This window comes from Sylvia atricapilla, chromosome Z (genome assembly GCF_009819655.1).
Source record: "Sylvia atricapilla isolate bSylAtr1 chromosome Z, bSylAtr1.pri, whole genome shotgun sequence".
Taxonomy (NCBI): Eukaryota; Metazoa; Chordata; class Aves; order Passeriformes; family Sylviidae; genus Sylvia; species Sylvia atricapilla.
In genome coordinates this window covers 83,680,968-83,741,915 of record NC_089174.1, presented here as the reverse complement: position 1 = coordinate 83,741,915, position 60,948 = coordinate 83,680,968, and the positions used below count along the sequence as shown (strand labels likewise).

At 40.2% G+C, this 60,948-nt stretch overlaps 1 protein-coding gene and 1 long non-coding RNA gene across 2 annotated transcripts in view; both read left to right on the top strand.

The window, feature by feature from the left end:
- Positions 1-3,282: 3,282 nt before the first annotated feature.
- LOC136374036 (uncharacterized) lies at positions 3,283-32,738 on the top strand. Its single transcript, XR_010745798.1, has 3 exons — positions 3,283-3,485; positions 4,585-4,628; positions 32,658-32,738. It is a non-coding gene; the product is annotated as an uncharacterized lncRNA (long non-coding RNA).
- Positions 32,739-54,811: 22,073 nt separating this feature from the next.
- Positions 54,812-60,948, top strand: part of ARHGEF28 (Rho guanine nucleotide exchange factor 28) — a 62,429-nt gene continuing 56,292 nt past the window's right edge. Inside the window, exon 1 of the mRNA XM_066339167.1 lies at positions 54,812-54,953. Within this exon, the coding sequence (XP_066195264.1) occupies positions 54,869-54,953 (85 nt within the window). The 5' untranslated portion in view covers positions 54,812-54,868. The remainder of the gene's footprint in view (positions 54,954-60,948) is intronic.

Below are 60,948 nucleotides of genomic sequence, written 5' to 3'. Positions count from 1 at the left end.
ATGTGTTTTCAGCTTGCTAGTTTCTTCTCTTTCATTTATTTTGTCTGAGGCATTTTATTCAGGGTCAGAAAAAAAGATCTGTACTTAAAAGAATGTCCTGTACCACATTTCACGTGAAGTCTGTGCAGTGTAGCTCCTGGTGCTGGGGAAGCTGTGAGCGAGCTTTTGATGCACTAACATACCATCGCTCAGATGAAGTCTATAAATTCAGGAATACTTTAGTTCCATTGCTGTGCTTTTATAGTGGGAGATGGGGGATGAGGGTTTCTAATGGACACTGGCTTGTCTGTGAGCACCATACTGATATCTCACAGGTTTTGAAAAGTATTAAGATCTCATTTGCATGGTCACAAATAATGAAATGGTGGTAATGGTTAGTTACACAGTCGACAAGCAGAAGAGAGTTCAATAGAAGACCTCTTGATCTCCATGTGCTGCTAGACTTCTACAAGACATTCTGCTAAGACAAATATATTGGATTTTAAGGCATTACAAATGATTCTCTGGGGATTCCTTCCTGCCTGCCTTCCACTGGCTTCTGGGTGAGATGCATCCTTGCTTTATTGTTGTTTTAGTTGACTAGAAATAGAGGCTTAATATGCCTGTTTCGATATAGTGGTAATATTAATTCTCAGTGTTTTATAGGTACGAGTTTCAGTGTGACCATCAACAAAAAGAAGTGTAATTAAAAAGGAGGAACTGAATTCCAAGGCACCTATGCAGCATCACTGGGGTTTATTTACATAGTATGTTATTTTTGACATGCAGTCAGTTGCTTTACTGTTACAGAGCAGCAGGTCTGTGGCACAGAGGTGTGGGATTGTGATATGAAGGGAGAATGTAGCAAACAGAGCACTAAAAAGACCTTATTTTTGTTACCTTTGAATTGATGTATGGGAGTATGAAATTCATGTTTTTTACCACTGCTCACCCTTCTCTGTTTGCAAGGCCCAGTTTTTTTTCACAAACTGTGAGCTGGTACAGCTCAATGAGCTGTGGAGGCTCGCTGGAGCAGCCACAGAGCACAAACTTCAGTGAAGTTTGTACAAGTGACTGCTGGATTGCAGAGCAGCATCAAAGCCAGAGTCCTGTCTTCACCTTCTCTGTCTCTTTCTTCCACAGTGATATGCTTTATTTACAGGGAAGAGGAGAGAGTCAAGTTGCTGGTTGTGAGCTGGGTTGCTGTAGGATCAGGAAGTGCCCTTCCGTGTTTAGGAAAGTGCTGATGATAGACAGTAAGTGCTGGGACAGACAGGAGTAGTCACAGTGTTGTCTGGAGGGTCACCTTGTCAACTTTTAGAAATGCCGTTCTGCTGATATTTAGATAATGCTTCTCCTTATCTAATTTCTTGGTGTGAACAGAGTAAAAATGTTTGATGATTGACATCTTACAATGCAGTGAAGTCAATAATGGATTTTTTATTTTCCATTGGTTTGTTATTGTGGTCATTCTAACATATCATGGTAATTGGAGAATCCATGCTCTAATATCCTAAAATTTGTAAAGCTGAAAAATTTGAATATGTGATGGCCCCATAATTGACAGCCAGTAAATAAAATATTGAGTGAAGAATATCGGAATTATGTATTCCAACTATGCTTTGGAATGTCTTGCAATTGTGATAAAACCTAAATTGCATGTTGCTATTCTTCTTACTAGCTTGAGCTGTTTAGGAACTGGCAATAGCATTTTTGACTAGGTTTAAGGGGATATAGTAGACTAAAACCACATTTGCTTAACTAAATGATGGTCAAGATTTTTTGCTCGTTTTTTTATATTTACCTCTGCCTGACTGAAACCCCCCCTGCAAGTCTATCCAGTCTGCATCACATCACAAAATATGATTCCATTAAATTAACTGCTAAACTAGATGCTGAAAAGGGTTTTTGTTTGGGTTTTTTTTGTATGTATTGATGAATTATACTACTGCTGTCATTGGCAGTGTGGGCAGTGTCTGAAACCAGACCCGTTTGTCTGTTAGATGCCCGTCGTGCTGGTTTCTGTGTCAGAGGCACAGATGTCAGAGGAAGGGATCAGGTGTTGCTCTGTGAAATTCTGTGCATTCGTGATGTCAGGAGCTCGACCCTCCCCTTGCTGTGTGGGGTAGGACTCTGCCTTAACCCTGGAGAGGATTTGTCTGCCTGGCACCTTGTCCCCACCTTGTCCCCTCCTGCTTTTTGTGGACGTGGGCAGTTCTTTGCTGTACAGAGGAGGTGAGTGGTAAGGTGCATGTGATGGTGTCTCAGTCCCCTCGCTCTGAAATGGAGGTTGCAGGAGTGCTGTGCTGTAGCCAGAGCTGAGTATTTCCTCCCTACGTGCATCCTCTTCTTCCTGCCTCTCCCAGCCACTTCCAGCAGCCAGGCTGAGTTACTGTAAGCCCCAAACAGAGGAAAGACGTGAGCATTGATGTGAAATACTTTTCTAAACAACCGGCGCTCTTCAGAGTGTGAGGAAAGCAAAAGAAGCCTCTTAGTTCTGTGTGTTAACATTAATTGATTTTTCTGTAGAAAGCAACAAGTACCATTAGGTACTCCTTTGTATCCAGGAAACACCATTATAGGCTGGTTTGTCAGGCAAGTACAAAGGGAAAGTAATGATAATCTTTCAGCATGGTCCTAGTCAGGGCTGTATGAAAAACCTTGGTTTGATGGTTCTGATGAGCTTATTCATCCACTAGGATTCATGTTGAGTTAGGTACTTGATGTTTCCAATGGTTCAGGCTGCCAGAGGATCCACAGTATGATGCAAGCAAAGAGTGAAGGGAAGCCAGGACAGCACAATCTCTCCAGTGAGTTGTGTTTGTTTTTGCCAATACTAAAGAAATTTGTTGTGCTGGTGATGCAATTTTTATCCTCCAGAGGGGGAGCTGTGTTTTCTTTTTCACACTTTCTGTAGTTTAGGTAACTAGACTGGATACCTGTCTATCTCATCCTTGCAGAGGAGGAAGATGTTGAGATACATCTCTTGAGGCTTTGGAGGTCCGGATAATCATCAGACAAAAGCATCCAAGAGTGGTTCTTACTCTCTTGGCATGGCATAATGATTTGAATGTGCTTGTATTTTCTTGCAGTGCAGATGATGGATTTCAGTTTGGATGTGTTCCTTTAAAGGCTGAGAACCACTGTAGGTGGAGGGGTTTTATGCCCTGGGATAGAGCAATGGTGTCAGGTGGCTGACTGATGTATCTCTTGTTTCAGACAACTAGTGGAACTAATGTTACTGTTTCTCAACTTCTCTCCTAACCTTGTTTTCTTCTGTACCAACAGAGCTGTGCTTCCAGCTCTGCTTCTCGTGAGGTTGGGTTCATGATGCTGCTTCTGGAAACGGCAGAGCTTTGTCTGTTGAAGTGAGATGAACTTTGAATCAGCTGGAGGATACCTCCTTTCTGCACAGAAAATAAGAAACCACTCTGGCTGACTATTGCTGCTGAATAGCCTGGCTGGATTAGTGTTTGCCTTGATATCTTTTTCTTACAGTATAAAAGGTTTGGATTTTTTTTTTTTTTGGCTGAACGTTTGTGACTGGTGATTTTGTGAAAGATTTTGTCTTATTTTAGAACTGCAGGAATGTGTGGCCTTGAATCAATGGGATTCAGGAGATGAAAATTACTAAATATCTGATTAAAAAGGAGTATATGCATGGATGGTGAGTGGGTCATTTTTGGTTTCAATTGAAGCCGTGTATTTAATTTCTGCATTTGTAGGCAAGGAACTTCTCAAATCCTATCTGACTCATACCAGGCTGTACGTATGCATTAACATGCAATGAGCTGCACAACTGTGTTGTTCTTGGAAATTGTTTGGCTGTAAAAACAAGGCCACATCTGAGCTGACACAGCCCTCTCTTAAGATAGAGTCTTTTTCTGTAGCCTGTTTCAGCAAGTTGAAGAAGACTTGTGCATAGTTGTTGTGCCCACCTTGCTGCTGTAAAGTTGTTACTCCTGGTATGTTTTTCTCATTTGAAAAGGGTACTACTTTTAGACTATGATTTTTTTTGAATTTTTGAGGCTGTAGTGAATCTGAAATATAGTTATGGAAATTAGAAGTTGCTATGATGACTGTCATATTAGTTCTGGTAATGACTTGTCTCAGTAGTTTGCTGTCTTATGGTAGTTAAGGCAACCTGCCTTGGGGATGACTTCTATGAAGCTGCTGAAAAAAATCAACACTGGACACGTAGGATATTGGTGGGGAGTAAAAGTTGCTACACTGCAGTTCAAGTTCAATTTTTTACTTTTAGAGATAAATGCTGAAATCCCCAGTATTTAACTGGCAGCAGCTAGGAGCATCTCAGTGGCTGGGCTCAGTCTGACCTGTTTATGTTCACTGTTTCTGTTACCTGAAATGTATGCAACACATTAGCTAATACCAGCCACCCCTCCTCCAGCCTTACACAGGCATCACTAGGCCAGTGTTTTCTCATTCTGGGGAGATTTGGGGCAATTGAGCAGCTGATAAGCTTAATATCCTTCCTTTCACCCCAGTTCTGGAAGATGTTGACCTAGTTTGCAGACATGAATTGCACATTATATCAGTGCCTCATTATGGGTGTGTAATAATGCCAGTGGTTTATTCTGTTTGTAGATGCTGTGACGATGGAGTTGAGCTGCTCTGAAGTACCTCTTTATGTAAGTCCCACAACACTCAGCTTCTGCCTGGAGAGTTGCTTTCTTTTGGGTAACAGCTCATTCAAAAGCAGGGTGAAGGAAACTAAAAACCATTCTCTGGTTTTCTGAGACTAGAGAGTGTTGAATGTTGCTGTCTGATGAGGCATTGTGGAGGTGATTATTTTCAGTAATGCAACTCAGCTCTCTGAAGGAAGTTTTAAATTATTCCCCCTTTGTGATCATTGTTTTGTTCTCCTTCAGTATTCTCAATTGCAGTTTTCAAAAGCAGTTTTACTGCCTCTGAAGAGACAACTCTCACTTGCTTTCACACAATTTTTGGTAGTTTTTTACTTAAATAATTTTTAACTACGATTCTCTCAGTTTCTACAAAGCAGGAAATTTTGTATCATGTAAAAAAAAAAGTTGAAATTTATAACCAAATCGATCTTTTCTTCTGAAATAATTGCTTAAAATAGATGAAATTCAAGTTATAAAACAAGTAGTAACAGGACTAAGGATGTTTATTAGATAAACTTAATTTATTTTGTGCCTCAAGGGGATGTGCTTGTGAGTATTAAAACTTGGGAACTCTTGTAGTTATTATTAGAACACCATAATTGTGTTTCTTATACCTGTGCTGCTTTGCAATGAGGGTAGCAGGGCCACATGGAAGATGCCTAGGGGGAAAATGGGAGAACACCGAATGGTTTTCAAAGGGGTGGTAGAACATGGAACAAAGACAGAAACAAAACAATTATCTGCTTATTGTCATGAGATGGGGATGAAAATGGAGGAATACAAATAATCTGTATTGAAGATACAGAGTATTTGGAGTATTGGTTGGTAATGCACCAGCATGATTTTTCATTGTATTTATCAGCTTCAGAGTTGGAGCCTCTGGCTTGCAAAAAAATAGATGCAGCTATCTTTAAAGGCATCAGAAGAAAAGTATTTTTGAGGCCTGCTCATGTGATGTTTATTGTTTATTGCAAAAACGAACTTTTACAGGAAAAGTAATCAGGGGCATGGTGATATCTGTTCTGATCATGACTGATCTGGTAGCTTCCCATAATAAGGTAACTGACCACTTTGCAAAGGGCAGTGCAGTGGTTTTAACCCAGGTTGTTGAAAGTGAAACATTTGATACTGTGTCTCACAGGAACTTCTTATGGATGATAAAGAACGGGGAAATGAATATAAACATATAAAGATATACAGGTACTGAAAGAACTGATAGAGTAGAGAGAAAGATATTGCAAATGATAGTCCTTAAGTCTCATACTCAAGGCTACCATAGTACTTTGATTATAACCCTAAGAATCCGATGTAGGCTTGCAAAATATATGCAAATTTGTTGGCATCATAGTTTTGGGAGTTTTGGTCAGTACCGAGAAGAATTCAGTACTATGTGAGAAGATTGAATTTTCCCATCCATTATTTATGCCAGTAAAAAGTGGAAAGAATGGTACAAAACCGTGCGTTTGGAGACTAATCATGGTACATCTCTTATGAACAAGGGACTCACCGGGGGAGGCTTGGAGTGTATTAGTCACTTGTAGTGTGGTGGATGAGAGAATGGGATTTTAGTTGAGAACATTCACCCCAAGCTTTACACAAATGAGTCTGTACTAGATCTAAGCTTTGCTGCTTGTATCCTGTGCTTTGGTGATTTTCCAGTTGTAGTCTTCAGCCTCTCACCAACCGAGGTGGATAAATCCTAGAGGGGGCTCCTAATTTGCTAGGATCCCCATGAGAGTAGTTTGGATTGTCACCAACTCGTTTTCTTGTGGGGGCAGCAGATGGAGATGGTTTCTTTCTGCTGGGTCCGCAGTGTCCTAACATATCTGAGGTTAGTGGAGAAATATGGACTACCACGGACTTGCAGTGGGGTCCTATAACATAGGATTGTAGTAATTTTTTAACAGCCTCCTATATTTATTTCTGTGTGTATGCATGAGAAAGATGGAAAGTTTTCTTTCAACTCCCATCTGAAACTTGGAGAAATCTTAGCAGATCTTACACTGATCATTTGCAGTTGATGTAGTTAATCTAATGAGTTGATGCCTGAAAGTGTTGCAGCTTCAGGATCTTGCCCATCACAGTATTGTTCATAATCTGAGTGCCTTTGCAACGTGTTTGGGAAGATGAAAGAGTTCTGTCCTTCCTGGAAAAGTTCTTGAGTCAGAGCATTTATCTCCTGTTAGTTAGATCAAATTATTTCATCAGTTCTGGAAAGTCCTTCCAACTGCTTCTGCTTTATTTGCACGACTTTGTTGGAAAACACAATCAAATCAGCATTTAAATTAAACATGAAAGCCCTTTCTGATTATTCAGTTCCTTACTCAGTTTTCATTAAGCAGTTCTCTGACAAGCTGAGCTTGTCTCAATGCTGTTCCATCTCCATCACCTAAATGGTGTTTTCATGCCCCATAGCCAGGGACCAAGAAAACATCTCTGGAAAATGGAGGGAACAAATATTTGCACTGCCATGAATTTAGGTGTTTCTCTGATGTATTCCAGTCCTTTCTAAAGGGCCACAGTGGAACTGCAGAGTACCATGTCATGGCAATTGCACACTGTTCACATGCAACTTCAAAGATGTCAGCATATGGTTCCATCACATTATTTTCCACAGGAAAAGTGGAAGAAGTCGAAAGGTAGGAAGTAATCTCTTCTTTCCAGCCTCTGTGAAAGCACAGGATTTGTTCACTGAGAGAGGGAGAAATTTGCTGTGTGCTGGGTCCAAGATTAGGATGCTTTTCACACTGTATGTAAACATGCTTAGGATCTGTATCCACTGGATTTTACCCTTGTCTTCGTTTTAAGAATGCTTGTTTTGAGAGGCTTGTATTTCACATCAGATTATCTGAGAATAACTGCAGTTTTCTGTTTATAATACACATTTTTAAAGATTGTATGCAGGGTACTCTGTTGACTCACTGTATGTACTCACATGTGTTACCACAGCTGGAGGATGTGTCTGTACAGTGTGGCTATTCAAACTGTCACAATTTAACACTGAATTTCTTAGCAAATTTAAAATAGTATATGTAATCTTTTTGGCCTAGTGATGGCTGTTCTATTTTGTTACATTATAGGGAATGCTTCTGAAAGCTCAAGGATCTTGCTGATTTAATATAATTTTTGTGAAATATAATTTAAGAATACTCCATGCAATTAGTCAATTTTGAAAAATGAATTATTTAATACTCTTCTTCTGTATTTAATTTTGGAGGCAGCAGTTGTAATTAAAATCTAATTACAACACACATCAACGCTGTGATATAAAAAGTGAATGGTAATGAAACAGAAAATCAAATATTTGAAGTACATTTCCTCAGTTAATTTGGGGAGCCTGTTCCTGGCTTCTAGACAGCAAATTACTGCTAACCACTCTATAAAATTATTCTTTATAAGCCAGTCTAGTTTTCAGGATTGACTAGCCAAGAATACACCAACAGTTCATTGACATCTCTTCTTTCAGTGCTAATAATGCATCATTTAAGTATTTGGAACTTGAATATAAGTAGCTTTTCCCCTCCTAAATTATGTTTTTTTTAAAACCAATACAAATAAAATTATATTTAGCCAGTTTTTTCTGTAAGAAGAGCAGCTGAGTTTTTCATTTCATTGTGTACTAAAGACAGTATGTGGAATAAGACCTCACTATCTTCAGGCAGACACTGGTCTCATTGTAGATGGAAAAAAGACTGTTCATGAAAGATGGAAGATAAAAAGCAAAATATTTAATGAAGCACTCTTCAGATATTAAAGATCTTATGTATGGCAGTTGTTCCTCCCATTGTAAACAGTTTTTGGTGTAGAGAAACAAATCTCCCTCATAGAAAGTTCCTTCTTATTTAATGGTAGGTAACTGGTTTTTGTTTGTTTTAAAGAAATGTTATTCATTACCAGCTTTGATCTTTGACACTGGCAAATACCTTGCTGCCATGGGGCAAACATACTGTGGAAGTAGTGAGCTCTCAAGAGCAGTAAATAAGTCTTCTCAGAAGTTTGTAAATTATTCTCTGCTGGGAGCTTTTTGAATGTTTCCCATGGGAGCAGGAGAGAAATGCTGAGCCACAGAGTTTCATGGAGACACCAAAGGGACCTCATCTCCCCAGGAGAAGGTGCTGAAGGTTTTGTGTCTGCCTTTCCAAAGAAACTTTTGGGTATTAATTCTCTGGGAGGAGGCAGAAACACAGGCTCCTGGCTTTGAAACTCAAGATCCCCTGGAAATTAAAACTTCCACTTGCTCTTGTGGAAGGTGCTGCAAGGTGCTTACTATTTTCAAAATGTACATTCCTAAGGTGTTGCCTGTTCCTATGTACAACCTTTGGAACTGGCTAGAAGTCCTCAAGATCTAAGCTTAATTGACTTCTCTTGTGTTTTGTTATACAAGGCCTCCCTCTTAAGGTGTCTCTGCTCTAATGTTTTTACTTGGAGACAGTTTTGTTTCTGACTCTTACAGCTTCCTGGGTGAAGCCAGGGAGAGAGAGGTGCTTAATACTGATGCATGGAACTATTCCTACTGGGAGGTTTTGGAGGGTTTCTCTGGCTGGGTTGGGAAGGGCAGAGTATAAAATGTGGCAACAGTCTCTGAGGGCTTGGAGACTCTCAGACTTTAGATAAGCTCAGTCTTTGCCTGGGTTGGGTCTGCAAAATGGCAAACACTGTTCCAGCATGCTTGTGTGATTTGAATGGGAAGTGGCAGTAGGACTCAGGTATTGATTGTGAGCAGTTGGTTGTCTCCCTTGCCAAACTGCTTGCCCCCCCAGTTCCTCTATGCTGTAGTTGATGTTTGAAGAGAAGTGAAAAGGAATAATTTCCCATGGTTGGATGCAACTTCTGTATTTTCTGCTCTTGCCAGGTATTTGTTATCTTCTAGCCAGCCCTTTGTGGAAAGAAGATGGTTTCTAGCCTGCCTTGTCCATTCTGTGCCTTCATGTTCCTTGCTCTTGCAGTGGGTCTGGCCATAATTCTGGGCCTATCTGTGTATTCAGTGAAATGATTGCCTTAGGCTTCAAAACACAACAAAGAAGTGTGGTTTAAAATGTGAATGTATGTTGGCCTTTCAGCACGCCTTTGCTACTGCACAGGGCTATACTGACCTGATCCAGCTCTGGCTGTAGTCAGGAGTAATTTGTTGTTGTCTGCTCTGGGAGCCTGGTCAGGTCCATCATGGGAAAGCCTGCATGGGGATGCACAGGAGAATATGCACAGGCTGGCCTCTGGATGCAGGCTTGCTGCCAGAACGAGACTGAGAAAATGTATCTGAAAAAATGGGACCTATTTCAGAAGTTATGGAAGAAAAGAATGGATGCTTCAAAGGGTGTCTATCAGCAGGCAGATAATTTTTGTTCCACTGGTATATATATTTTTTTCCCTCAGTCCTTAAATTGAGATTTTTCTGGGCAGGGGCTTTGTGCTTACATGTTTTTGTGTAGTGTCAGCAGCAGTAGAGCCCTGATATTACATAGGACATGAGAATAATAACTAGTCTGATTTGTATATTTTAAATCAAGTCAACTGAAAGAGATTACTCCTTTTCTTTTAGTCAGCAGTTGCATGTCAGAAGGGATGTTAATTTTCTTATTGTAGAAATTTTCTGACCTATGTTCACAGCTCATTCTTAAGCTTTTTAATTCCTCTGTATTTCTTTATGCATGAGCATAAGTTCTTGTGTCCCTGACAACAAAATACTGAATTATATTTTCAATGATAAACAAGCAAGAATGTTAATGTATGTTTTGGCACTGGACTTAATTTTTTTTCTATTTTTTCTGCCTTCCCCTCTCTCCTTTCTGATAAAAGCATTCCAGATATTTTTATTTCTATCCAGTCATTCCAGAAGTAAAAGATAGCCCATTTCTTTATTTATTAATTACTCTTATATTACTTTACCATATGGGACTCTGGAGATTTTTCTTCATCTTAACTGTTTGTCATGGTTTGATAATAAACTAAACACAGCTTTAAGACTGGTGGTGGCAAGGTAAGGAAAATAAAGTCAGTCTGATGTAAAGTGCTGATTTGTTGTAGACTTGCTCTGTGGCTCAGATTGTTTAAAAACACTGGTAGATTAATTCTGCATGAACTATCAGTTCCATGACTGTCTCTCACATTGCTGCTGACATAGAGCAGGCATAAAAAGCACAAAGCCAGCATAAACTCTGTATCATGTGCTCTCACTGATGTCTCATGATATTTTTTTCATGCATTTGTAATCCTGCAATTCTTTAGTGTGTAACTCTAAAGCCCATGTATAGTGTTAGCTGATGCTTTCCCATTTTGGTCAGACAAAACAATTCCTCTCTAGGACACCTCACAGTCTCAGGCCCTGAGAAACGTACACAAAAATGAGTGGTGGGGAGGAGCAGACTTGGGGTAAATTCCTTCATTACCTGAAGCTGTAATTGGAAGATTAACTCTCTGTCCAGTTTCAGGCAAATTTGGGAGAAAACCTCCGAATGGGGTCCCTCCAGGATTGCAAACTCAAGCTGCCCCTCTCCCAGCTGTTTCGGGAAAAGCTTTCCTTGGAGAAAAGTGGAAAAACCTGTTAATTTAACAATCAAAGTATCCAGAAAAAAAAAAAAAAAAAAAAAAAAAAAAAAAAAGGTAATATTAAAGACGGAAAGCTCTGGCTGTCTGAAGAGAAGTCAAATTCAGGAAGTCCCTGTTGTGGGGTGTGACTCAGTCCCTCCCGGAGAGTGCCGAGGCCTGGTGTGAGCTCCCAGTGCTCCTCTGGGCCTTCAGTCCACAGCAGGCCCAAACAGTTCCAAGAGAAGTGAAAGAAAACAAAAAGCAGTCCAGAGAACCCCTCTGCCTCAGCTGGTTAAACCAGCTAAAAGCAAAGGAGATCTCTGTCCCACTGTCTGTCCGTGCTGCAGACAGCAAACTCCAGGAGCACAATGTGGAGGAGTGAGTGCAGCTTCTGGAAACAAACTCTGCCCTTCTCTTTCTCCCCCTTCACCCTTAGAACCAGTCTTAAATGTACAGAACATAACATCCAGCATAAACCGTACAGTAAACAATTGTTCAAATTCATAATGGTGGCCTGCATCTGTAAGTCCTCTCGAGATCTTTTTGTGTTGCACCTGTTTTGCTGGGGCAGGTTCCTGGTGAGGAAGGTGGTGGTTTCAAAGTGGAAGAAATTCACGTTAATGCTCTTTATTTATTGAGGCATGAACTGTCTTGCAGCAGACTAGGGGTGAAGCACAGTGGAAATGTCATAAAGTCACCTTAGGACACCCTCAAAATGCAAATGGACCAAACTCATAAAAGTATGAAAGCCTGAGACCCATCATCTGTTTTGGGTGTTGCCTCTTCATCTGCCCAAAATGTACCTGAAAGCCCTTCAATGAATATAACTGCTTTTTATTCCCTTAATTTTTGTCTGGCCTCTGCTGGCCTCTGTTTCAGGTAGCCCTACAAGGTGTCTTCACTAATTCAGCAAAAATGAGATTGTGTTGAGGTCTGACATGGGTCACGTTAATGTGGATGGATGTTGCTTATGGTGACATGAAAGTGGTGCCATCTGTATCTTAAATTGAGTAAACGTTGAGAGGGTTAAATAGAAGAAACAGGACTGAGGAGGAAAACTTTTTTGTGTAAGATAATGCCATAGAAAATAAAAACCTGGAAAGCATCTGGGCGTATTGCACGTGTGCAGAATGAAAAGCATATGTCTAATGCATGTTTCTTTTTAAAGTGGGTAATGTTAGAGGCAGCTTAACAGTGTGCAGTAGTGTAGAGACTTGCAGACATATGTATGTCATGACCTGTTACTTTATTTCTTCTTTTTAGAGAACTTGTTTTTAAATTCTGTTGGATTCTAATTCCTTTTGCTGGAGGCAGATCTTGCAGTTCTCACCAAATTCCTTGTTTTGCTGTCTGTATCTCTGAAGAGAGTGAACCTTTGTTGAGGCTAGTGGAGAGGTAGAAGGAGTAACTCATTTTGAGATATCAGCTCTGGATAAAAGCCAGTGTATGCTACTTCAGAAACTCCCAATACAGCAGATGTATTTCAGTTTGTCATTGAAGGGGGAGTATTGCAATAAGCTTGATTAAAAACTCACAAGGTTTAGGGATGGCTTCCTATTGAACCCAAACAACACAAAACAATAATTTATCTTTCTTCCTCTAATCAAGGCCAAGGACTTGTTAAGCCCTTAAAGAAGAACAAAGTTTGTGCCGGGTGCAGAAGGTGGGAGAGGCCAGATAGGGATTATTTGGGTGGGAGAAAGTTCACAGTGCTGTGTGTTAGGGGGCTGTGTGAGTGGTGTTTTCAAAAAGGGTGGGAAAATCTGTCTCTGAGGAGTAAACTTGGGCAGCTTTGATCCTGTTGTGAGGCAGGGGAGTCAGCCTGTTAACTTGTCAGTATCTCCTCCATTCTTCTTTGCTTGGAGTGTACTTTTGTCATCAGTTTGGATGTAACAGAGTGCTTAAGTTTTTTTTTCCGTTTATGTGGGCTACTTACTCAAAAAGGTGGCTGTAGCTTCTACCAGTACTTACTTTTTCATTTAAAATGCATCTGAACCAGAGTGAGGAACTTCATGTTGCTGTTGCTTTGTATCAAGAGGGAAGCTTATCTGCCTTGATCAGGAAATTTCTCTTCTAGTGCTTTTCTATTCAAGATAGTGCTGGGACCTTGCTAGAAGCATCCTTCAGATTTTATTTTGGTGTACACTGAACACTTCTCTCTCTCTCTCTCTTTTTTTTTTTTTTTTTTTTTTTTTTTTTTTTTGACAAGAACAGAGAGCTGCCTCAGCTACCAATTTGTGGGCTTCCTGTGTGCTGTATTGCCTTAAGTATCTGTGGGGTGATGTTTCTTACTTGTGCCTGTGATGCCTTGGAAGGCTGACCTGAAACAGAGACTGGACAGAGCTAGAGAATAAAGTGGGTATTTATCGAAAGGCCTTTAGGATACACCTTGGGCAGGACAGAGCCTGACCAGGGCTGCACCCAAGGTGGACCCAAAATGGTCCAAATGTGGAGAAAAATGGCTGCCCAGTCACGAGGTCTTACACTTTTATAAGTTTTGGTCCATTTGCATATTGGGGTTTAATTGTCCAATTACAGCTCCAGGTTGTGAGGTCTCATCCTTCTTGTTTTCCTTCCTTAGTCCATTGTTGTTTGTGCTTTGGGGCCTGAAAGTTGTACTCCTTGTCCTTGGTCTTCAGCAGGAAAAGGATTTGTTTTGTTTACCTACCCTGTGAAAAGAGCTTAATGGCCCTTAATGTGAGGGTCAGAATTGCACCTCTAGGCAGCACAGAATCTGAAAAACATGAGAGCTAGAACTTAAGGCATGACCTGGAGGTGTCTGTTCAAATGCATCCTCTGCATTTCTCAGGAACCTTTCACATGCTGAAGAAGTACTCACAGGTATTTGGTGCATAAAGCTGATGTTGTTTGGAGAACCTGCTGTGGTGCATTTCCCAAATTCTGGGAGTGTATTTTCCACAGGTTCAGGCACTGAAGACCAGCCTTGTGCAAAAAAGTGAGGTTCTCTGGGTGCTGGTGGAGTTTTGCAGTGTGAATCAGCAGGGGACTGGCTCTTCTAGAAGCAACTCTGCATGCATATTTTATTTTAGTAAAAGTGTATGTATGGGCTTTTGGACAATATGTAGTATTAAATGTAACTCTGTCAACACATACCTCATCTCCAACTTTGTGTGTGGAATTATGCTCATTGCATTACTCATAGAAAAAAAAATCATATTCATTTGCTTCTTCCCTGAAGTTATTAAATGGGGGAAAAATTCACCTTGTTTTTGTTTTGGATATTCTTAGCTATACAGTTAGAAATTTAATGCTTCTAGAGAAAATTTGGCTTTTATCTCTTATTTTTTTCAGTTTGTAACTTCTTTCCTTCACTGCATGCAGTGTTGCTGTTTCAATGTGTGCTGAATCCCACTGGATTCAATTCAGTTGGGGTGCATGCTTTCTTAAGCAAGTCCAGAGCTGCATTTACTGCAATCTGTAGACAAGGTCTGTCTGGTGGACACTATAAAAACATCACAGAACATTGGAGACAAATGTTCATGACTTTTTTCTTGTTATTGATGATTTGAATATGATTGATTTGTGTTAATTTAGAATTTCCTTACTGCTAAAGTTTCCCTATTTTACCATCTTTTGCATAGAAGCATTCACAGCTGCAGCTGAGTTGCAGAAGGGTCAGTAAAACTGTATGCCTGCTACTGTTCCTGTTTGTCCAAACACAAACAAAATATAAACATTTTTTGAAGTGAGCCTTCTCAACAGTGAAAAAATTTCACAAATTGATGTGAAATTGCAGTGTCCAGTAGCAGCTGGATATAGAGGAAAATATTCTTGTAATTGCTGGCAATACTTGGGGATTTGCATTTATTTTAATGTGTTGGGACTTGCATTTTGGGAACAATTAAGTCATTGTTCTACCCCACCACATAAATATTTTTCTTGCAGCATGTAGTTACAAACCTGGTATTTGTTTGTACTGTTGCATTTAGAGATTATATCCTTGAAAGCCCTGGATAAAACATTACTTCTTAAGCTGTTATACTACATGCATATTTTGGTAAAGAATTTTTTAGTGTACTTTAGAATGTATTATTTTTATAGGAAAAAGCTAATGGGAAAGCAGATTTATCCAGGCTGTGTCTGCAAGGAGAGAGTGCAATTGTTGAAATTAAGTGTGGTGGCCTGGGTCTGTAAGTCCTCTCAAGATCTTTCTGTGTTGCACCTGTTTTGCTGGGGCAGGTTCCTGGTGAGAAAAGTGGGGGTTTCAAAGTGGAAGAAACTCAGTTTGGGTTAAGTAATTACTGAGGCAGTTATTTATTGAGGCATGGACTGTCTTGCAGCAGACCAGGGATGAGGCTCAGTGGAAGTGCCATGGTCAAACCCTCAGTCCCTCCTGCCTGCCTGGATCCTGCCATGCTTCAGCTGTGAGGGATTGCTACCCACATTTCCCTCTTCTCCTGACAAAGAGCCTGCCTCAGTCCCTTGCTGGGATGCAGAATAGGGTCAGATGAGTGTCAGGAGGTGAAAGCCCTTCTCCAAAGTCTGGCCTTTGCTACTTCCCACCCAGGACATGAGGTTCAGCAGGGGACCCTGCTGCTGCATGCCTGACATGGTCAGCTCTCAAGTACCGTAGACAAACCAAGGGAAAATGTATATCTGAAGAACCTGTTTGGTGACTCCAAAAGAGTATATTGACCTATAAATCTTGTTAAAAACACAGCCTTTGCAAATCTTCTCCCTGGTGGCAGTGCTAGGACAGTGTCTTCCCTGGTAATAAAAGGTAGGCTTTACTTTATGGATCCCAGAGAGGTAAAAACTAATGCTTCCCCATCCACAGGTTTAATGTGTTTGGAGTTGAGTCTGTTTCTCTTAAGGTCCTCTTAACTGCAGTGTCTTCTCCCAAATTTCCCTGTATGCTTTTCTGGTTTTTATTTTAAGGATTGCAATGAAAATCTTTGCTTTCAAAAAATCAAAGTCAAAACTCCTCGTAGCTGCAATAGGCTGGGGGCTTCTCCCATTTTCTTTTTCTTCTGCTTTCTGGTATCTTTTTGCAGTCAGAGGTGTTGATGCAGCTGCCTGAAGTTCTCTGTTATTACAGGCCAGAATGGTGTTTGAGAGATCTCCAGTTTCCATGTGTTCCTGTGGTGCTTCTGGAGAGCTGAGTACCTTTTTTAGCCATATATGTGTAAATCTAAGTAAGATAATGGCTGGTTGGTCTCAGTGAGTGCCGTTTGACTTTAAAATTTGTTTTCTCGACAAGTTAATCAGAATCAGGGACTGAAATATCTGAGGTTCACCTGGAGCCTGAAAGCATGCTTGAGCATACCCACAAGTAGAAATCAAGCTCTCTCTGTTGCATTTTCCCAAGTTTGTGAGGATACAGATAAACTTATTAAGGCAAGGAAAGAGTTGGGAGAGACGTTAGGCTGTTAAAACAATAAACCTGTGAAAATGGTGTCAAAGACATTTAGCAACTGGATTGTCAAGAATCTGGCCCTTCTAGATCCATGCTCTCACACCTGCCTCGTATTCAGTGTACTTGGCCACTTCCCCAAAGATGAGGCACCAGTGTAAATTATTTCATGTGGGTTTTGGTATCCAAAGAGTAAGCTTAAATTTCATATTTAGAAATGTAGAAGAAACTCTTGGAATGTGTCAGTTTTGGTGTCTGGAACAAACTCAGACCAAACATCATTCTGTAGGAGACAGTGTTCTCATTTCAGCTGGTGTGTATAGTGTCATCTATTTCTACTGATTTTGCTGTTTTGTACTGATACCTGAGATAGTGCTTAATTACTTACTTTTAAATGCCAATAACTGTAGTTTTGGTTTCTTTGTGCTTTAGTAGTAAGTCAGTGCCAGAGTCTTTTTTGCAGGCCTGAGAATGTGTTTTGGTCATTCCTTGCAGAATGAGTTGTGAGTCAATGGAGAAGCCCTTCTCCCGCATGATGAGAGTGATGCTGTGCAAATGAGTTTCCTAAGTGTGAATTTCTTATGGAACTCCCGGAAAAGTGTTTCATTGTTTTTTATGTAGACCATTTAATTGCTGTAATAGTTAAGTGAATATGCTTTGACTGGATTGAGCACACTGGCTCTGCCAGAAACCAGTGCTTTTAAAAAAGAGATGTCATCTTCCAAAAGACTCCAGGAAAGCCTTGTGAAGCCGACACACATTTCTGTGGTGGAGGACTAAATTATTGGATCTCATTGCAAGATCCAGCCTGCTCCCCTCTTGCTTGTGTGGCTTATTAGGAAAGGAGGCGGAAAATGGGAGCTGGAATTGTTCCCATCCCTGTGACTCTGAGTTAATTTGTCTGTGGGGGAAAGATCTGTTCAGGTAGTTCCTGCTGCAGCCTGCTCCTGGGGTTGAACTGACCTTGTCTGAGTGACTCAAGGTACAGATACTTCTGCAGGGATTGGGTATAAAACTTGAATTAATTTCTTGAAGTATTTTTCTGTGTATGAGTTTCCTAGAATGGACTGCAAGTGATCTTTGTAGAAAAAAAAATTAAATAGGTCCTGTAATATATTTGGCTTCACAAAGAGACAACTGATGCATGTTTCAGTAGGAGCAGCAGCAGCAAGAAAAATATGTTTGAATGGACCAACATGAAACATGAAACAAGAATTTTGATGGCAGGATTGAAAGTGCTGGAGATGATGACAGAAGCTTGCAGGAAATAACTTTCTAAGGCCAGGTGTGATAACCATACAGCATCAAAAATAATACTCCTCTATTTCCCTCTGTGTTATCTTTGAATCATCTACTGTAATACAGGTTTTAACCCTCTTTTTTGGATAATTTGAGACTTTCCAATTGAATAACTCAATTGTTTGGCCACATACAAGCTAGCTGCCAATTTGCTTTTCTTTTGTAAAGTCTTCACATAAATGACTATGACTTTCATTTACCAGAGTATTGTAGGGAGTGAGCTGTATAAAACTTGTTTTTTTCTTATATGCATATGAGCTTCCCACTGTCTTTTTTCCTCTAGACAAGGATATGTGAAATTCTCCCTCAGTTTACATTCATTATGTAATGTAATTAGTTTATGATGTTTCTCTGTCCCTAGTGAACCCAAGTTAACATTTTTTAAAAAGGAGCAGTATGGCTACAATTTGGCTTGAATTCTTTTCCCCTGACAGCTGTTAATAAGGTGAGAAATTTTTCCACAGAATATCTCCCTTGTTTTGCATAGTTAGGGCAAAGAAAACATGAAAGCTGTGTGGCTGTATCCACTGTCTGACTCAAGGGTCCAGAGGACATAGAGATAATTTGAGAGTTGTGGCCTCAAGTGTCCCTTTGGAAGAAATTCTGCTCCTGTACAGCTGTCTGCTGCCAGCTAAGAACCCATTGGAGCAGACTATGGAGGGTCTCCAGAGACTTCAGACCCTATTCCTATCTCCCCAGAATAGCCATCCACATTTGTGACGCGTCTGGCTTATTTTTCCCTGCCAGGATCAGGATTAATACACGTGAGTCGCCGTTCATGTTTGGACTTGGATGTTTATTATTTCTTATCTATTTACAGACTCACGAGCTGTGAGCTCTAACTAACAGGTTAGAGAAATGAGGTAAAATGGTGTACCTCTAAACTTCCAAGGTTATTTAAGCAATAATTACCCAATATCGAGGTGGCATCTATATTATTTTTATTTCTGACCCAATAATGACCACCCAAGGCTCTCAATGTGGACCTTTTTCACCCATTTCCAGAAAACCATACAAACTCATGAAGAAGGAGGAAGAAGAAGGTGAAAAAGAAGGACTTGGACAATGCCCAAGGTCCTCCATCTTAACTCACATATATTGCTATATACTAAAATCTTAGATCTAACTTTTTTTGCCCGGTGAGATCACACGATACTATTCAAACTACACACCCACAACCCCAGTGCTATCACTCAATTTTGGAAGCCTCTTCCATGGCCTGAGGTCAAATGTGATGCTTGCCTGAGGGTCAGCACCTTTTAGCACAGAAAGCCTGAAACTGTCAGCCTCCAGGGTTCCAACACACATTGTTATTCAACAGATCAAAAAGGGTTAATCACAACTGCAGTATTTTTTTAAAAGATTGTTTTAATAACAACAGTAAAAACAGCAACTGTAGTAGTAATAATACATTCTGGTTATAGTAGTGCAAAACCCAAAGAGAAATAGGAGAAAACACTTTGCAGCTATAATTACACTTGAGGCCACTAAAAAGTGAGATGTATTAGTGTTTTGGGGTGACAGGCATGTTTGCTTTTCATACTGAACTCATAATGTTGTTTACATCTGTCCTTAGGGGAGCAATCCTATCTGAGGATGATTCTGTGCTGGAAACCAGCCTTTGCCTCTTCACCCCAGTTCATTAGATTTGTTTGCATTGATGAGGAAAACACGTGCAGAATTTGCATTGCTGTGAGTGATGAGAAAGATTTCCTTGGGGGAGGCAGGCCAAGGCGTGATGTGGTGGGTGACAAGAGGTCACACTGCAGTGAAGTGTTTGGCTTAAATGAACAGGGTAAGGACAGTCAGAGGCATAACAGTGGTTTTCAGCCACAGAATTCTCTGTGCTACTGTGTTGTGCTTTGTTTTTTTACAAGACTTTTTTATGGAGCTGGTGGAGTCAGTGCTGTGGTGACTGTTTTGAACAGAGCAGAGCAGGCATCTTTGGAAATATGGCTCAGGTATTCTTCCATGACATGTTTTCTGCCAGATGTTGGGGCAATTCTGCCTTATTTAGAATAACTGTGGCAGTCAGGAACTGTGCTGTAGCACACTGTCCTCCTCCTCAAGGAAATGCAGCTTGATCTAAATTTCCTCCCTCAAGCTTGTCAGACATTTGTTATTGTTTGCTGCTTCTTAGATCCCTTTCCTGTTCTTTTTTGAAGCTATTGTATGACAGGTTTTTCTTGGCTCGTTGCTTTCTATTTACTATAAAGAAATCTGCAGACAGATATCTGGGAACTAGTGTTCTTTGAAACTGTTTGTAGAATTGCAGTGGTGCTTCTTTTTGAAAACTAAGTCTAAGATAATTTAAATCACTTCTGATTTTTTTATTTTTTAAACCAAAACTAGCTTTTGTAAATAACAAAATGTTTGGGTTTAGGTTATTCTGATGCATTTTTTTTAAAAAAAGCTAGTTATATTTATGTGGGGTAGGATGAAAGGAATTGCTTGAGAGACATTATTTAAAAATAATTTTTTTTAAATCAGCTTTGCTTTTGCAGGCATAAAAGTGTTATTTTCCCAGTGGAAGTAGAAAACTGAAGATTTGTCATTGTGTCACAGCCTCTGTACAGTAGAGTTATAAAGGTTACAGTAAACTTGGACCTGAATTATACATCAGTGGATCTGTTGAAGATGAGAAAGTTACTGGATGTTTCAGAATGCACTTTCATTTTTCAGGGACAGGTGACTTGCATGCAAAATTTGAGAAAGACATTCACCTCCCAAAGGATGCTGAGTTTTGCTTTGTTTATGATGGGTCCCTGAAAAGAGACATAATATTTGCTGAGTGAATTAGTAACCACACTCTTCGGTCCATAGTTCCAGGCAAGCCTTAACTCATGTTTATATTTTTCCAGTCTTTGCTCTACCCCAACCCCATTTCAAAGCTGGGCATGACTGGACAGTTTGGGGTAACTGTTTAATATCTCTGTAATGGAGAAAATGCAGGGATTTGAATGATCACCTTTAGGATCCAGGCTGAGTTTGACTCTCCATGGGTGATCCTGCTTTTTGTAGCAATTGGATAAAGTAGTATCAGATTAAGCTTTACTGGACTTGCACCACTGAGCATGCATTAAAGTGCAGTCTTCAGGGATGGCATAATTTTTAATGTGACTGTATGCCACAACTGTTTGCCTCTGGAAATTCTATCACCTGCAAAAGTCCTATTTTTTCTGAGCCTTCTGTTGGTGCAGCTGTCAGCCTGGCTAGCACGGCCCTCCTTTTTGTGATGCTCAGAGCTCTGCTGGAGCTGCACATGGTACAGAAGTGTCTGGGACACTGTTCCAGGGTGCCTCACTGCAAGCAAGGGATGGATGTGTTGCCTCCCACCTGGCTCTCTGCCTTGGGCTTGTCTCCCTCATGGATGTAACATACACCCTGCTTGTCACCTTTACTGTGTGCTTTGTGACCTTTTCATTTGTGTGAGTAGGAGGCTGTAAGACGTGGTGCACCTGTGCAATAGGATCCCCTTGCTTTCTCTTGTGTTCTAAAGGGGATTTAGAGTCTGAAAATAAGTGGAGAGTATATAAAAGGGAAGTTCATTCCTGTTAGATAGTGGCTGCTTTGAAACTGTAATTGTCATGGATTACAACTGAGAAAATGCAATGCTAGGCTTGTTCCAAGTCAGTTTTAATTTTCTTTTTAAGGTCTCAGCGTATTCTCTGACACTGTTAAAAGGTTGCTTCTGGGGTAGGAACAAAATCAGAAGGCTACAGGCAATACTTAATCATGACAAAAACCATGAACGGATGAAAATAAAATGTGAAAATAAAATTAAACTATATTCCTGCTGATCATGTTGGTGTTATTTTTATGGTAGCCAAATTATATGTAAGGAAACACAGAGCACTTTTAAAACAACTACAGTTGTGGCAAGCACATGCTTCCTTCTGCAGTTACTAGATTGCACATTGTAGCTTTTCAGAGTAAGTTGGAAAACTTAAACCTGTGCACTTAGTATATCATGGTTAACTCTACAGTAAGAGGTACAACTTGCACCTCTTTTATGTCATCCATCCTCCCTTAGATGTCAAAGGAGTAGGAGGGAAAGACAAAGTGCTGAAGAGGTTAAATGGACAAACTCCCTTGGACTTTTGAGGGTCCCAGCTGGAAGTTACAGAACTGATACAGCACTTAATCAAGTTTCCCAGGAACCTGGAGAGTGCTCATTAGTTAAAAGTTAAAACATTAGTTAAAGTTTTTTGGTTTGACCTGGGTAAAAAAAATAAAATCAGTTGATAAATAGATGTGTTACTCAGAATTTATTTTGCAGGCCACAATCCCACTCCTTCCACGTGCATCTAATTTTTCTTAATTATTACATAAGAATCTTCAGTTCTTTCCACAGTGGTTAAAGAACCCTTACCTAAAAAGACTGCTTCTAGAGTTGATCGAGTTGGTATAACTGGGAGGACTGTCAGTTCAACTCGAATGCAAGTTCATCAGGATAAATGCTTGGTGGATTTATTGGACAAGTAAATAAAATGAAAGGGAAGAATACAATAATTTTGAATGAGCAGCCAGAGCTCTTAGAGGCGGATGAGAATGAAAAACAGCTGATGTATTTTTCAACACAGGTGATGTCAGTGATTAATTTACATTATAATTACAGTCCATGAATACCAAGAAGCAGTTTCTGTGTTGATGTGTGTGGTGGGTTTCTCACTTGTGGTCCTCAGCAGCTGTCCTGTCACTTAGAGAGAGAATCTGTCCTGGAAGTTGTCTCCCTTTCTGGTTGATCATACAGAATGTGCCACCACCACTAGCCACAAGCTGTTGCTGGATAAGTTTGGGCTAAGGATGAAAGATCTGCAATCACTGGATAATGACCTGCTGATGGCTGCTGCTTATGAAAATTGCCTTCAACCTGGAACATCCTTGGAAGCTTCCCAGAAGTTGGTAGAGTTTTATTTGAAGTTAGAAAGCTCTTAACAGTGGTTTGGTGCACAGTTCAGACCAGAGTATCTCCAGTGTTTTGTCTAGTTTCTCTACTCTTGTGCTTTGTTTTGTGGTTAATATGAAAAATTGTTCAAGTGTGAGAGGGGTAATCAGAGATTTGGTTTTTGCACCGAGAGTTAAAAAGGATAGTGATGGTTATTGTAACTCTATCTCCCTGTAATGTTTTTCTGCCTTGACTCACTGTGAATGCTCTTCTTTTTTTTATTTGTAAATACAGCTGTCTGTTTAAAAAAAAAGCAAGAGCTATATCATGAAGGTTTGCAGCCATTGCACTAACCAAGTGAGATACTTTTTCTTAGGAGGAAAAGGTGGTAGCCAATGAAAAGTATGTTACTGTAGGCATTCCAGTGTGCAGATAGACATAACTTTTGCCATTGTTTTGTCAGTGTTTATCCTAAATTTATTCCTATGGTCATTCTTTGGGGAAAATATCATTAAACAAGTTTATAAGTGGCTTTTTTAAATTGTAGAGGAGGTGGAATGAAAATTCATGTGAAACTTTATGTAAGGGTGTGCTACTGAAAATCTTCATAACAAAATCAAGTGAGATTTTCCTAGTTTCAGGTTGCATTGCAAACAGAAAACTGTAGTTAGGGTTTGCTGAAGAGTGTGTATTTTTTGCAGAATCAGCTCATTTATAGCTGAGGGTGGAAACTGTGTTGCGCTTGATGGCTTCACATGTTTTTCATTGAAATTTTGGTAGTTTTGGATGTTTTCCTTTTAGTACTTTAAATTGCTGAAAATTAGAAGACAGGCAGTTTCCATATGAACCAAAGTGAAAGAGGTTTTCAGGAAATGCACGTTTTCAGGAAATAAAAACACATCAGTTAAGCTAATTTCCTTTGGTAAGGGCTTTTTTAATGTCTTAAATCTTTTTAATTCTTAATGACAGATAACTTAAGATCTAGAGATCTTTTGATGATCTAGAGATGTTTTTTTGTCTGTTTGTTGTAAACAACCCCTTTAACAGATGTGAAAAAAATACCAAGTCTCATTCAAATACTGGCAAGACAGAGGATAAAAGAAAAGATCATTACTTGTTTCATTTTGATGTGGAGTAAATACTTGTTCAACTTCTGGAGAAACTGTTGGATTTTAGCAATGAGGACTTTGTATCAAAGCCTGAAGAAATCACCTTAATTTTGTTCACAGGCTTATTTACGCTTTTCACCCGCTGAAACCCTACCCAGAAGCATCAACAGGATGCCAGGGGTACTGGGAGATGCTTGGGCATAGCCAGCTGAGTACCTAATTGCTTGAAATGTGTGGAAAAGTTATCCTGGGTGTGTTGTGGGTCCAGAGAGTCAGAGATCATCTCAGCTGGTATCAGAGTAAGCTCTGCCAGGGCAACTGCTATCCACGCAGCAAAATTCTTTAATTTTCAGCTGTGCTAATGTTTGATTTTCAGGTGTACTGCAATGTTTATATAGAAAAAAGTAAGTTGCCCTTGCAAGACTTTTATAGATCTTGTATTTTTTTGTTTCTATGTATTTTTCATACTTATTTCACTTTTCAGATTAAAATACTATATACATAAACAAAATTCCAGTGCACCCCAAAAAGCTGGGATGTGTGCCTTCATTGCCATACAGAGTCTCTGTGAACATTTGAAGTGTTAGACAAGCCTGTTTTCAGCATACTGTGGTGGGGTTGTGCTTGAAGAAGTGAACTCTCCCTTTGCACAACAGATGCTGCTCTTAAAGGAAGCCAGGGTCTTTTGCCTGGTTTCTGAACAAACAAAACAAATTCCTGGGACGTGGTAGGAATGCTCATTTACAGTGGGATCTGTCAGTGTGCCCCTGCTTGGGGCCACCCTCGATGGGGGACTCCTGAAAGCTTTCTGGACAGCCTTTCCTCCAGCCCAAGGGAGTCTAATCCTTTCCTTTGTCCCTCTGAGGCCCAGGCTTGGTTTGGTCCTGTTATCTGTTTTGCTCTCCATTAGTCAGTTTGTAAAATTTTTCTTGAAGTTGTGTATAGTTTTTCTCTCCTTTCTGAAAGTGTAGTTTTGATCCTCTCTCCTAACTCTGAGAAGCACTGACTGGAGTTGCTTCCTTGTGCTGTCCCCATTGCTGTGTTTTTGCCCCCAAAGCCAGGAAAGCCAAGCAAAGCTGAGGGTTGGCTTTGGCTGAGGGAGGCCTGTGCATGAGGGGAAGGAGGGGCAGGGAGAAGGGGATGGACTGAGACAGAGGAGCTTCAGATCTCTCAGCACATGAGAAGATGAGAAGTCCTTCATCTTCACATGTGAGGTGATGGAGGGTTATCCCTGATAGTCTTCTATGTGCTGTGAAAGATCAAAACGTGTGAGGAACAGGATCTCGAAATTTATGAGTATTTAGAAGTAGAATGAGAACTTCCTTCCCTGCCTGCTGTCCCTACAACTCCTTGTATCAAAGACTAGGTGTGTCTTCACACTTGACATGGTCAGGATACTCTTTTTAATATGAATGTTATGAAATTGTGGGTGCTATCATCCATCACTACTTGTGCTTTTGAAGTTCCATCAGTATTCAGAGCTGTGGGGCTGGCTATTTTTGTTGGAAAAAAGTACTTTTGAGTGACATGTTGCTGGAGAAAACTATTGCACCATCTAGTGTTTTTGGACCTCATTCATTTTTATGAGGATTTAGAGTCATAAGGATTTATGGAAAGATGGAAGAACTCTTTATTCATAGGAGTTTTGGTATTCAGGAAAAATGTATTCCTTTTATAAGGTATAAGAAACATTGGATAAAGAGAGCCAAGAGATTGTCTAGGGAGCATTGCAAATTATTCAAATTATGCAGGAATTTAGTGTAATTGCAGATCAGGAGTTTTTGGCCACGTTATAGAAAGTTCAACAAAAGAAACAAGAAAACATGACCCTTTTGGTAATCCTCACTTGTAATAGATGTCTGTGTGACAGCTGTGACAGGAGCTACTCACTCCCACACAGTGGTCAGATATTGAGATCAGCATCTTGCTGTTAGAGTAAACTGGGGACTCAGCAAAGGTGCTGTGCTTAGACCTTTATTTGTTGGTGGGTTTCAGGAGTGGGGAAGAAGGGGTAGGGAGGAGAGAGAGGGAGAAGCTGATTTTGTTGTTTATTGCATCTTGATAAAGGATATTTTCCTTCTGAACTGGATTATTCAATTTGGAGACAATCAGTATTAAATAATAAGCTAAATAAATTGTTAGTGCTGGCAGAAAAAAAGGAGAAGAGAATTTTCCCCACAGTATTTTTTTTTTTTTTTTAACCAAAAATAGAAAAAGGGGAGGAAAGGAAGGGAAAGATGCAAAGAAGGAAGGGAGGAAAGAAAGACTAAGAAAAGAGAAAAAGTGAGAAAGAAGAAATTAATCTGAATGAGAAAAATGCTTCCAAGTAACTTTTTGTTTCTTAGCACCATCAGGTTATGGCAGCCTTCCAGTACTGGCAGTCCCAAGAGCCATCAGACACAGGTTCAGCATCTTCCCTGAAGCTTTTTATCCTTGACACACATAGGTTTACATTTCTCAGCTGTCAGAGGGAGCACAGGAGGGCACTTGGCAAGCAGTGCACTTTATGGACAAGAAGCTGAGGGCATCTCAGTTTCTGGTTGTTTTAGGGGCACTGCCAAAATAGTGAGTTCACATTGTCTGAGTTACTTAACTGTGCCAGAAAATGAAGAACAGTTGCTGCCAGTTTTGCCACCGTTTACAGTTATTTTCAGGAGGAAGACTGCTCTTTTAGGTTTTTGTCTTTTGACAGAAACAATAATGTTACTGAATGAAGAAAACTAATTGTGGATCATAGAGAAGGGAATGGTGATCAATTCCCCTTTGTGAACAAGGAGATTCTCAATTTTATTTCATTAACACATTGTAATTGTTTTCTAGAGATAGGTCTTGTGGAATAAACTGAGCTACCAAACTGTGATTTTTTATAGTCTGCCTTTGGGGAACATTTTTCCATTTTCTGTGACGCTTTCTACTTTATAGCACTCACCCTACCCTTTTCTTTATAGTTAATATTATTCTTTTCACTTGGTATTACATACATTCCTTTTAAAGTGCACAAGCTCAAACTTTGCTCAATACATGTCAGGGTTTTGATGCAAATAAGGATAGTTCTGTCTCTGTCTTCTTTTCAGGTGGAATTTTAGATTAGTTTTTTTTTTCTTTCCCATGGAAGGAAATGGAGAGGAGTGCAAAGTGCCTGTTCTCCTTCACAGAATTAGAAAAAACACTGGCAACAGTGGATAAGTGTGTCTAGGTCTGGTGAGATTTGTGAGGAGAGGTGATTGTATTTTGGTTAGAGAATTCGGGGAATTAGAGAAACATAAATCCTTGGCCCAGTAGGAGTTTGTCCTTGTGGAAACTGTGTCTAGCAGGAGGATGAAGTTGCTAGCCTGTGCATTGTGAAACAGAGAAGTGAGCGTCTTCTAGAGCCTGCTGTTCCACCCAGAAACTTTCATGGGGCAAGATATTATCAAGGACACTTCAAGCTGTGTTTTTCTAGCAGGTGTATGATTCTCATGTCCTGGTCAGTGGTAATAACAGCAGAGAGGAGGCATTTGAGATCCCTTTGACCATGAAGGAGCCTTTTGGGAAAAGCATTGAGCACTTGGACACATGCAGAGTGACAGGAGAGTGAATACTGTAAGAGATATAAGAGATAAGGTTTCCTACTGAGGGCAGTATAAAAGTGGTGAGCCTCTGGTGCCACTCTACTGCTGAAGAAGCCAGATAGAAAGCTGTGGTCTGACCCAGACCAGTCAGTCTCAGTCAGTCCTGGGCTGGGGTGCCCTGCTCTTCTGCTGGCTAAAAGGGTGTCCAAGCTGGTATTGAGCATTTGGGTGGTAGTCAATAAACAAGTGTCTTACAGCAGACACCTTGAGGGAGTGTTTAGCTGCAGTACTAAAGGATGAGGAATGTCCCTCCCAGCAGCAGGCACCATCTCCTGTAGTGTTTTGGTTCGTGGTTGGGGTCACCCCATCAGTACAGTCAGCTGGAAATTCATCTGAGGTGTAGATGTGGGACCATGATGCATGGGGCTGGTGGATGTGAGCCTTTTCTAACCCTCCTGCTGCTAAAACTGCTGGGGCAGGACTCCCTTTACCTTCTCTCATCCGCTTTTCTTCTGTAGGGTAACTGATGCCAGCCCCTGGGAGTTGGTGCATGTAGGCATGCTCTCAGATGGTGTGTCACATACCTGACTTCATGCATTGATGTCCCTTCACAAAACCACTCGTGTGGGTCTTTGCAGCAGTGGGGTGCACTGAAGACAGCTTTATAAATATTCTTATTCCTAATCAAGAAATGAAAAAAATTAGCAGTAGTGTATTAAAGCAGGAAGCGAGGAAAAACTGGAATTTGTCAGCCAGTTTTGATGTCTTCCCCTGCTTTTCAGTCTCCTTCCAGGAAATGAATGAGATTCAGAGCCCAGAAAGGGATTAGTCATTTCTGTCAGAGAGAAATATTTGGTTTTAGTTTATTTTTTTGGACATAGCAAGGGATTCAGGTGCAAGGAAGAACAAAAGGAATTTTTTAAATGTTTAAAACAGACTGTTTGGCTCAGCTCTGTGTAACCCAAACAGAATGTTTTGGCTGGAGAACTGAGATACAGTGCAAAACAAAGTCTTGATAGTGCATATCATTTACAGCACCACCTGCCTTGCAGTAGCGTGTGTCCTTTAAATCATAGGAGTTTTTTGGTTTGTGCATTGACAAAAAAATGGCACTTTATAGCATGTAAATTAAATGGTATTTTATACAATTTCAGTAAGAATATGTTGAAGAAGCCTTATGTTTTCCTTTTCTTCCTTATTTTGTGCCAGCTTGCCACAGAATGCAGAGTATGTTTATTTCTGGATTGCTTTCTTTCTATTGTGTTTTCTTCGTGGTTCCCTCCACTCTCATACTTTATGCCACACTTGAATTTTTCCCCAAGAGAATGGGAAAATAAAGTGAACAGTGTATGAGAATGCTGTTTGTTCTGCCACAGTGAAGAAGTATAAGAGAAGATAGTAAAAGAAGAGAACTGAAAATAGAAATTGTTCTTGAGGGAAAGAATTGCTAACTTCCTGTTGTTTCAGAACCTTACCATCTTTTAATGAAAATATTTTCTTTATAGGCAAGTCTGTTTAAAAAGCTTATTATCAGTCTCTGTATCTTTTTTTTTTTTTTTTCCTCTGGTATTGCTTATTCTCGAATAGAACAACATCAGATTTTGGATCTAAGTGTCCCTGGAGGTGACCTGGTCCTACCCTCCGTTTGGAGCAGGGCTACCTTGAGAGTTCTATCAGGTTGCTAAGGATCAGGTTTTGAACACCTCCAAAGACAGACAGTTTGTAACCTCTGTGGGCCACCTCTCCCAGTGCTTCATGTCCTTGTGGTAAATTTTCCTTATGCCAAACAGCATACTTACCTTTCCATTTGTCCTTCTGAGTAGACAGTTTTAATTTCAGATTTTACCATCATGAAGGCATTGTCATTGCTTTATGTCATCAGTTTCTGTTCACTCCTGGACAAGCCATGTGAGACTAGTAAGAAAAGAGTAGCCCAGCAAACACATGATCTAGAGAAGTAAAGGACAGGGAAGATGCCTGTTTCTAAGTGCATCAGGGCTAAGAGCAGACAGTGAACCTGCTGGGTGGTTCAGCTACTATGTGCATTCAAGCTGGCCATGAACAAATTTAGCATGAGGTTAGATGGCGGTTGTTAAGTTAGGCAGATAAAGATCAGTTACTAGACTATTTGTGGTGAGATATTAGAAGTTATTGTTTTAGATGGCGGTTTCAGAAAACAAAGATTAATTACTGTTATTTTTAAAACCCCTTCTTTTGCAGCAGACTTACTCATACTGCATTGTTTATAAGATTTGGCTGCCAGAATAGTAACTTTATTTGCTGCAGTGTCTGAGCAGAGAAAAGGCTATTCCTCATCAGGGAAAGGGCATCCTAAGGGCTCCCTTTTTGCTGAGTGGGAAAGTCCTAATCTTATCATCCTCAGAGCAAGCTTATCTGGCATTTTTTTGCATTGTTACAGTATACATTGAAATGCATTGGCCACAGGCCAATGTTCAGAGTAAAGTTTTTGTTCCAGTGCATTTAGTCTGAGGGTTGGGGTTCCATCTACAGATGTTTAGTGTGTTTAATATTGCTTGGTGTATTTGCATGTGTTTTAATTAGATTAATTTGCCTGCTGTCTTATTACTAACACTGTAGTGTACTATGGTCTACTTGGAAGCATCTGAAGAACATAACTTGATGTCTAAAGTGTGACTTTAGCAGAGTTCCAGTATTCCAGATCAAGGAGCAATTCTGAAATTTTTTTTTCTATGAATGCATAATGTTTGTTCAGGGTGTACATTTTGCACCATGTGATTTCCTGGGTGTTGAAACTTGAACTCCCTGGTATACACATAAACACTCCAGACAAGGTGCTCTGCTGGGGTCCAGACAGATTCTGCTGAAGTCCTTGCAGGGGAGACTCTGAAGTACAGAAACAGCTCTGGGGCCAGTGCTGTCTGTGCAAAGCACAGATGATGTCATCAGTCTCTATTCAGAAATACAGCTAGAGGAAGGGAAGATACTGGCACACATTTTTGGACTGTGTCTGAATTGTTAGGTCATCATCCTCTAAGCAAGTGAGAGATCCAGGCTCTGAGCATTGTTTTTCACTTCTGATGACAGTACAGTGAGAAAGGCATCCATGTCTAAGCAGCAGACGCTTCTCCTAGCTGATTGTTGCATTGTAGTCAGTTTGCTGTTTTCTTGGTCTGCCCTGCATCCCCTGGATTTCCCTCTGCCCCATGGCCTATTTTCAACTGCTCTGCAATGGAGAGAACAGGGTATGCTTCCAGATGAGTGATCGGGGGAAATTTGAAACTGTGTGTGTTCAAATTGCATCTGCTCAAGGGGGAGGTTGTACTGCAGTCTCTCATTTTTGAAGTAGCACCTCAGCCACAGATTTTGGGAAGCCTTAACCCTGGTTATTTAAATGTTCCTCCATAGAAGGTCTCAGATCCAGGCAGACCAAGCTGTTTGATGGGTAGTGTTTGGCTGGGCTTTGAAAACGTGAGTTTTAGTCAGATCTTCTGGGCTGAGTTGTTCAAGACCAGGTTAGATGCTGCTTTGAGAAACCTCCTCCAGTGGAAGCTCTCCCTATGCACGGCAGGGTCTTTGTACTAGGTGATCTTTGAAGTTTCCTTCTGATCCAGGCCTTTCTGTGGTTCCATTTAGCAAAGCAGTGCGCAAATGCTTGAGTTGGATTCTGTGGTGTAAAGGTTGCATGTGCTTAAAAACTTTGAAGCACACATGATATCTCATTTCAAAGATGTGTAAACACTACAGTTCACATTGATGTTGGTAACTAAAATTAGGCAAATGTGAGTGTTGGTAACTAAAATGATCGTTGTTTCCAAAGACTGAAATTGGAAACACTTTGTAGACCTTGGAGGAAAAGACGACCGCGTAATTCATTATTTTCTTCCGTGGCCCTGGATCCTTACAGTAGATCCAGTGCCCAGATGGACATTTATTTTCCTATAATCTGAAATGGGAAGACCAAGAGAAAATTTTGAAGACCAAAACTTGTGGAGAAAATTGTTGCATAGGCAGGCTAATGCACCAGGTCACATGTTGGCTAACCACAGTAAGATGAAGTTTGAACAGGATTTTTAAAAAAATAATGGTGTGACATTTTATATGTGTGTTCCACGTTATATTCAGGTGTGCTGGCTGTTACAGTGCTAGAATCTGTGTCCTGAAGCTCGTTTTTACTTTGATGCCTGGAATTTCTTTCATTTATTGAAGGAAACATGGAGTATTTTTCTGGGATTTGACTGTCTGGAAGTTTTGACTCCACTTGAAATGGAAAGGTAAAAAATTTGAATGGGCTGGCACCAAATACTCCATACCAAATACTCAGATCAAAAACTGTATCACCAGTGGAGATCCTACAGTGATTTTCCCAGTGTAGTGGTAGGGAAAGTTCCTTAAGTTCCTTGCCATTCCTGGCTCTATGTGATGTGGAGATAAAGAACTTCTTGGAATATAATAACACTCTAAGTCCAACATTTTCAAAAGAAGTTAATGACTTTTCCCCCTTTGCCCCCAGAGAAAACATTCAGCCTCACAGAAGGCAACTCTCCTGTTAAAATGTCCAGGGAGGATGTACTAGGCTGAGACATGGCAGCAGCCTTTAATTATGTAATAAGAAGCTGTGAAGGGAAAGATATGGAAATCTCAGTGACATTTCTTAAATCATATTTTCTCTGATTGTTCTAAAATCTGTAGAGCAACAGTCCGCAAAAACTTGACCCTTGTGGAAGAACCCTTATGTTTAATTTTGTACCAAAATATTGGTATAAGGAACTGGTTCAGAGGCACTTGAGAATATTTTTTTTATTGCCTTTAAATTGCAGAGACTTTTTGTTTGAGAATGATTATATGGATCTCTTATTGTCCTGATAAGAAGGCTGCCTTGAGAAATCTTTTTCTCACTTTTAAAATTTTTTAGTTTAAATACTTAGCTGTACTGCTGGATGGTTTGTGTTGCTGAGGCAAGGCAAATTGCAGGAAAGCTGCTTTTTAACTTCTCCATTGGGGTGGTGCTGAATGCTATATTACACACAGAGAATGAGAGAAATAATAAGACTGTCTAATTCCAACTATTTTCTTTGAAGGAAGAAATTAAATAGCATCCTTTAGCTCTGCATATGCAATTAAGTGTGTAACTGCTGTTTTCAGTGAACCACCTAAAGTCTTCTGCCTGAAGAATTTTGTAGGTCTGAACCTGAGCTGTGTTATTTCTGCAGATGATAGCAAGTGTCTTTTGATGCTTGCTAGCAAGTAAAATGCTGGGGTTTGTTACTGATGGTTTCGATCATCTGCTTGCTGTGTTTTTTTAAGAGCCTGAACAAAAAGAAACTCTTCTCCACCTTGTGATGAAGTTGGGCTTGGTTAAGCTTTCCCTGTTCTTGGCAGCTCAGCCTGGAGGGTCATCAGCATTAGGATTACCTAATAAAGATGGAGCAACACCATTAGATTTGGCTTTACAAAATGGACACTCCAAACTTGCTGAGATCTTTACAAAGTGAGTATAATTGTTTGCTGTTTTCTGTGAAAATGTTGTGTCATTTAAGAGATGTGGGGAGTATTGCATTATCTGGAGAGTGTTGCCTATTTTGTGCTGATTTCTGCTGCTTTTTGCCCGTATTATCATTTTAAATGGTAAATTTGCATTTACAGTTGAAGGAACTTTATTATTTTTGTCCTTCATTACATTTGAAGTCAATTAATAGTCAGTAAAATGATAGAGGACCAGCCGTGCCATCAGGTGCCTCTCCAGCACTACATCAGCTGACCCCTGACAGACTAAAAAACAGGAAAGGACATTCCTTAGAATATATTTATAAAGAAATATTTATATATAAACAAAACCATAGGGCCTGACTTCCCTAAAAGCTCAGGAGACTTTGTGATGCCTCTAAAACTCAGGTTTGAACAAACAAATAAGGGACAATCAGCAACAAAGACAGGGCTGCAGTTATGACTCTGTTTTGCCTGAGAGCTGCCACACTGACAAGTGACCTAAGGGACAAGTGCTTTCTGGCACCTTTCAGCTGTCTGGAGATCTGTCTGTACAGTCCTGAGATGCTGCATGGAGTGTATGTATGGGTCTTTGGAATGTGGATACCAAATGGTAAGCATCAGACACCCCTTCTTACTCTTTGCAAATAGAAATACGCGAGAATGGGGTTACATTTTTATTTTGGTATGTCGTTCTTTCAGTTCTGGCTCCATGCAGCCTGTAGTTTATGTGAGACTTATCCTTACTTTCAGCTTAAACAAAAATAACGTAGGTACAGTACATTATGTTATGACTGTCTCATTTGTTTGTTATGTCCAAACAATACTGTACTCCCTTGAGATACTTTCTGTTTTTCACTCTTGTGGGATAACTACTCTGCTAGCTGCCAGTTGTGTCCTCCTGATATAAAGGCAGCATTGACAGGAAAAGGTACTACTGCTCATTTACAGCACTGAGGACAAACAGGTACTGTCACAGCTTGCGCATTCTGGCTGCTTTTAGTGGTGAGTATCTGTCAAGAGCTTGCACTGTTTTTTCGCAGTTGATACCTAGAAGTAGCTCTGTGTTCTTAAGGCTGAGAAGAGTGGGTTTTTGTTTGCCTAGCTGTGTTTTCAGTGGATATTTCAGATTTTCTGCCTCAGGTTTTTGCAGTGGGAGTGTTGGGGTCGTGGTGGGCTGTGCTGAAGGCAAGCAGGAAACTCGCTGTGGCCATGCTTTCATTCTACCTGTGCAGAGACCATCTGCTTTGGCTAAAAGAGTGTGTCTTTTCAGCTTCCAGGGCAGTCAGTCACTGGACATTTCAAGAGCAGAGACCAGCGAGGGTGCCTGCATACAGTTTGTTCATTCATCTGGAGCTCTGACGCTGCCAATTCAGCCACACTGCACAGCACTTGCTGGAGTCAGACATTAAGCTCTTCAGAAAATACTTCTGGGACAGACCTCTTCTTTACCAGGTACCACAGATTTTCTTTGTAATTTCCAGCTGTAGACTTTTCAGGCTGGATTTGTTTTCCTTGAGTAGCCTTTAAATTTAAGCTGCTGTGTCACTGAAGCACAATTTCTTGATTACTGTTATGGGCTTCTACTTTGTGTGGCTGGAGGGTAGGAGGTGTTGAGAATTTTGTAAAAGCCTCTTTTGTCTCTCAAGCTGCATTTTTTTAACCTAGAAAATTATTTATATGTTATGTTTAATGTGGAAACTTAAGGTGTGGCATACTGTATAGTCCTTATGTATAATCTCAAGTAACTGCATTGTTGAGATTTTGATTTGTTTCAATACAGAAAAGTTATTCTTTGTAGCTTGCAGAATCCCTACAATTTCTGTGTAGCTTTTCCACTGATACCATAATGAACTCAAAAGGAAAACCAAGACTGTGATCAAGAAGGCATTTTTATTTATATAATTGACTTTTTTTGCACTCACAAAGTCCTTGTTTTTCATTCTGTATTTAAAATAGGAAAAAGGAAATGTGTCACGTTAGGTATTCTCAAAGACAAAGACTCTGAAAGGATGCAAAATTCTGCATTTGGTATTTTCAGGAAAAAGCCTACTGCCCTGGATTTGTTGGTTCTTCTCTTGCCTTCCTCTAGTTGCAGCAGTCTAGGTTCTGTTGTGGAGACCTTATTCCCCTCCTGCTCAGCATCAGTGTTGCAGTACTTTCAATCAACCAGAAATAGACCAGAATAATTGTGAGGATTACCTGGTTTATTGAATTAATTTCTTTTTCACAAGCTGTTGTGATGAGATTATGTATTATGGCCAAAAGGAAAGGTAAAATTAGTTATCCTTCTGTTGCAAACAAGAATTTTGAGCTCTTCAGTTGTATCCAAAGCACTGGGAAGCAATTAGAAATTTTTGGTAGGTATTAAAGGTTTCACAGTACATAGTATTTTAAAAATAGAAGTAGAATTTAGTGCTGTCCTGAGGCACTCATTTCACCTACAGCAGACTAAGGCTGTACATCTGGTGTCCTGTAGAAATGACCACATTGCTACTTCACGCTTGAGTCAGAAAGTCATGAACTGAAGAAAGGGAGCTTTGTCTCAGTTATGGTGGCATGATGTGGATTTGTGTGAAATTATTACCTCAGACAGCAGCACATCTATTCTTGTAAAAAAGGTATAATCTTTCCAAAGTATATTCTTCACTCTGCTGTGTTGGTTCTTTCAGTTTCTCCTTTATTCCTTAGAAGCCTAAGAAAGTAATAGAAAAGTTAAAACAAGCTGTCAGTAGGCTAAAGTCACTTTATGTATGGTAACCATGCCTTCATTAAGGAGTTAAAAAGTGGAAACCCACAGTTTTTAAGGCCATGCTAGGCAACAGAGATGGGGGAGATACCTGAAATTGCCAAGAGAGAATGTGGAATTGCTTAAATTCTGTGTGGCCTTCTTGGGGCAGAGATTGCTGTGTGGTAGTGGTGCCTGGATGTGTTTGGTTCATTGTGCACCTCCAGTGGAGACCTAGACAGCATGAGAAGGTGATCCACGAGGTTGCAGGAGGCAGCACAGGGCAGAGGTCCTCTGTGCTCTGTGAGAGGAAGAGAGATCTGAGGACTGATGGACACATTTGAAATGTATCAGAGTCATGAAGAAACCAGAAAGGGCAGGCCAGGATCATCATCCAAAATTACTAAAGTAGTTTATCATAATTTAAGTAGGCTTTTTTTGTCTGGTGATGGACAGATTTAATAGTTTCCCAGCTTTCTTTTGACTTTTTCTGCCTGTCAGGTGTTGGAGTGAGAAACTGCCTAGCACAGCAAGAGATGAGCAGAGAAAAATGCAGCTTGCCCCACTGAGGTGGGGCTTCATGGCTTTCAAATTAGTTTGGCTGCAGTATTCAGCCCAGGGGTCATCCCTGGCTTTTCCTTTTGTGTTCAGGTTACCACATCTTTTCTCTATTTGCAGCTCTTGGTAGTTGGCAAATACACAGGCAGTTTACTAGAGGAAAAGATTAGAAGCAAGCAGAGTAGTAGAGGAAAGGACATAAAAGAATCCATTCTTTCTTCCTCCCACTCTGTTTTTCATTTCTGAGAGTGATTTCTAAAATGGGAGGCTGTATCCCAGCCCCCTGTTTCTTTTGAGCAGGAGTGGTGTAGTTAGTGTGTATCTGAGAAAGGGAGCAGCCTGGCTGGGAGCCACAGACATGAGGACTATCTCTTGGCTTCCAGACTGGGTTTATCAAGTGTGAAAATAATTATAAACTCTTGTTTATCCTAGGACTTGTTTAGTCTTAGTTTGTTATCTTTGTATTACCTATCCATCAAAATTGCTTGCTTTACAGGGGTGATTTTAACAAAAACTAGACTTCTGAATAGAGCTGTTGTGCTGCTTTTCTTGTAGAGAGGAAGGTTATAAGCAGTAAAGTGGAAATGGTAAATCTGTTCCTTTAGATCTTTTGTGTATTGTAAGCAGGTGATTTCTCTCCTTGTGGAATCTCTCTCAGTCATTTTAGTATTGCTTATTATGTAAGTGTTTGCTAGTCTTCGATATTTTTCTTCACTTTTCAGATGAAGGTCATGGGCATCAAATACAGTTTCTGTAATTTTGATTTTTTAAAAATAGAGTATTAATTCAAGTGAAATTGAGACAGTAGAAGGCCCAAAAATGCCCTGCAGTACAACACGCTCTATTAGAAGGTACATTTTTTTAGTTCCACAATGTTGCAAGCTTTCAAAGCTCTAGAAAGTTAGCCCAGATTCATACACTATTTATTTATTCAGAAAAGACTGTGTTTCACATGGGTCTAGAGACCTGTTAGTAGAGAGCAGTGGAATAGGTAAATCATACATTACAAGAGTAAATCGTGATACTCCCTACAGAGCATCGGTTTTCCAATGTCAGACTGAAGCTGCTCACAAAATATTATGACATTTACAGTGACTGGAAAAGCCTTAACTGATTCAATAGTAACAGCTAGAAAAATGTCAGGTGGTTCCAGAAGAGGGCAGTACTTAACTGAATAAACTCTCCTGCACGTTCCAGTAAAGCCTAATAAGTTAATAAAGATAGGAGCAGAGTAATGATTTGTATGGGTAGTTTTGGAATCCAGCCTAGACTTCTTAATGTGGCAAAATCCTCATTTGTTTCTATTAGATGTTCACTATTTTGATGAGCAGTTTAGCTGTGAAGGGGTTGTGGAACTGCTCTTGTGGATGAGAATGCTCTTTCATTATTACCAAAATACCTCCCTGTGCACCTCAGAGCAAGCATGTCTTAGAGCTGAAGAGAAAATCACAAAAAAAGATTATTCTTCATCATCAGAAGTGGAGAGACTTGGTGACTTATATATCACCATTTAATTATTTAAAAGTTTTTATCAGTTTTGTCCATTTGCTTACATGGCTGGCATTGTATGTTTGGATAAAGCAACAAGCTGAAAACTGAGAGCTCTGTGAGAGGCTTGGTCTTGCTCTTCAGTGTCTGCTGGAGACAACCTTACTTGAAGGCAGCAGAAATGTGAGCACCTGCATGAACTGCTGACAGGACCAGGACCAGATGCAGGGAAAGGATGGGGACTAGTTTGAGGGGCATCAGCTAGTAAAATAGGGATACAGTCATGTATTTAAATGTGTATGCTGCCCTTGCTAGTGGTGAAAAAATAGTTTTATACCCAGCTTTTCTGTTGGTCTTCAGGCAGCAAGTGTTCTGCCATCAGAATTTAAATTTGAAGAGAAATAATAAGCAGTTGATAGCAGTTACAAGCTACATATCTGTTATTCTAAGTGCAAGCAAGAATTTATTTTACAGGATTTGTGAATGAGCTTGGTGACACAGTGTGAAAATGCATTTATTTACTCTGGGCGTTCACCTGGCTGCTGTACTCTGATCAGGGTGATTTTTATGCTGCTTCTTGGGGATAGAAAGTGAAGGCCTTCATTGGCAGCACTATAGGGGGCAGTCACTTGGCCAGTGTGAATTGTAGGTGATGATTACCTTGATATTGTTTGCAAGAAGCAGTTTTAACTTTGTCTGGCTTGCACAAGCAGAATGCAAACATCAATGGCTATTCATAGCCCAGAGAGAGAGTGAGAGAGTCTCCAGTTCAGGACATCTACTCTCATTTTGGATACTGATGAGCAGCAGAGATATTTGGCATAGGCACACATAGGTATTTGTGTTTCCAATGGAAGCTATACCCTTTTGTGCCTTCATGCATCAGAGTTACTTTCCACCTGTTGTTTTTTTTTTAAATATTGATTTCATTTCAACACCTGAAAAAGAATGCCACATTTTGTAAGTGTCCAGGACCAACACAAACACATTGTAGTAAACATGGTTGCATGTTTTATGCTCTGTGATATCTACCTGTAGACATGAGAAGTCTGTAACTACTGTTTGTAGAGCATTAGGCAAAGCTTTTTCATCTTCTTATATTTCAGTATTTAATTGTTTACCATATTTCTGTAAGGAAAATTGTTTTCTAACCACAAGTAAAAAAAAAAAAAAAAAAAAAAAAAAAAAAAAAAAAAAAAAAAAAAGAAAAATCAGTGAATGGTGGTTACTCGTGACTAGTGGCTCGTCTTACAATTTCCATTTGCCAGCATTTAGGAGATCAAAAGAACTTTGAGATTGAGTTACAATTGTTGCTGTTGGAAGCAAAAATTGCATGAAATGATTGTGCTTTTTACTGCATTTTGAGCTGCATGCCCTGAACTCCTTTATAAAATGTCTGCTAGGTTCAGGAATTTTGGCACACTAATGTCATGAAAGTTTCCCATTCAGATTTTAAAACTGCTGCCATTCCAAGAAGTCATAGCTACTCACTTCTAAAGTCAAGATCAACAGACCTTTAAAACCCAATGCTATCAGAAGCCCTGAGCTGTTAACAAGAGGAGGTTGCTGTAGTAGTATATTGCTTCTTGTGAAATGCCATCCTGTGAAAGCAGTAGGTCAGTGTAAGGTGATGCTGCTGCTAGCTTTATCTCCCATAGCAACTTAAATTCAAATATATGGAGTGATACAGTATCCAAACAGGATTCAGAACAATAAGTGAAATAGGTGGTATTTTGGCTAATTTTATACTCTGTGCTTTTCTTTTCTGTTTTCTTGACTTTGAAATTCCACGCCCATGCGTTGCTGAATACTGTTACCTGGAAGATAAGCCAATTGTTGCTACAGTATATATGGTCTAGAGAAAATGGCTTTTTATTTCTGAGAATTGAGGAAACAATAATAATCCCAAGTGCATGTCAGTACTGTAAAAAAAAAAATCTTCTCATGGAGGCTTTAAAGTCGGTGCCTGTACTTACAGAAGAAATAGTCTGTTCCTACTAGCTGAAAAGTGGTGTCTGGAATGTGTACTTTGACAGCACCAGGGATTTTGTGCTCTGTATTTATTATTTGTGCTGTATTAGAATGCAGTGGGAGATAAATACATGTGAGTGCTGCAGAAGATTAATTAAAAAAGGTGGATTAACTCAAAATGAATGACTGTGGGACTGATCAGCGTGGACCCAGTCCTAACTCCTCCCGGTGTCCAGGAGCCCTGCTGAGGTCAGGGACAGCAGGTTTCAGTGGGCCCAGGGCTGCATCCCAGAACCTCATGTCCAGGACACCTGCAGGTCAGGTGGATTTCTTTTTTGCTGAGGATTGTGTGATTTAGGTAACGGGCAGCTGTCTTCAAATTGTTTTTCCCAAGATACATTGATAAAACTCTTTTTTAAAAAAACTTGAGTGGATAATTTGTTCAACACCAGTAAAGGTCCCCAAGCTCCATATACCTCAAGGCACCCTATGCTGACTCTTGAAGCATACTTAGTTTAACTGTTTGCTGGAGCTGGAGAAATGAAGAGGATATCTGAGAGCAGATATGAACCTAGATTCAAAGGTTCAATATAAAATGAAGCATATTTACCATGATGACTCTGTCTATATAATTTCAGTTTCATTTTATTTTAAAATATGTTTGTGAAATAGTAATGTTCCTAGAAGCATGAATGATGCTTGTGTTCATTTACATTCCTGTATCCAAATTACTCTTTGCTGTTTCACAGTAGTCCTTTGGGCTGCATTTGGGCAAAACTTGAAATATTTGGGAGATGTTTCTTTCAGGTGTTTTTTTGCCATTGCTGTGTCCTCCTCCGCATCTCTTGGGAGAAAGTATAAACCAAAACACAAGCAAAAGAAAAGAAAAGAAAACAAACCAACAGAAGTGAAGTTTGTTTTTTTTTTTTTTTTTTACTTTTTGGGTTGAAAATGCAAATTCAAATTTCAGAAAAGGCATGACGTCCCTGCAGAAGAAAAGTGGAATTCAGCTGCTCTGTGGCATGAGGCACAGTCCTGGGGCTGCTGATTTTCTGAGCCTGTGGGGGTTAATGAGTCCAAACATAACAGTGACAATAAATAGCACTTGTTGTGCATCCAGCCTGCACGCTGCCCACGGGATCGCCGCTGCGGGGAGATGCATGGGCTGCCCATGTCCATTGTTCTGGCCTGCCTGCCTGCTTCTTGTGTCCCCTTTCCTATTTGAAAAAGGAGAGACAGCAGCAGCAGAAACCAAGGCAGACCCAAACTGACTTTCCTTGCTATTAAAGGCAGCAATCTTGGCTCTTGCAGGTCCTGTGAGCAGGATGATATGAAGGTACAGATTTCTCCTTTGCAAATAGCTAAGCTTTATTTAGGCTGACAAGCAGCAACCTCTGCATGCCTCTCTGAGCACCTACCAGAGCTAAGAAGTAAATTCTAGCCTGCCAGGCAACATTTCTTGCTATTTCTATGCTGCAGAAATGTGTGTAGATGATTACTTTCTGAAAGAACCTGTTATGTAATTGAGGGCTGGAAAGGTGGGCCGCAGAAGCAAGCTCTGCTTTTTTACCAGAAAGCTCTTGTATTTATGGTGAAGTTTAGTGCCTTGCGGGAGCTTGCAGCTGCCAGTTTGGGGTCAGCACCAGACTTTTGTCTAGCATAAGTTTTATCCTTGAGACACCATGGTTCATTACATCTGAGGAGCTAGTCTCTGAGAGAGACCTTGTGGGTTGCTGTGAATCCTTAACAGGATGTAAATGGGAATAATGCATTTTTGCATTTTGCAAAAACTAGTGCAAGTTCCCCTTGTCATCTACTGGGAGGTATCTAAACAGCCTTTGGTGGAGAACAAAATATGTGAGAAGTGCCATCACAACTGTATTTCTGTCAGTTGTATTTGATCTTTAGTCTTATATTTTGCTTTTTATTTATATGTATTTGTTTACAAAACTGGAGCATCTTTGTCTTAGTATTTCTTGAACACTTTTTAAAGCAGGAGCTTTATTAGTATCTCAGTGGATATGCAGCTAAAATAGTAATTTAGATTGAGAGAAACAAAATCTAGTCAAACCAGGAAAATATGGTAAAAATGCTATCAATACCAAGTGCCTACTGTTTGTTTTGGGTTGTTTTAATAACATTTGAATGTAGTCTAATGTTGCTGAGCTGACACATTAGGTAATTCTTATAAATGTGGTGACCTCTTCAAGATTTTTTTTTCTTTGGTTGCTTGAGATTTTTTAATTTTTATTGCCAGCTGTGCAGAAGATTGAACATTTGTTTGGAATTCACATGTTGGTATTGTAATCCATGACATTTTAGGATTAAATCTGCAGTGTGCACACATTTTGGAGTCTATGATGAAAGCAGAGTGTTGGAGCACAGTGTTGCAGCTCATGAGTCTTGCTGGGGGAAAAAGATTCTGGTCTCATATTGATTGTCTCTTGTTTTGATCTAGCAGAAAGGCTGTAATGAATCTATAATGAATGAACTGAACTGTAACCCTTCTACAGTTGTGAACAGCTCAGGCATTAGAAACGTTTCTGATTTTGGAAAATATTGCTGTTTTCTCCAGAGCACTCTATATTGGCTAGTCAGAGCACAATTAATCTTTGTAAGAGGAAAACAGGGTGAAAATTGAAGTTTGCATGGGAAGTAAGATATGGTTTGTTCTCTTATTTGATTATGGTTAGGATTTGAGTTCTTAGGGTTCATTTACTTATGGAAGTAGCATGCCATATCAGTTGCATTTATAAGAATGACTAAAATGAAGTTCAGTAGTGTTTGAACTGAATTATGAAAGCCTATGGCGCAGTTTGCATAAATACAACTATTTGTCTTCAGAGACAAAGCTCAGTTTTTCTATTTATAGCCTTTCCGAGACTCTGGGGTTCCTTCTAAAGAAAATGAAGATTGTGTCTTGTTTGGCATAGGCAAGGAAGAATTAAAAATTCTGACTTCTCAAGAGCTACTGATAGTGTCATGTCAGTTACACACAAGGCAGTTTCTTTAAAAGAGGTGAAGGTAATTGACATTGCAGAGCAACATGCTGAAAGATCAGCCAGTTGTATCAATGTCAGAGAGGGAACCTCTTTTGTCTCTAGCATACAATAGGTGGTGTATCCAACAGTATTGTGATACAGGACTTTTCAGCAATGCGTTAGCTGTTGTAGAAACAACTGCCTTGAAAACAGTATCTAATAGAATCAACATATGTGGCTGAAGCCATATGTGGGACTGAAGGTGGAATGAAGTCCGTAGAAATATTTAAATGCCACAGTGAGCTGTGGGCTTGGTAGGAGAATATAGCTGGTTTTGCTAGAGAGCGCATTTAGAGACTGAAACTCCTCTGCAAAGGTATTTTGAAGCTTTGTGGAAAGCTACAAGAGCAATATGCAAACATGGGCTCGTGGAAAGCACAGCAGGTTGGAAAATATGATGAGTAACTAAGTGGAGGTAGCAAGTGGGAGCTGCTGTGCCATGCAGAGACTGTCAGTCTGACATCACTGGCCTATGGTCCAGTGCTGAGCTCAGAAGAGCAGCCCAAATAAAGGCATTCTCTATGCAGATTTTGGTGCTGCAAAGTGAAGATTCACGTTGTGTGTGCAGGAAGTGCACACGCAGGTGTGCATGCATAGAGGGGATAGATGTTAGAGGGAAATGACCTGACATAAACTCAGAGACAGTTCTAAGATAAGAAGCTGGCAGATTATTTTATTACCTCTCACTAAATCAGCATCTAGTTATCTACTGCATTAGTTACTTTTATGCCAAATACCTGTACTTCAACTATTTAATGGTGTTCATCTCACTGTCCCATACAGAGAATACAAGAGGTTCATAAGGGAATTTGGACTAGTAGCAAAAACCCTAATATTCACAGTCATTCTAACTTTAGTGCTTTTGAAAATAGGACGCTGTACCACTCTTTGCATTGCTCAAAAATGCAAGGTATGTGGGATGTTAGCGCCCATGTGTTCAGATCTGTTTTGTCAAGCAGGACCAAAGTATTGGACTGCATCTCAGTGCGGGAGTGTGTTGAGCCACTGGGGAGTGATTATGGTGTGTTAATATGAAAGCCACATTTGCTCCAGCCTTTGTTGCAGTTATACCATCTGGACAGAACATAAAGTAATTTAGAAGCTGACGAAGTGGACGTCCTGCACCCTGAAATGATAGCTGATACTTCTTTTCCTTACTCTTGAAATGCTTTTTCCTTCTAAGGCATCATGTGCACAGCACTGCTTGCGACAGCTGAAGCAGAAGCCAGGCCCTCTGGCTTCAGACTTGCTCATTCTCTGATGCTTGGTTGGGCAGTTGCATCAGATCCTGAGTCCTCTTGGAGGAACAAGCAAGGGACTTTGGCCATGGTTTGTACTGTTAGGAATGGTAGTGCAAATTTTTAGAGGAGCTGAAAGGGTAAAAATAGTGGTGAATTTGCATATCATTTGGACAAGCTTTAGGTGCTTAAAAATTTGATTTAAATAAATTTTCTTAGGCATCCTTTTTGCAAATAAAGTACAATTATAATGTGTAGATATACATATATGTCTTCATACATGTTATGTGTGTGAAGTGTGTCCTGAGCACAGGGTCAACTTATATAAAACCAAGAAAAATTCCCTGTTGTAATGCCTGTATGAGAAAGAACCAACCCTTTGTTGCCTCCTCTGTCTTAATTAATTCAGAGTATGTTTAAGAAGTTGACTTGTTTGTGAAAAAGCTGCAGTGAAATCAGTTCTTCTTGATTTAGAAGTCTCTGTAACTGGGAGTTTGGCTGCCTTCTGTATGGACTTCTTACTGGCCACACTGTGGCCTGTCCTGGCCCATCTTGGGGTTGTGCACTCAAGCTGGCCAAAACACTCATCACATATGTTGCTTTTTTATCTTCTTTTTGCCAGAGTCTGGATTAAATACATGAGATGATATTTCCTGCTCAGACTCACATGTTTACTAATTCTTATCTATAGTACAATCTCACAAGTCATGAGTTTTACAGAATTTCTAGCTAACAAACTAAAAAAAAAAATGGCCCCTATTTCTCTCTCTACAAGGTCTTTTAAGGATAAACAGTCCAATTAAGAAATTACACCTGAATTATTTTTACTTTTAGCCCAATAAACAACCGCTTGTGGTCTGCAATGCAGATTTTTCTACCCAATTACAAAATACCACCTAAACCCATGAAGAAGAAAGCGAAAAAGGACTTAGTCTATGCCCTAAAACCTCCATCTTGCTTTGTAGATATATTAGTATATTCTAAAATCTTAAACTCTTAAGTTTTCCACCTTGTGATGTTATACACTTTCATTCAAATTACACACCCATAATCCCAGTGTTATCACTCAATTTTGGAAGCCTTTTCCACAGCCTCAGGTTAAATGCAGTGTTTACTTGGGGGTCAGTGTCTGCCAGCACAGAAAGTCTAGAATTCTCAGTGCCCAGGGTTCCAACCATGTGGACATCCATAGACATTCTGCCACTGACCTCAGCAAGGCCTGAAGGGTTTCCAGTGAGCACAGTGTATGAGATCAGATAGGGCTGAATTACAGGCTAGGGAATGAGTGGACTGTTGGGTGTGCAGTAAAAAGTGGAAGTGGGGAGGGATGAAGAAGGATGGAAATAGAGTTTGATGACAGCCTGAAATTTGTAAGCTGACCAAAGCTGGGTTTACTGGTTTATTTGAATGTGAAAATCAGCATATATTATAACCTGACTCATTTAACCATGATGCTAAATATCATAGTTTTCTTACCCTGAATTGTTTGAAACTATTCTAGAAAAAAAAAATTGCTAGGCTTTCCTGTTAAATGGCAGTGGTTTTGGCAGGAAAAGCACACAGTGGGGGATAAGAAGAGAAATTCAAATAGTTGTCCGTGGAGAAGGGGGAAACAGCTAAGTGGGGATTGAATGAAAAAGAATGAATAGAAACAAGCAAACTCTGTAATCTCACTAGTAGCTGGATGTGTAAATCAAACAGGACTTGTAAGAGTGAGAATGTGAGTGCTCTTTGAATGGGGGTACAAAGTCCTCCATTCTGTTTCCCACTTCTTTTTCTATGTGGTTCTTGCTTTAGAAATCTCTACGAAAAATCAATATTGTCATGGAATGGTCTGGATTGGAAGGACCTTTGAAGTAGCAGTGGCTACTTGGAAGGGCTTTCCTGTTCCTGCTCTCTGTGTTCTTCCTCAGACATCCCTTTCAAGCATGCTGATCCTTCTGGCTCTTTCTCCTTAAAGTTTGGGAAGTGCCTCTGCAGAAGTGCTTTCAACATTTGGTAAGATGCTAAAAGGGCACCAGCTCTCCTTGCTCCCTGTTTTCTTCATCTTCAGTTCAATTTTTTTTTGTGCAAGATGTTTCTCATCCTCCAGGATCTCTGGAGAGCCACAGGGATACCAGTCCAGGGATTGTGATGGGCCAATAAGAAGCCAAGATGATAATGATGAGTTTTGGGTTTGCACCATTTAAGAATGGAAGGAACAGGAGTAGGGCACAACAGGATGCTAGACCATGCTTAACAGGAGGCACTCCAGTGCTAGTCACACCTGCCAGTGTCCTTTCCCCTCTTTCTATCTCCTTTGGAAATTGTGAAAGATCTGCTTTATGTTTACAATAGAAAAAACTGCTAAACAAAATCCAAACCCAGCCAAACAACCCCACCCCATGCACGTTTTTCTTTTTTTCATTGAAGGTAAATATGCTGGAAATATTGAGAGAAAACCAGTATCTGGTTGGGAAGAACGAATAAAAGAATTAAATGGAAAGCAACAAAAAAATATTTTTTTTCCCCATTCAGTATTATGCATGTGTTTTATTGCCAGGCATTGTCATCCTCAGAATTAGCAACCCTGTACATTTTGGGAGAAAGTCTAGGAGGTGACAGCTGTATTCTGTTACTATTGGGCATGTAACAGTGCGAGTAAGACATGGGTTTTTAAACATTTATAATTCCTTCCTGTTTTGCATAGCTGGTTGGGAAAGATAATGTTCACAGGGCCATTTATAAAGCTGCAGAAGTTTCTCTTTTCCATTAAGAAAAGTGACCCAAACACCCAGTTGTTCTTCCAAGGATATACGGCTTTTCTTCCCCCCCTAAACTTCAAGAAGAGATGGTGATGATAATTTTTCAAAATAATTCCCGTGATCCCCCCCTTACATGGCCAGCAACCTAGTGGTGTCTGTCTCTTCTGTTCTGTTTGCTCTGCCAGTGATTAAAAACTCCTGGAAGCCTGGATGCCAGACTGTTTTGCTGGAGATAAAATTACTGATGCCAAATTTTTGGCAGTTCACTCAGTGACCAGGCAGCTACAAAATATTTTTAGTAGAGTGTGCCCTTTGATTTTTATGATTCCACAGAAATCCCCATTTAACCACTGATCAGTTTAAGGAGCAGAATATAATTGCCATAATGATTTTTTCTGTAAACCAGTGGGCCTGTACTGAAATCTGCAGAAAATCTGGTTTCAGTGTTGCTGTTTTGTTCTTCTCTTTGATTAGATTTCCTCACCATGGTGGGTAAGAATTAAAAGTGGTAGAATTTTTTTCTGTCAAGATAGAAAGAAAAGTATGATCCTGCTTTCTGGAGTTGGACAGTTTTTGTTATGTCTGTAAAATTATTACTTTTTTGTGCTTACTGTGGTCCTGTCTTTTGCTCCTTTTTTTGTGTTTGTTTGCTTCTGGGTTTTTTAAGGCAGAATGTTTGTATGTGGAAGTGCTTGGAGTCATGTGTGCCTGTTTTGATACTTCAGCTACAGGAAATAATTTTATGGTTACTGATGGGTAAGAGTGAAAGTTACGTATTAAGTGTTGCCTATTTGAGACGATTACAGGAGTCCTCTGATTCAGGCTGTGGAGATCTTTTCTGTTTGCGGTAATTTTTATATTTTTCTGGCAGCTTTCCATCCTTTCTTTGCCTTTATGTATACTTTGAGAGAGGCAGAGTGACCCAGCATAGTATGTCTAGTCCAGGACCTGCAGATTTCTGCTTCAGTTTCTCTCCTTAACAGATTTCCAACAAGACTTCGGGCATGTCACTTATCTCTTTTCTGCAACTGATTTTTTCCTGAAAGAAAGAAGACCATAGAGAGCAAGGTGATAAAGAAGCACTTCAATACTTGGATAATTTGACATATGTAAATACTCAGACTGGTTGTTCCCTTCCCCGAAGGGGGGAAGGGAAGGGAAGGGAAGGGAAGGAAGCTACAAAGATATGGTTTCTGGATTCCCAGAACTTGGTCTCTTCCTCTACCTAAAATCCAAAACAAATTTGTTCAACAAAATAAACCCTCAATATAAAGGCCCTTTTAAAAACTGATGTTTAAACAACCTTTTTTTCAACCTACCTACTGTTGAAACCTACCAGTTTCATTTTGTGCTAACATAAAGATGCAATCTAGGATGTATCTGATGTCCAGTTAGTCCTTAAATGTGAAATATAACCTAGAAATACATTGTGAAGAAAACAGTTGTAGTCTTGAGAGTGCACACAAGAAAACATTTCTCATCTTTCTTCCTCCTCAAGAAGACAATCTTCCTGAAACATAGAAAATTGAATTTTTAATGAGGTGGGTCTTTGGTGAACTTTTCAGCATCACATGCTGCTAGTGTGAGTGTAAACGCAATAACCGAGTCATTGGCACAGCTTCAGTAGAAGGGAGGTCCAAGTCAAACTTTGCTTGGCTTTCAAATGAGGCAGTATGTATGGTCCCTGTTCCTGCTCTCACAGCCCTTCATGGAGCTGAAACAAGGAGGACTAATCCCTTAGTCCTCAGGCTTTTGAAAATGATCTCTTATTTTCATTAGGGAGCTTTTCTTCAGGACACTGGGCAAAAAAGCGACAAGCTTTCCACCCACATTTGTTCTGTATTTCCCAGGTAGTCTTTTGATCTGAGTAGATGCTGGACAAGGAGATAATTTAGGCAAATTATCTCTATATGTGCTTTGCTTACTGGTTGTTTCAAGAGTCAGGGCACACTGACCCCTGACATGCAAAGGTAGTATTAATGAGCTTCTTACCCTGAACTGAGCTTGCTTGTTACCCTAGAGTGATCTTGGTATTTTATAAAAAGGATGAAAAAGTAAATGCCTACCATCAGTTATGAACCAGACATTAGAAAGGTCTGAGCTGGAGGAATGCTGTGAAATCCTAACAGCGTGTGAGTGAACTGGGTAACACAAAGAGTGAGACAAAACCCAAGATGATCCAGTGTGCATACTCTTTGCAGCTTTAGGCACAGGTCATTTTCCTGCCTAAGTTTTGTAAAAATATTAAGCCCTTCTATATCCCAGTCTGGTGAGTGTTTTCCAAGGATCTTGGAGTACTAGTACAGTTTGTGCAAAGATGTTTCTATTAAATTTGTGAAGGTACATTATTTTTTAGTCTCTCAAAGAAACAAGCCTGAAGTACCACCACTTAATAACAGCTTTTCAAGAGATACCTGTGGCTAAGACTTCTTTGGAGGAGAATGCATCATTCACTGAATATCACAAACATCATATTTTCATAATTTATAACAGTGTTATTCTTGTTACAGGTGTTCTAAGTGTAGTTGTCACCCTGCTTTCAAAGAAAGCATTAAAAAAGTAGTCTTAAGAACTAATTTAGTAATTCACATTGCAACTAGAAATGGATCTGCTGGCGTGTCCTGGTTTAGGGCAAATTTGGGAGGAAAATCACCCCAGGACGTTGGGAATAGTAAGAAAGTTGATAAAAATTTAGATAGCGTGGTCTTCTCTAAGTCTTGATGGTTTGCTGCAAAACAGTGATTCCATATGCCTTGTCTGGGAATGATAAAAAGATAGACCCATTTGGAAGTAAATGCAGTTAAGCATAAAAATTCTTGGACTGGCAGTCCATCTTAAAGCAATCCAGGAAGCAGTGCACATGAATTGCCTCTGCTTTTCCTGCAGCCTGCCATGATTGCAGAGTGTTTCAGTCAACCTGTTGAGTCTTAGAACAGTGTTTTTGGAGATGGATAGGGTGCTCTGCTGCTCTCAGCAGAGTGTCTGTGAAGGCAGCAGATGCTCTGTGTTCCTTTCCTGGATAGGGTCCAAAAATTGCACAAATAAGCCTATGAAAAATTGACCCAAATTTCTAGTACTGTATTGTTTCCTTACAATTTTCATTATTATTTCTGTTGTCTCTCTACACAAGATCTACAGAAGATCTGCTTGTTAGGGTAAAAGAGGTCCCTAATGTGGAGGAGTTTTGTCAACAGCTGTTTGAACAGAAGAGTGAAGAACAGAGCATGACAGGGACATGTGATTGGGAGGTTTGTGGGCTGGGAGTCAGGACCATTTAATCTCATGTCAGAATGTGGCTAGATTGGATACCTAATTCACCCAGGATTGCACTTTTCTGGGAGTGCAAATTCTGCTGCTTTAACCTTGTAGTGGGAGGAAGAGGCTCTGTGATGCTGAATGGTTGTGATCCTTCACCCAATTGAAACCTTTGGCTTCATCAGGGTTGAAAGCATGGAAAACCTCATTAATGTGTACAAACTATGAAAGGGTGCATGTCAAGAGAATGTACCAGGCTCTTCTCAGTGGTGCCAGGCAATAGGACAGGAGGCAGTGGGCAGACACTGACGCACAGAAAATTCCACCTGAACATGAGGAAGAACTTCTTTATTGTGTGGGTGACCAGATTGACCAGAGAGGGTGAGGAGTCTCCCTCGCTGGAGATACTCAAGAACCATCTGTGCACAGTCCTGTGCCATGTGCTCTGGGATGACTCTGCCTAAGCAGGGAGATTGGACCAGGTGACCATTGTGGTCCCTCCCAACCTGACCCGTCCTGGGGTTCTGTGATTCTGTTTGCAAGGAAAGCATGCAATGCAAGAAACTCTGTGTTCCTCCTTCCCCTGCCCTGCACCCTGCCCTTTGCAGCTCTGATCCCCTCTGGGTGATGCAGTGTGGGTAGGCTGCCACAAAGTGCTGGAAAGGGAGATAGAATCCTCCTAATACTGCCATAATGTTGTGGTGATGATGGAGAGTGACCACCTGGCTGGACCATTCCACTGCTGAATAATTTAAATCCAAACTGTTGTGTTACTTGTGGAAGACCTCTGTTTGCAAAAAAAGAAAATAATGGGCCAGTTCCTTAAACCAAATGCCTGAATCTCTCATCAGAAACTTAGTAATAGGGAGGATTGTAAGAAAAGTGGAAGAGGATATCAACTGAGATCTCAAGGATCTGGGCTTGGTTCTTTGTTCTTCAGTGATTCAACAATTTGGGAAAGGGAGAGGAAGAGAATAGTCATGCGGCAAAGCTTTTCTAACTAATCCTCTATAAACTTCTGTAAGAAAGACCCCAGTCTTTAGTAGAGCAGAGAAATGGTAAAACTAATGTCTGTGACAAGCCATCCTTCAAGACCTGTGAGGATGTTGACTGCTGCAGTCTGCATTGTTGTTGTGGGCAACGAGTGTTACAGTCAGAGGGCTGGCTGGCTTCTGGTTAGTCATGTTTTCATTTTAGTTGCCTTTAATTCATACTTGTTGAGTCTTGTTAAGTCTAACGTAGGGTAAAGCATATAATTTGTCTAGGTGTATTGTCTGATCCTCTCTGTGGGAAGATATGCTCTAATTATTAAGAACAATGGAGTGAAGAAGGTAGGGAAGCCGTGTGTGCCTGTGGATCACAGAGATCACCTAACCCTTTCTACACCATTTTATCTTCTCCTGTGCTTTGATGAACTTTGGGAAAGGACTGTAGGCTCTGCTGGGTCTGGGGCAGAATCAAGTTGGGGGAAATCAATTTCATTGCTGATATCCAGGGGAGACTTTTCCCAGAGCAAAGTGAACAGGGTATTCACACAGCAAAGTGAACAGCTGCCTTTTGTCTAGGCAGCTCTCACCCTACCTGTGGCAAAAGTGACCCCCTCCAGCTCTGTTTCTGGAGTCGTTAACCACGTTTTCCATCCCCTATTCTCCATCTGGGGAGGGGGTGGTGGCTCAGGGTTGTCTCCTGCCTGAGAGAGAGAGCTGCCAGTTGTGGTTCTGGGGAGAGGCAGCCCACCCACTGGGCGCCATGGTGCTGTTCTCTGCTTGTGCAGGGAGGCAGCAGTGCTCTTGCACAGAGTCTGAGGATGTGGTGACATTCCTTTGCTTCCTTCCGCATTGCCATGGGCCACAGGAATGGTCAGACAATAGACAATACACTGTACTATCTCTGAAAAACATTTAGGTTTTATGGATGTGTTTTGGAAAGCATTGGTTGAAGGAATTTAAGGCATTACAGTATTTGTCAAAAGCATTAGCCTTAAATAATGCACATAACACCCCCCCCCCATTTGTTCTTTATCTTCACATCTGTACCTTGGTATATGTAATGAAAAATATTTTTTCAGTGGGAAGTGAGGTTAATATTTTCCAGCTAAAAGCACCTTTTATCTTGTAAGCAGCCAGATCTCTGTGGTAGCTGCCTGCAAATGCCACCACTTTGGGAAAAAGGAGCGGCAGGTGAAAAGTGGGTTGGATCATCCTACAAAGTGCAAGAAACAAAATATTTTTAGTCGAAGACTGTAGGGCAAAACCCTTATTTGTGGCAAAGAACAGCATGACGTCTTTCATGGCTGCATAAAGGAGTTTTACACATAGTCTTTTCACAAGGCCCAAACAGAGTAAGTAATGTGAGTGATATTCAATTAACCCTTCAAAATAGAGGTTAAGGTTGATAATTTATCTGCACTTTCAGACTGCAATCGACAAATTCCTGTGCAAGATCCTATTCAGGAGAGGTTGCAGTGTGCAGGTGAAAAGCCTAAGAACTTGGACAAAAAAGAGATGATAAATAGCAAGAGTGCATGGTCAGGGTTTCAGGTCATTACTGCGGAAATTTAGTTGCTGGATTCTCTGAGAATTATGTAATAGGCCCGCTGTTGAAAAATTATTTAACAATCTTAATTACTCCTTTGTGTTAGAACGTTAAATGAATGCGGCTTGTTTAAGGGAGGGAGGACAGGCAATAACTGAGCAGTCAGTGCAAACATTTATGCAGTGTACAGAGGTCATTCAGGAAAGTAAATGTCTCGGCATGTAAAATATTTTAATGCCATTAAATACATTGGCTGCATTTCCTCATGGTGAGTGTTTTGTTCGGCTCTACTTATCCCTTCCTGGACTAAACAGAAGTCCAGGAAGACCAATGAGAGTGAGTTATTTTAGCTGAATTTACAAGCAAAAAAAGCCAGATTTGCAGAAAAGATACACAAATGGAGATATCACAGAAATAAGCAAAATATACTATTTCTCATAATACACAACAAAAGAATAATTGATAAAATTGACAGGTGAGATTTCAAAACAGCTCTCTAAATTTACACTGCCCTTTGTTGCTGGAAAACTGCCATTTGTGCATGTCTGGAATGAAAACTTTTGTTCTGGTTGGCATTAAATATATCCAATGAGCCGGAGCACACTTGTGCAGGGAAAATTGTGGTGTAGAGGGGAAATCTTCTCTGTTGGAGCTATTGGGAAGGATTTCCTTAATGTGCTCTGTCCTAACCTTTTCTCCAGCTATGGCCATGGTGGGAGGGCAGGCAAGTGGCCTGGGTGGTGTGCAGGTGGGATGGAGTAAGTCAGTGCTCCTGCATTCCTGTATGCCCAGGGGATTTATCAGTGCAATTTGAACCTGACATTCCAGGGAGTGGAGATATTTTGAAGTGGATGTTTAAAGCATGGATTTATATCCTCCCTGTATTTTCCATTGTCTGTTGTAATTCCCTGGGGCTGTTAATTATACATATAAATCAAACAAAGTCTCTGTGAGTGTCTAATATTTAAAGTGAAAGTCTAAGGCTTCCAGCGTCTGGGGTGAATTATTCTTTTCAGGCCTAACAAAGCTGGCAGAACTTCAGTTAAGGAAAGGGCAGAACAATGATGTGTTTCAACTGTGTTTTATGTAATTTGTGCACTTTGTGGAGGGCTTGTATAATTATTTTATCCCTGAAAATGTGATGGATATTTTTCTAGCGGGTTTTCAATTAAATTTGCATTTGAATTGCATTATTTTCTTCAACAAATACATTGTTATCTCTGACTGAAATGTGGATCAAAGAATCACTTGAAACATAATACAGAAGTAGCACTGCGGACCCTAGCAGCCTGAAAAATAATTGAAGTGAAGTAAGGAATGTTAACAAGCTCAAATGTCATCATCTTCCAAAACCTGACATTTAAGCTGATCCACATTCCCTCTCCTCCTTTATGTGGAATACAAAACCACATACATTGTGGGGTAACTAAAAGAAATGTTTGCTGGAGTTGGTTAAAAAACAGTGGACATGTTATTTTTGTATTAGCTCTTGTATAGCCACATATAAGCCTGTTTGAAAAAAAAACGTAGTTTGTGTAGCGTAAAGATGTTGGGGGAAGGGATAATGAGTTCCTACTGAATACTAATTGCCTATGAGTTGTTCAGGGAGACTGTATAAGAATGGAAGATTTGTTGTAAATTAGTCACTAGCTGTATTGTGCATTGCAGTGAGGTTAGACCAGAGCTGTAAAGGTGCCAGCTCTACAAAATCTTGATGATTCACTGTCTATCTTGGTAACTGTGTGAAGGAGAAATTACTGTGCAGACTAAATATTATTGGAAAAAAATGCTCCTCTAATGACAGTGTAATCTTTCTTCATGACACTTAAGCTCGTTTGAGCTAGAAAGATGAGAGTGACAGATTTTGAGTGGGTTATCACTTCTTTTCCAGCTGCAGCATCCCAAGGTCTGCCAAAATCATAAACGATGAGAAGAGGGGTATTACTCTGCAGTGATATAGGGCCCAGCAGATTGATTAGTGCTCATAGTTTGGTTTTCATCTTTGGCTTCTTTAGTTCCAGCATTTAGCCTTTAAATTGAGATCTTCTAACCTGTACTTTTTAACATGGAAACAAAACTTTGCAATAGTTTATTTGCTTTTGAGAAGTATTTTCTCATTCCTTTACCCGGCTCCTATTGTTTTCATTTGCATCAAAATTGAAAGGTGAGTTAATGATTCATTGGCACACAGTGACCTTTCAAATAGCTCTGGACCACGATACAGCAGCTCAGCTCGAAGCTCTCATACTTTAACCTTCTTGCTTCTGCTTTAATATTTGCAGCCTGATCTGTCTACATGCCTGGACGCCTGAAGAGAGCAAACATTTACAGCTTCTCCCTCCCCTGTGTTTAGTGGGCAATTTGATCCTTCTTTGTCCATTCGTTTATTCCACATTACTCTTAGGCTTGACTTGCTATTGAGAACAACAAAGTGCAACTTTGAGAATCTGCTCTCTGTTTATTTAGCACAAAAATGGATTCAGACTCAGATTCACCTTTTAATTACTCTTGGCCTTCCTTACCTAAAATGAGGATTCGAAGAAGGGCATCCAAACCAGGTAGAAAAAGCTATCTTCTTTTAAATGGACTCTTCTTTTAAAAGATCTCTTTACAGCTCTGCCTCATTTTAATTTTCTGCTTCTGTGAAGGTGGCTCTGTAAACAGCTTGTGTGAGGTAGATTTTCTTTCTATCAGAAGTCCATTGCACTGTTTTTATGCCTTTTTAGAAAATGGAGTTGGAATTCTCTAAGTAAAAAGAGTGTAATTTTTTACTCAGATTATGTACTGTTCTTCACAATTGTTTTCATTTCTTTACTCTCTTAAGGCTTTTTTTTTTTTTTTTCTTGATGTATGTGTAACTCTCACTGAGGAACTCTGACAGCCTGGAGCTGCATGGCATGGCAGCAGCTGCAAAAGTTCTGCTGGTTGCAGTTATTTTCATTTAGGGACAATTTGGTAATTCAGCTGTGTCTCAACACATAACTGGTGGGGGATTTGGTGGGCTTTTGTTTTTTGTTTGTTTTGGTGGTTGTTTTGGGTTTTTTTTAAGTTATGAGAAAAATCATACCAGAATGAAGAGAAAAATCTTTTGCTTTCTGCAAAAGGAAAGGAAAAGCATTAGTTACTGTCTTTGCACAGTTAGACATTATCCTTCTTTGTGGAGAAATCTTTGGGAGGTAGGGCTTATAAATGCTGTCAGTATGAAAAAGGGGAGTTTTAAGGAGGCTCAAAGACACTGACCAGTAAGTTTATGTAAGGAAGAATTATGATCGGAAGCTTTAATGAGGAAAGAAAAAAATTTACTGCTTATAAAAGCAAAAGAATGAAGACAAAGAATGTCAAAAAAATATGATTTCTGCTTCCTTTCATAGAATTTGGAGGGTTTTGTGTTTCAGAAGGGGGAAAAAACAAGTCAGAGATGTAAGATGCATCAGTGTCATTAAATTCAGTAAGCCAAGAGAATAATTTTTACACAGACTGAGACTTTGACCCAGTTTAGAGTGAAAAACATGTATAGGATGCATGTTTTAATGTGCAAGGCACTATCTCAACTTTTTCCTTCTTTTCATGAGGAAATTCATTGTTTCCCAACTGCACAGGAGTTTCTGCAGTGTGTATAGATGCACATGCAATTTGCAGAGATGAAATGAGTTCCAAGTTGTACAGCATGTGTTTATTCCATCTCAAAGGAGGACTAATTTTATCTGCAAATGCTGTAGCTGTGCACCTGTCCTTCATTCACTTTTGTTTAGACAGATTTTTTTAAAATACTCCACCAGTTTTAAGGCACTGGATGCAGATGTGGTGTTTCTATGTTACCTTGCACATATTGCACCTTGTTTTCCATCTCTGTTAGTAGCATACCACAGACTTGGCTTGTACACACAGCTGACCTTATATGTGGGGTTGTTGGAGCAAGAAGGTGCTTTTGGGTACCTGTACATATTTCAGTGGTAAAGTTCAAGGGTTCATTTGTGCTTGGGGCATTGAAATTCTGTGTGTTGATTTGGTGGGAGAAGTGCCTGTGTGAGGGGAGAGCAGGCTCATGATCTAAGCTCGTGATCTCTGTTTTTTTTCTCTAAGTGCCTGAACATGAGCAGTTGATCCTGGCATGCAGGTGTGGGGCACCTAGCTCATAGCTGCATTTCATTCCATTTCATTCAAGGGTTCAGGTCTCAGTGAACAAGAAACTTGCAGTGTCTGGCAGGAAACAGTTCTTCCAGCCACTCCACAAATCATGAAATCTTGTACCTGTGCCGGGTGCTCCAGCTGTTCTGGACCATGAAATTCCAACTGCCACCCTTTCCCTCTGAAACATCAGGCTGTTTTGACCTAGGGTTGCTCCTACTAGGAGCTATGTAGACACAGTTCAGAACGGAGAGTCAAAGTTGTCACAAACCACTTCCAACTATGTATATCAATGTTTTCACTTTTTGAGGTGGAAGTCAGTTTTCATCACTGCTCAGGAGACTTTCAGACTGAGTGTGCAGCCTCTGCCCTTCCTCTGAACTCAGGGAGCCTGTCAGGAGCCAAGTGCAGACTTCACTCGTTTGGGACATGCATTGCAGATAGCCCCCTCCTGCTGAAGCTGCTGGGCATGGCGTATTTAAAGGGTAATTAGGCTGTACAGGCAGTGTGAACATGACTCTTGTCTTAGTAATTGGGCTGTTTTTTTCTTACTGTCAGACACCAGAAGTATTTATTTTGTTGTTTCATATGAAATTGTCACAAGGCATAGTCTTTACTCTGCACAGACCTACCTGCTCAGAGACAGTGACCCTTTCACTCTTTTTGGAAGCTTTAAAAACCTTCAGAGTTGCTGAGAATATCTGTCCCTGATGAGTCCTACTGCACTTGGAGGTGGGAGTTATACACTGATTCCACTCATGCAGAGGTGTGAAGAGAACATCCCATATGGGTACATCCCATATCATGGGAAAGTACCTTTTTTTTTTTTGGTGTACTGCTCTATAAAATGAGACACCAACTTATTTCTGTTTGTATATTCATTTGTGTAGTAGGTAAGGTGTCTTCTTCAGGGAGGAAGTCAGGACTGTGAATCCCATATTGGAAACAGATACTTTCTTACAGCCCACATTTAGGTGACCAAGACTAAAGTCATATTGACAAGTGCTTTTATTCTTAGTGGCTACTTTAGGACTACCTCTTGAACATGTTAGCATTATTTTCCAGCATCTATATTCCTGGTCCCCCTTGTTCAGTATATGGGTAACACAGTGCTTTAGTTTCTACTTTGTAGATTTTAGACAGTTAAATGCTCACCTATGACAATAACACTTCAAACCCTGCATCCTTTACCCTCCATGTAGGCTTATTGTCAAGTACTTGCTTAATTTTGTTGTCATGAGTAGTTGTGCTATCTGAATGAAGACATCTCAATTAAGGGTGCAGTTCTTCCTCTGGAATGGGTTGCATGGTTCATGTCCATAACGTGCATGTTGTTTCAGATGGAACCATGCTAGGAACTTCTTTCTTAAAATTCAGGTGACCTGGCTTTAGAGCAGTCTATCTGCAGTCCTACATGACTCATGCTCATGACCTAAACAACTGTTTTTCACTGACTTCCAATTATACATTAATCCCTGCGCAGATTGCTGGGGGTAAATGTGATGAGCTGTCTGAAAACTATTCATTACATCTAGAGAAGGGAGTTTGTAATTTCTTTCCTGGCTCTTGGCTTGGTCATGTTGATGTATTTAACTGCGCTTTTGCTGTGTGTTCTCCCATGAAACAACTTAAGTTTTGAATTTTGTAAAAAAAAAAAAAAATCAGTGTTGTGTTCTTGCCATTTTCTGACACAGACCATTCAAGGCTATACATTTTCTTACACAAACATGAAACATGTTTTTAATTACTGCTATGATGATAACATGATTTTTTTAAGTTACAGCATTTGTAAAAGCTTTGTGGCTGATAAATGTGCTGCCTTTGCTGTGTAACTCTACAATATTAGAGAAGATGCTGAGAACTTGTGCCTAGTTACTCTTTGGTCAAGGTGTTTTATTTTACTCGTGTTTGGAGATTATTCTTCCCAGCATGAGATCTAAATGACACATGCATCCATCTTGACTGTTTATCAGACATATGGCAGAGAGCCACAAGCTCTTCTAAAGAAGACATGTCTTTATTCTTTTTCTGTGATCACAGTGTAGAGCCAGAGGGTGTTCAGTTCTGGCAGAAAGATCAGCTTTTGAGCTGTGCTTGTTAGGTGATTTCAGTAGCAAAGCAAATTCTCCTCTGTTCTGTTTAGATCATTCTTATTTTAGTAAGCATCTTGAGATCCATTTCCAATATCTTACAGAACCTAAACTCCTCTGGGGACACCTTTGCCAGTTTGCTCTGGCAGTCCTGTTTATTTCACAAACTATGCTGAATTTTTGCATCTGCAGTGTGAATAACCTTTTTGAATGCCTAGGAGAGATTTCTGAGACATTTTATTTGAAAATGGATTTTGTTGATACTCTTCATCTTCCAGGCAAGTGCAGCTTTGTTGCATATTCCTGCTGGTACCCAGCAGAGTGAGCTGTTATGTGCTGCCATGTTAACCTGGAAGGAAAGGTCTGCTGATGGTCCCTGTAAGACCAAGAGGACTTGTAGCCAGCAAGGTGGACTAGAGGCTGTTAGTGAAGCTGTAGGAATGCAATGTGTGGTATTTGGACATTTGCAACGATTTTGTAATTTTTTTTAAACTACTTGGGCCTTTCTGGTGGAAATAAGTTGCTGGGCCTTTCGGGTGGAAGCAAGCACAGTCAATGTGTAATTAATATTGGTCTCCCTCACATTCAGCAAGGCTTTAAACTTCTCATGTTTAAGTTGGTTTGATGTCGTCATTCCTTCACATGTTTGAAATTGAGGGGGTGAGGGGCAGAGTGGGAGTGAAGAGGTGCAGTGGGGTCACACTGCCATTGTACATAGTTCTGTCATGGAGGTCTTTTCCAATGTACATAATTCTGTGATTCTATGAAGCCTCAAATAATTTGTTACTATTTAAAACCCCAATGAATATTTATTTAGTCATCTCACAGTTAACAACAGGCTAACTGGAGCATCTCCAGGAAAACATATGGCATTTAATCGGGATAATTAATAAAGGTTTACAGATTGAAGATGCTGCAGGTAATGTATTCTGCTATAGCTTTTCCTTGCAGCATCTTTCTCCACAATTAGGCTGTTACTCTTGTACAGAATTTTAAAATAATGTAACTTGTTGTTAGAAGGGGGATTTGGGTTCTTCCTGGTTTGGGATGTGCAGTCCACTAAAAACTGTAAAGACCCCATGTGACATCCCACCCTGAAGGGGAAGAGATCACCCAAGATGCTCATAGATGCTCATGGTCAAAACAAATGGCAAAAGTCAGAGAGTCTGCAAAAGCTTAAAAATTTTAGTAGTAAATTGCAATGTGGCATGCAAATTGTTATACGGTAGTTCCTAATGTCTTCCTGTAAGCACACAACAGTGGGTTTGGGGTAAATATGTGGGTTGAAAGGGAAGAGGAAGAGGGGGAGAGAGAAAAAAAGGAAGACCACCAGTCCTGACGTCAGTGTCAATCAGCTAGTGGGCTGTCCAGGGTCCTGGGGTTCATGTACATCTTTGGAGGAGCATGTTTATTTTCTTTTTTTCACAACCCGGATCTAAGTTTCTTGCTTTGTATACAAATGATTTACCATGCACAGTCCATTTTTCTAGACCTTTCTGGAACTGGGTCAGAGGGCTTTGTGGGTGTTGGGTTGACTTGACCCTTCCCCTATAGTCCATGCCTACTTCTTGACCTCATTGCTGCACTTGACCTCTATTGTGTTGTGCTTATCTCCAGGATTCAGAAGAAGGGATATTGGTCTCAGAAAAGTGCTGCCCTACCTCTTGAGCCACATCCTGCTCCTTCCTACATCATGTCATTACTGGCAATCCTTGGCTGGCTCCACAGCTGTCTATCAATGTTTGGGACACACACACCAGTCCCCTTATCTCTGAGGTTTCTGCACCCCAGCAGTGGGGGGCCATTGCTGAAGTCAAGAAACTGACTTTTTAGGTTCAGGTTTGCACTGTGATGTGGGGATCCCTAATGCCTGGGCTGTTTTTTGGAGGTATGTGTTGAATTTTGCCGGCCCAGCACTGGAGGTGTATGCCACCCTTGCCTGATGTACCAGTGGGTACAAGAGGGAGTGCAGGCTGGGGAGGGTAACAAGCATGCAAGAAGAAATGGAGAGCCTGACACTTACTTTTTTGCCAGATTGTTGGTTTAAGACCAACCCTTGGAAATCTTTATTTGCCACAAGAAAGTACTGCCAATTTTGCCAAATCACATTTCTGTACGATGTGAGCTGCCAGAGTTTGATGAGCTGCTGTAGAAAACAATGCTTTTATATTATTTATAAACAAAGGCTTTGGGATCTTGTCAGACATAAGGAAGTGGTTTGCAGCTTGAGCAGTTCTCAATATGACAGTCACTAAAATCATGTTACAATTCTTGCTGGATGGAGAAACAGAATGAGATGTAAGGATGTTTTAATGGAATGAGATTCCACGAGGCC